The 57,197-nt window shown below is 41.4% G+C and overlaps 2 protein-coding genes across 23 annotated transcripts; both read left to right on the top strand.

Annotated features, from left to right (window-relative positions):
* Nucleotides 1–404: 404 nt before the first annotated feature.
* Nucleotides 405–9,708, top strand: phf8 (PHD finger protein 8). 2 transcript variants are annotated; one of them, XM_071476167.1, is made up of 22 exons: nucleotides 405–712; nucleotides 1,314–1,653; nucleotides 1,794–1,879; nucleotides 1,992–2,118; nucleotides 2,441–2,601; nucleotides 2,763–2,904; nucleotides 3,093–3,279; nucleotides 3,379–3,541; nucleotides 3,640–3,727; nucleotides 4,063–4,169; nucleotides 4,279–4,370; nucleotides 4,556–4,645; nucleotides 4,746–5,027; nucleotides 5,135–5,217; nucleotides 5,315–5,484; nucleotides 5,687–5,772; nucleotides 6,007–6,128; nucleotides 6,397–6,728; nucleotides 6,833–6,928; nucleotides 7,018–7,127; nucleotides 7,597–7,957; nucleotides 8,044–9,708. In XM_071476167.1, exons 2-22 carry the CDS (start codon nucleotides 1,556–1,558, stop codon nucleotides 8,130–8,132), a joined length of 3,072 nt encoding a protein of 1,023 aa, XP_071332268.1. In that variant the 5' UTR covers nucleotides 405–712; nucleotides 1,314–1,555; the 3' UTR covers nucleotides 8,133–9,708. The 2 variants fall into 2 exon arrangements, with proteins under 2 accessions (XP_071332268.1, XP_071332269.1); XM_071476168.1 differs by having other exon boundaries at nucleotides 1,317–1,653.
* A 677-nt stretch (nucleotides 9,709–10,385) lies between these two features.
* Nucleotides 10,386–52,628, top strand: huwe1 (HECT, UBA and WWE domain containing E3 ubiquitin protein ligase 1). 21 transcript variants are annotated; one of them, XM_071476151.1, is made up of 83 exons: nucleotides 10,386–10,442; nucleotides 12,179–12,248; nucleotides 15,729–15,778; nucleotides 15,933–16,002; nucleotides 17,274–17,372; nucleotides 18,984–19,190; nucleotides 19,320–19,472; nucleotides 19,566–19,628; nucleotides 19,786–19,863; nucleotides 19,982–20,032; nucleotides 20,119–20,287; nucleotides 20,373–20,473; nucleotides 20,632–20,782; nucleotides 20,894–21,021; nucleotides 21,107–21,247; nucleotides 21,380–21,485; nucleotides 21,639–21,746; nucleotides 21,830–21,931; nucleotides 22,093–22,173; nucleotides 22,418–22,524; nucleotides 23,450–23,627; nucleotides 23,715–23,806; nucleotides 23,885–24,105; nucleotides 24,241–24,298; nucleotides 24,421–24,597; nucleotides 24,812–25,057; nucleotides 25,474–25,607; nucleotides 25,693–25,805; nucleotides 25,897–26,079; nucleotides 26,211–26,427; nucleotides 26,502–26,624; nucleotides 26,758–26,995; nucleotides 27,480–27,827; nucleotides 28,251–28,307; nucleotides 28,751–28,873; nucleotides 28,971–29,066; nucleotides 29,180–29,449; nucleotides 29,919–30,071; nucleotides 30,212–30,339; nucleotides 30,454–30,535; nucleotides 30,744–30,920; nucleotides 31,068–31,607; nucleotides 31,786–31,981; nucleotides 32,144–32,311; nucleotides 32,410–32,558; nucleotides 32,658–32,724; nucleotides 33,191–33,414; nucleotides 33,521–33,732; nucleotides 33,870–34,052; nucleotides 34,571–34,743; nucleotides 34,833–34,972; nucleotides 35,161–35,236; nucleotides 35,513–35,611; nucleotides 36,385–36,512; nucleotides 36,597–36,756; nucleotides 37,413–37,641; nucleotides 37,758–37,936; nucleotides 38,030–38,119; nucleotides 38,737–38,897; nucleotides 39,015–39,057; nucleotides 39,871–40,251; nucleotides 40,470–40,680; nucleotides 41,179–41,303; nucleotides 41,401–41,621; nucleotides 41,757–42,148; nucleotides 42,322–42,964; nucleotides 43,059–43,773; nucleotides 43,856–43,971; nucleotides 44,863–45,019; nucleotides 45,112–45,244; nucleotides 45,474–45,676; nucleotides 45,780–46,015; nucleotides 46,789–46,891; nucleotides 47,480–47,629; nucleotides 47,751–47,996; nucleotides 48,086–48,203; nucleotides 48,304–48,444; nucleotides 48,536–48,823; nucleotides 49,002–49,107; nucleotides 49,370–49,487; nucleotides 50,782–50,963; nucleotides 51,481–51,671; nucleotides 51,774–52,628. In XM_071476151.1, the coding sequence occupies exons 4-83, from the start codon at nucleotides 15,958–15,960 to the stop codon at nucleotides 51,874–51,876; spliced, it is 13,800 nt and encodes a 4,599-aa protein (XP_071332252.1). In that variant the 5' UTR covers nucleotides 10,386–10,442; nucleotides 12,179–12,248; nucleotides 15,729–15,778; nucleotides 15,933–15,957; the 3' UTR covers nucleotides 51,877–52,628. The 21 variants fall into 21 exon arrangements, with proteins under 21 accessions (XP_071332252.1, XP_071332263.1, XP_071332246.1 ...); XM_071476162.1 differs by having other exon boundaries at nucleotides 45,780–45,862; XM_071476145.1 differs by having other exon boundaries at nucleotides 45,112–45,243; nucleotides 45,461–45,676.
* Nucleotides 52,629–57,197: the final 4,569 nt, after the last annotated feature.

Here is a 57,197-nt window from a genome sequence, read left to right on the forward strand (position 1 = left end):
ATTTGTCTATGCATTATACAGAAAAATATGCAGTAAAAGAAATGTATGATGCAGGAAGTTTCCTTTACATCGATTCAACATAAATCAATTAATATATAGGAAGAAAATATTTAAATAATAAAAAAGGTAGGCATTGCCATTCGATCAGTTTTCCTAGACAAACTTTTTTCATGAAAAAAATATGTGAAAATTGTTTCTTTGCTCACAAAAATCGCAAGAATAATTAATATTCAGTTGAAACCCTTCCAAAACAAGGTTTACATAGTATGTTGTATTTATGATTTTAATGTTAAATTTATTAAACGTATAAAATTTTGTCTCTGCAACTTTGTTTCCGCATTAGCGCCCCGCAATGTTTTGTCCTGAATGTAACTCCATACTTGACTGTCTGCAACTTTATTGTTTTTTCAACAGCGGACAGTGACGAACAACGGTCTGACGCTGCTGCCTTTGAAATGGCGTTGATGCAGTTAAATACGCCGTTATTTGTAGTTATTGAGCTCGTTTAGGTCGCTTCAGGTTTTTGTTTTCTGGTCCAGTGCGAACCTCTGGTTCAACCCTCCATATTGGGCAATATAAAGTTGATAAACAAAAATGTGGTGAAGAAAATTGTTAATAATTTACGTTGCATAATAAGGCCGCAGCTAACCCCGAGCTTGCGTAGGGATTACAACGGTTTTTGAATGCTTGGCCCTGCCGCGGCTAGATATCGGTGAGTTGCTAGCGTTAAACATCGATTTAGCTCACAAACGACGTTTCTTTGTTTAACTGAAATTAATTAGTTATGTCCAGTGAAGGTAGCGTTTGTTTCAGGTTTAAAAGCTAAATTAATTGCACAAACTCTTTCCTTGTATAACTTTAAGTTAACATCTTAGCAAATGCTTAGGATAGCTACATTGTTGGCTAACATTGCTAACTCATAGCGTGTTTACAAACAGCGAGCTAACGTTACAACCTGCCAGTTGTAACAACTCGTTAGCAGAAGCAAAAACATACTTATTTTAAATCTGTGAAGCACACAAAATACCCATTATCTCTCCAAAATTGTATCTGAAGAATATGAGAAAGTTTGATACTTAAGAGTAATGTTATATCAAAAACGAAGCGGTAACTAATTTCGCTATCTAGCGGGTTGACTTAGCTTACACCTCAGGTTTCAGGAGCAGGTTTATACACAAACAGTGTAAAGTGTTTCTCAGTGTTCAGCGTAAGTCTTTTGCTTAGGACATGCACTGTCTTTTGAACTGCATTTGCGTTGTTGTTGTGTCTTATGGCCAGCTATTAACACGTTTTGTTTTGCTTCTTTATTTCAGCAGGTGTCCTGGTGAATTCTAGGGGACATGTGTATTCTCAAAAGGAATCTGCAAGTGAAGTTACAGATTTACAGTTCAGTTAAATATTAACATTACCGTGTCTACATCAGTACTAAGTCTGTAGTTTGTTAAATAGTCCCTATCGCCTCAATTAGATTTTGACATCCTCACATTATTAAAGGTTTATAGCTAGTACACATACACAGACACACAGACACACAGACACACACACACAACTCAATATGGCATCAGTGCCAGTGTACTGCCTGTGTCGTCTGCCATATGATGTGACACGCTTCATGATCGAGTGTGATATTTGTCAAGACTGGTTCCATGGAAGGTAGGACATTTTCAGATTTATAATTGTTGTTTATGTATTTTATATATTTTGTTGTTTGTTTTATTATCTAGTTAGCTATTTTGCACATGCTTCCACTGATATAATAGTGTTTGGTTTTTTTTTTTGGTTTTTTTTTGTAGCTGTGTTGGAGTAGAAGAAGACAAAGCAGCTGAGATTGATCTGTATCACTGCCCCAACTGTCAGGTCACCCATGGGCCATCTGTCAGTAAGTTACCACTTCTATGTATACCTTTTATGAAATTATTCTGGTCTAATTGGTTTACTTAACTACATAGTACATTTATTGATCTTTGTCCTCTGTCTCTCCTTTTTCTTAGTGCGCAAACGCCGTGGAGGCAATAAGCAGACAGATGGTGGTGCTGCAGGAGGAAGAGATCCAAGTCGGCCCGTTAAGACAGGCAGTCCACAGTTTGTGAGAGAGCTACGGAGCCGCAACTTCCCAAGGTAAGTCTCTCCCACTGTCTTACAAAGACAAAAGTTTAATGTCCCCAAGTTTTGAAATAAAACTATGATTAAATGGTGTTCTGGTTGTACTGTATGTGTCATGTTGATTCAACAACTAAAATTGAAGTGTGAACATAAGGTACTTTTTTTTAGTTTTAGTGTTATTGCAATTGATTGCATTATATTGTTGTAGTGTTGATGTAGTACTTACCATCCTCTGGCAGTTTCTGCTTTTTGTTTGGCTGGAGAGCCTATGCCTTACTGCAACATAATTGTAAAGCATTCTGTGTTGTGCATTTGTCTGTCTGTATTTCTTTGACAGTGCGGATGAAGTCTTGCTAAAGCCGTCTGGGGCCCAGCTGACAGTGGAGTTTCTTGAAGAACATTCATTCAGTGTTCCTGTGATGGTGTTGAGGCGGGATGGTCTAGGCATGACCCTTCCTCCATCATCATTCAGCGTCAGTGATGTAGAGCACTACATTGGTAAAGTTTTGATGCATTTAGTTCAACATTTAGATATGTAGATCTGTATTGTTCTTAAAGATTTTTAGGTTGATATCTCTTGGGGAAACTGAAATTTGTTTTCTTCACATGTCTAGTCATCTACACTTTTCTCAAATTCATTCATTTTGTTCTAACTGCAGGTGCAGACAAAGAGATTGACGTGATTGATGTGTCTCGTCAATGTGACCTGAAGATGCGGTTGGGAGACTTTGCTGAATACTACAACAGCCCGAACAGAGAAAGAGTGCTGAATGTCATCAGCCTGGAGTTCTCTGAGACCAGGTACTTAAAGATATTCACTTGACTAACAGTTCAGTTTGTCATTATGATCCAGTGTCTTGTTACCTGAGTTTAATCAAATTCAGTTCATGTAAAAAATAAGTAAATGAGTACTTCATCATGTACATGAAGCTTTGATGTTATAGTTGTGCTATTTTTAAGACTAAAGACAAGTGTTGGTCTTGTTATAGGCTCTCAAACTTGGTGGAGACTCCAAAGATTGTGAGAAAACTGTCATGGGTTGAAAACCTCTGGCCTGAAGAGTCTGTGTTTGAGCGCCCCAATGTGCAGAAGTACTGCCTAATGGGAGTGAAGGATAGCTACACAGATTTCCACATTGACTTTGGAGGCACCTCAGTATGGTACCATGTCCTGAGGGTGAGAGATTTTTTTTACATTTTTATTTAATTTTTTTTTTTTTTTTTTTTTAAATAAATTGATGTTGTTTTAAGAGATTGTCTATCTTTTTCTGTTCAGGGTGAGAAAATCTTCTACCTGATTTCCCCCACCCCAGCCAACCTGGCACTTTTTGAGAGGTGGAGTTCTTCATCTAACCAGAATGAAATGTTCTTTGGAGACCAGGTTGATATGTGTTACAAGTGCTCTGTTAAACAAGGAAACACCTTGTTCATACCGACAGGTAAGCTGAAATGTTTCTGCTGGTTTTGCTAGTTGCAGATAAATGGGTTTAGCGGAGATAAATAATGTATACACTTTTGTCATTTGTTTGTCATCCAGGGTGGATTCATGCTGTCCTGACTCCAGTGGACTGCCTGGCCTTTGGAGGAAACTTCTTGCATAGTCTCAACATCGACATGCAGCTGCGGTGAGTTTTCTCAAGACTGCTCATGTCATCTTATCTTATTTGGCAGATCCTTGCTACTTTTCAGACAGGCCTTTGCCTTTCTGGTGTTATCTCCCACAGTCTCCCACACATTACACTGACTCTGTTGGAATTTGCCTAATCCTGATGCAGTGAAAACTTGAAAGTGCTAAAGTCCTAGTCCCTGAACTGTAGTTCCTCACTTCTATTTCCTAGGGCTCATACTTGTTGGGGATATTTGGTCAGAAATGGCCGCTGCTTTTTGCTCATATCTCTACAGAGATAATCTGCAAGTTTGTGTTAATCATGATTCATGTCTGACTTTTCCTCAATTTTAGAGCATATGAAATAGAGAAGAGATTAAGCACAGCAGACTTGTTCAGATTTCCCAACTTTGAGACTGTGTGCTGGTATGTTGGAAAGCATCTTCTTGATACATTCAGAGGTGAGGGATTTCACAATATTCATGTAATGTCTTTATGTGAATTACTTGGGTGGTCTGTGCTTACTGTTTGTCATTGTGACATTATTAACATTGTGCTATTTTTTCACAGGTTTGAGAGAAAATCGCAGACACCCTGCCACTTATCTGGTTCATGGAGCTAAGGCCCTGAACAATGCCTTCCGTACCTGGACCCGTAAAGAGGTAAGTAAAATCTTATTCTATCTTATTATATAATTGGCAAGCTTTAGAGATGCTGGTTGTTAGATCGTGTTCCCGTTTCACAGAGTCACAGTATCGGTATCCCTGTTTACTGCCTTTGTGCTAAGCTGAATGTAACTTTGCAAAATATTGTCTGAGATGATTGATAGTTACCTCTGTACCCTCAGGCTTTAGCAGAGCATGAAGTGGAGATTCCAGAAACCATCAATACTCAGACACTAGTGAAGGACCTGGCCAAGGAGATTCGTCTGGTTGAGGTAAGAAGTTGATTCGCTGAATGTTAGTGTAAATAGAATTTTTTTTTTCCTCCCCTTTTTTTCTTTTTTACTGACTCATCAGTACTTTCTCTTTTGGTAGGACATCTTCCAGCAAAACATCGGCCGCACTGGACCTCAGTTTCCTGGTTCACCACTCCCTAAAGCTCCCCTGACCACCTCTCAGAATTCAGGACGCCCCCCTGGAAAAAAGAAAGGGCCCAAGCCCAAAGAAGTCATTGGGGGTCTTGGGCCCCCAGGAACCAAGAAGAAGAGTCAAAAGGGGCTACTGAAAGCTGAAGCGGGAGAACTTGACCTCATTGAGATCCACACCAAACATACACTGAAAAAATTTCAACCTGGCAAGTCTAAAAACAAGAACAAGGTACAGGATATGCAGAGATTTACTATTACATTGGGAATGCTTACCTAGCTATTTTTGGTGTCTGAAAGTTTTGTCAACATATTTGCTTGCAATTTTGATTTTTCCAGTTGGAGCTACCATTAGAAGAGTTTGAAGGGAAGCTAAATAAAAGCAAACTGAAACTTGTGCTGACCAATGGAAAAATCCAAGGGTAAGCTTAGCAGCTATTTGGTGTGTTCCTATTATTTCTCTCATCTTAGAGTCCTACCAAAGGTTGGGGTTTATACCTGCTGTTTCTCTTGATTTAGTAAAAAGGATGGCAGCAGTAATGGTGCAGGGAGTGCTGGAAACTACAAACACCTTGCCATGGAGGGATCCAGTCTATCCGACCTAGAGTCTGAGGATGAGCTGCAGATTGACGAGACCCCCCCTCCACGACGCAAACCTGCAGGACCAAGCAAGAAAAAGAAACTAAGCGGTTAGAGTTTGACTTAAAGAAATAGTATTATGAATACTTCAATTAATGTAGTAGTTCTCAAATGGACGTATGTTTCTTTAATTTTCTTGCCCTGTCTGCAAAGTCAGTGAGAGCGCTTGAACTGTTGACCAAATGTAGTACCTAAAGTATGGTGTCAAAGCCACCTTGCTACTGTACCCTAACTGTTAAAACATGCCTTCAGGTCTTCCTAGGAAGTTGCCCAGAGCCAAACCCTGCTCTGACCCCAATCGCATCAGAGAGCCAGGGGAGGTAGACTTTGACATTGAGGTGAGATAATTAAGGCTACACCAATCTGGTTTTATGGAGCCAATGAATGTCATCTTTAAGCTGTAATAGCCAGTATAAGTCAGTAATTCAGTCCCCAAGATGGAAAAAATAATTTACTTCACACATGCCATTCCAGTCTTTAGATCTGTAAAGATTTGATCGTGACTACATTATGGCTTTTAGTTTATCTTTGGTTCAATAATAATAATAGCATATTCATGCATATGGCTTCAGGAGGATTACACCACAGATGAAGAGGCGCTGGCTGCCCATGGAGTGAAGGGCGGTGCAGGTGGCATTCTGGACTTACTGAAGGCCAGCAAGCAAGTGGCAGGCTTGGACTCAGTGACACTTAGGTTAGTTATCCTTTAATTTGATTTTAATAATGTTTGAACCTATGTTATGCATTTAGAACACACTCCCTTATCTTTGGGTATCAGTCACTAGACTAGAGCAAATTTTGAGCACAAGTGGGGAAAACATGTTTCATTGTGTTGCTGCACGAATCCAATAACCTTTGAAACATGAATAGTTCACATATTTGTAGTTGCTCTGGCTCTGTGTTCTGTCTAGGAGGTTATTTGCGAGACGGTGAGTGATTGCTTAACTCTGTCCTATTCTCAGTGAGGAAGCCCCAGCCTCTCCCAGTACTCGTGATGCCATTCAGGGTATGCTCTCAATGGCCAACCCTCCTTCCTCATCCTCGTCTTCCTCTTCTTCATCTCCCTTATCTATCTCTGGAGGCCTGACAGAGGGATTAGGGGTGGTCAAAGAAAAGGGTGGCAGGGCTGTGTGGGTGACTGGAGGGGTCAAAAAGACAGGAAATCCTGAGAAGAAACCTGTCATCCAACGGCCTGGGAAACGGCCAATTAAACGGCCAGCTCGTCACTTTAGTGATGAGGACAGTCCAGATGAGCAAGAGACTCTGGGAACCTGTTTTAAAGATTCAGACTATGGTAAGCAATACACTCAGTGACTTACAACCGCTGCTTTACAAGCACTGATGTTTATAGCTTTTATTGATCAATCCAGTGATTAATTATGGTAATCAATTTTTAAGTTTACCCATCCTTGGAGTCTGATGAGGAAGACCATGCTAACAAGGCTAAGATGAAGCGCAAGAAAAACTGGGATGACACACCTTGGAGCCCGAAAGGTAGCTGGCTTGAACATAGCGGCATGATGGATTAGATTTGCTTTTTAACTCTCTACAGGCTGATCCTTAAACATTCTTCTCATTTATAGCCAGGGTGATGCCCACCCTTCCCAAACAGGATCGACCAGCCAGGGAAGGGGCTAGAGTTGCATCTGTAGAAACTGGTCTTGCAGCTGCTGCTGCCAAGCTGGCACAACAAGTAAGTTGGGGGGGGGGGGGGTATACTGGTCTCAGAAGTATGTGTGTTGTAGCAACCATCAAGGACAGTTAGTTACTGTGAGGCTGAACATGTTGTGTCCAAAAAAGAGCACAGCTCTGTAACTTTGTTCTGAATATTTATTGTAGAGACAAAAAACATTACCTTATAAGATGCTCTACAATGATGCACTGCACAAAAAATAAGGGCTCTCTCCCCATCCTCTCTCACAGACAAAAAAAACCCCAATAACAAGCAGATGAGCAGGTGATATTAATTACCCACTGATGCTATGTCCTGGTGACACACACATACAGAAATGCTTCCACAATTTCCATCAAGGACTGAGTGACAGGAATTCTATTCAAATATGTCCCTTGCTCCTATAATGTGCCAAGTGAATAATGTGGAGTAAAAGGATCTTTCAATAAAAGATAATAACTCTTGTTTCTTTTTTTAAATTATGATTCAGGAGCAGCAAAAGCCTGCTAAAAGGAAGTACACCAAAAAGCAGCGTCCTCCTGCTCCAGTAGTCACTCCTCCCCCTGTTCAGACTGAGCCAGCCCCACCCTCCCCACCACCTGCTCCAGAGTCTGCAGCAGACTTCAGCCCAGAAAGGAGGATGGATTACTACTCTGCTAGTCTGTTGGACCATGAATATACAGCGGGTCCAGGACCTTTTGGCCCTGGAGGCCCTAGAGGTAGCGGTGCCATGGCCCCTGGCGTATTCCTCACTTCACGCCGACCTTCCCTGTCTCCGCAGAACAGCAGCTCTCACTCTGGTGCATCCCCTGCAGGTTTAGCCAGCCAAGGCACAACAGGAGTTGGTCAAGGTAAGCATAAACGTAAAACATTGACAGCATAATTGCATATCTGACAGAATATTTTCTCATGTATTTCCCTTTTAACCTTAATTTAGGGAAACGTCCAAAGAAGGGACTTGCAACTGCAAAACAAAGACTTGGAAAAATTCTGAAAATTCATCGCAACGGCAAACTTCTCTTGTGAGAGTTGTTGGAAATGTGGCTGAAGACTTAAAGGGGAATGAAGAAAACGGATTTTGTGAAAGTAGGTCTGAAGGAAATAGAGATAGTAATCTATATTTTGTACTCTAGGTAAATTTGTTTACTGTTTTCACCTGTTATTGAACCTGAATATATCTTGTCATACACCAAGTGTGCAGCCCAGCTAATCAGCAACCTGTTTTGGCACTCCCCTCATCCATAATCTGCCTAAAGGTACTTTAGGAGGCACATCTGTGACTTTAAACAAATCACTACAATACTTAAGATAAACACCGGCTGTGGTATATAGTTCCCTAATGATCACACATTTGACAACAGAAGATTATGGAAACCGTTTCAAAATGGCAGGTGAACAGTGATTTAACTAGCTAGATTAACTAGCGTAATAAATAAACAAAGCTGAATTGTTTCTTTATAACTTTTGTTATTTTTAGTGGCTGTATTTATGTAAAGACATTGTACTGTCCATCATAATTTTTTAAAAGGGAAAGGCAGGTAAAATGTAATGTCTGTATAGCCCAAATCCCACAAAAAGAATGACACACAGACACAGTCATGCAGTTGTAACATTGTATTTGGTTTCCTTTTACCTCATTAAGTCTTGTTTGGTAAGGTGGTTAAAACATGTCAGTCTTGACACACAATTAAGAGATCTGTAAAAATCCAGTGTGCACATGGTCAGCACCTAGTATGCCACATGTATTTACAAATTTGTCATTGTTTGTGTGACCCATTTTCCTCCATATACTGTGGCTCTACACAATAAAATAGAAAGTGCTAAACTGATGCCAAGAGTAACATACAATTCTATTTATTCTGATCATATTTATTTAACGGGGCAAAGTTTTGCCATCTCTTAACCTGTTTTAATGTAGTATGTTTTTACCACCGTATCTTCTTTGTCCCTTCTTTAATTATTTTCAACCACTTACCTGTACAAAATTGTATCCATGGCTTTGTTAGAATTTTTTACAGTTTAAGTTGTCATTGTAAATATTTGTAATATTTGTAATTTATATAGCTACAATGGAAAAACAAAACATTATTATGAGTTGAAGAGACTAGTTTCCTGCAGGTTGCCATAATCTGTGCCCCAAGGCATTCTGGGGCCAGATGTAGAGACATGCTTTCTTTTCACAGAATGTACTAGTGATAAAATGTTTGCAGAAATGTAGATTTAACTGTGTGAAAACATTGTGAAGGTGCAGGATATGAACTCATATGTAAATATATGTTGTAATTTAAGTTCTTTTATAGTTCAAAAACTTTGAAATCTTTCTTAACATAACTTGTACATGATACATTGCTGTATTTGGAAAATATCCAAAATAGTTCTTTTTTTATATTTGTACGCAGTGATTGTCATGCTTAGTTTGTCATGTTGTCTTGTTACTATAATATTGGAAGTGTGTTGGAAAAAATGCCCCTGTTAAATTTCATCCATTTAGTTTTATATTAATTGTTGTTGATATTCACTTTTGTGTTGGTGTGTACTGTGTGTTTAAAACATGATGTGTTTAAATACGACCTGGAAAAGATAAAATATACCTTGGGCAAAATTTCTTTTTTCATTGACTTTATTTAAGGAACACCAAATCACCAAAAGTGTGATTTGTGGGCCAAATGGATGGTTTTCTGTTTACTGCACTGAAGTCTACTGGAAAGATTTTCATTACCCTCGCTAATTTTTTTTGTATTGGAAAGTCATCATTAAGATACAACGGAATATTGTGTTGTATTAAACACATCTACACTTAATGATTTCTTCCAATGAAAGTACAATTTGATGCTTTGTGGTAGATACAAGATGGTAAAAAGCGACTTTAGATTTTACTTTTTAATGTTAACTGGTGACTACAGTTTTTCTCAGGGTTTATTTTCTTTTTCTTTTTTGTTTTTTGGACAAATTACTGTACTATTATTTTCATATCTCAACCATCTAAACATTATTTCCTTTGCTCTATTTTAAATACTGCTCAAACAGGTTAAATGCATTTGTAATTAAAATGTTAAAATTGTCAGTGAGTTTGAATACACTTTCATATTAAACTGAATTAAACTATATTTTTCATAAAGCCCAGAATTCTGCTGTGTGCTTTCGTGTGCACATCTTATCACAAGGTTGAGGCTGGAAATACCAGTTAATAGGCTGTTTGTCCACTAGCTTTGTTTTTCTACAACAATTACAAGGGAGTGCCCTCGGTAAACGCAGCTGCAGGTATTCTCGCGAGATCCAAACTGCCCTACCAGTCGCTAGTGCAAGATGGAGAAGCAAATGTAGCACGCATTCGAGGTAAGCAGAAAGACTTATTCCAGACTACTGACATGGGTTTAAGCTAACTGGTGGCTATATTTCCCCTCCTTAATAATTATCAACGGGGATTCTCACCCTCACTGGGATCCCAGACCACGAAACTGGTGTCTTTTTAAGGGTAAAGTACGAATCTTCTGCTGTGTAAACCGCCATTTTTAATTTAGCCATGATTCCACTGATGGAGCATTGTGCGGAGCTCTCATTGCTAGCTAGCTAGCCTCCCGCGAAACCCGCAAACATACACACACACTCATGTTCACTGTGTGTGGGTATGTGCGCCTCTGTACATCTACAAGTCAAAATCGTATCCTCTTAAAATGACTACTAGCGCTCCTCGAGAATAACCGGTGAGAGTTATTTGTGTCAGGTTGCAGATGTGACTTTTCGTGATCTACTAACGTTGCCGGTCAGAGCGGAATTGAAGGCGAAGTAACAAACGTTAGCCTAAACTGCTAGTGAACCTAGCTAACGTCACCTAACTAGCTTTTAACTTTGCTAACGTTAGCGCCGCGGTTGAGTTCACCTTAACTGCGTAGACCGCTGCCGTAATAATATTGACAAACTATGTGAGGTGATTTCCACACGGTTGCAACTAACGTAGCTAATTTAGGAGTGGTGAACGATTTAGGGAGTGAGTAATGTTTCTCAAATTACGGCTGTTACTGTATTTTCTGATGCAGATGATGATTTGAGCAGTTCATAACGTCAGCAGCTAATATTAACATTCATAGCGCGTTGTTGTTTTTGGATGTAATTGTCAAGAAAGGTGTCGTAGATTAAATGCGTTGATAGCGGTACCATCAGCCTACCCCATAGGTTTTGAGTCTTTGAACGCAAGTTGCGATGCCCCTCAATGAAGACAGCCAAGATAAATTAAATGTGAGCTAAATAAAGTGAATCTGTGATACCTCTCAGCATCCCATCAGTTCCTTGTCCCCCTCTTAGAAACTGACCATTGCAATGATATGACAACAGGAGGAGTGTACTTGTTGCAAAGAATGCTGCATACTGTTTTGATTCGTAATGTGTTAAACAATGACTGAACAGTGGACACAAAAGGCTAACTTTAAAGTAGCAACACTTAAAAGGCGGACTGTAAATGTTTTGTCCGGGAAAAAAATGAGCATGCACCCTAAATTTGAATCGTCTCAGTTAATTGTATGTAATCACATACATGTGATTGTATATACAATCATTTAAGTAGACTATTAAGTGACTTTGGCCTTGATATTCAGAATGCATGTTCTATCAAACAAAGCACTTCTGACATTTTGGTTGTTCACAATGAGGCTTGCAGACTCTGAGTCAATCTGATTGACCTGTCCAGGTCATGCACATGCATAGTGAAAGCAGGTCTGAGTTGAGCAGCCTAGTTGTGTGGCAGACAAATTAGTTGAACTTGGTTGGGAGTTATGAGTTTGTTTTCCATGCCTCCAATTAAGGATGTGTAACATGCATAGTGAAGATGAACATGAAGATGTCTGCGATTACAAACAAGCTAACTAAGAAGTTAACTTAGTTTTTTTCTGAATAATGTTTTAAAAGAACAGTAATAATAATATCGCTTGGTTTGCACAGTTGCCATAATTGCTCATTCTCTTCACCAAGACTAAGTACTTTAAGTGTAAATTTATCAGTTAAAGTGTTTTACCAATGATGATGCCTGAATTTTTATCTTTTCATATCTGATATGATTGTTTTCTTTATGTTTTCAGATAGTTTAAAGAAACTGCAAAGCTAGTCACGGATGACAATGTTGGAGCTATTCAACCAAAGTGGTTTCTGGTATGTATTGCTAACCTATTTACTACATTGACTGAAAGTGTTCTGATGAAACACATACTTAAGGGATACAGTAACTTGGCCTCAATATTTGCTTTCAAGTCTTTACCATCCTACAAAATAAGTTAATCTTGGCTTAGGGTTACTATCGTTAACCACACATAATAAACAATAACAACAAGGGGAAGTCATTTTCTACCCTTTTTCATACCAAAGTTGTCAGATATCTCTGGTAGTGAAATTGGGTATATCTGAAATATTTTGTTAAGCAACTCAAACAAGCATAGGTTCTTCCCATTTCTCAATAAAAAAAAGGTCAGCCTTAACAACTTATGTCCCCTGTGGTCTTATGTATCTATCCAGATGGTTTAGGCAAAATTTACTGTGATATGCATATATCAGCTGTAATTCACCTCAGTACAATGGAGCTCAGTGGCACAGGGTTTGCGCTGCTCATAACTCCAGAACATTATTTTGAAAAAAGCAATGTTATGTGCTACAGTTTAGAATCTGCCAAGATACAAGACAATATAAATATTTGTGATGAGCAATATCAACTTATATTGCATCATAATTTCTTAAACACATGGAAATCATTATAATTGAATTATGACAATCCAGAGATGTTCTGAAGAGTTTCATTAAGAGAGTCCCACTCATGTTAATGTATGCTTTAAATTTACATACAAGTAATGAACATGTGAATGAAATAAAATATTAAATATTGCCAAAATAAGTGTTTGGCATATCAGTTAATAGCATATCTGCTAAAAGAAGACTAGAAAAGTAAATAATAATTTTAAAATAATTGGAAGAGTTGAAAATTCATGAAATTCTTTTTTTTCTTTTTTTTTCTTTTTACTGCCGCTGAGTTTCATTGAAATAAATTTCAAAATCTAAAAAACAAATCTCAGCCAATCACCAAAAACGAACTGATTAACAGATCCTGTAGCACTGCGTAAATAGGAAAGTGCAGTAGGTTCTATTCTCTGGGTGTTAGCCTGAGCCCTTGACCTGTGTCAGTAGTGAAAGCGGACTGGTGCATCAGTCCTGAATAAAGATGGCATATTTGACATGATTACCACAGCCCGTCAGATATTATAATTGAGAGAACAGCTGTCAACACCCCAAAGTGGTGTTGTAGTTTTTCCAGAGGCTTCACTGAATCACATATGTCATACTGCAAGGCGCTGTTGGTGTAATTTTATTCTCTTTTTTAATTCTAGAGGTAATATAAGTGTTATGGTCTGCCCTATAACCCCCCCCCCACTTTTAAAAAATTTAACATGTAAGCCCCAAAACACCTAAGATAGTCAGTGTCCAGTGTTCATGTAGATCTATCAGGCGAGCTGCAGGAGAATAAATCAAGTGCATGATTACTGTTTCTTGGGGTAGGCAATATTGCCACAGTGGTACATATGGTGAAAGTAAAAGAACTACTAAAATGACGGAAGAATTATCAACGTTTACATTCATCAGTGATACCACTAGTTAGCTTTAATCAGCTGCCTTAAGAACTAGGATGCTACATGCCCCTTTGCTCCATTATTGACTGGTTTAGCCATTATGAAGTGTGCTCCAGTTTTAGTAAGTAGGCTTTACTTTTTATGCATGTATCACTTACTGCAGCTATGTTCATGCATTGTGTTTCAATATTTTAATAGTGAAGTATTTTTGGTCACTGTTGACAATCACTTGTTTATTACCTGTGATGCACGAGTAAAAGGCATGCCCATAAGATGAGGTTGACACTTGTGGCCTGATGGATTTTGATGAAAATAATTTTAAGGATTGTGTATTAATATTAATTATTGTAGTGTTTTTGGTCGTTTACTGCGGATGTTGTTAGTTGGACCTGTGTTTGTCTTAATTGTCTAAATTCGCCACATAAGAAATTACTGTGATTTATTTATTTTTTTGTTTGTTTTTGTTTTGTTTTGTTGTTTTTTTTAAATCTAGAGAAGGTCAGTTGCCCTATATTAATATGCACTACATCGATAAACAGTGGCTCCTTCTCAGCCGTAGCGTTATTCACTTTTTGCACACTACCCAGAGTCATGATGACTCTGCCAACAGCTAGTGCCTGTGTGCTATGGAAACAAGCACGGATACTCTGAAAAATAATACAACGGACGGATGAACAACTTCTTACCGAGTCGGCGACCGGTAGTCAATTTACCCGTGCGAAAATTGAAAACAAAACTCGCAGTGTCACGATAGACCCATCCGACAATGATTCAGCGAGTTATTATGCGTTTCTGCCTGCTACTCAACTAACGTTAGCTAGCTTGCTAGCTAGCGCGTGCTACGACTGCCTAGCAGAGGAACCGGGGTAAGACTCCGAGCCTGAGCAAAGTAACGTTAGCTGGTTCCAGGTATTTGACACACACCAATCTTTGTTCCGCTGGTCACCGAGTAGTGTTTACAGTTTCATTTTTACTGGGAGCGGGGATGGTGCAAGAGTGAGAAGTGCGGGTTTCCTTTTGCGGCCTGCGCAGCCCCGACCTAAATTAGTCAAGAGTCAGGTCAGGACAGCGTGGTGAATCTGTGAGATCTGGATTGACAGCTGTGGTACAAATGGCTAAAACTGGTTGATTTTCGGTTAACTACATTTTAGATGTTTGTCATTGATTACACAGAGGACTTGTTTGTGACTTGGCTGACTTTTGTATGGTCTGGCGGTATTCAAATGCTTTGAAGTATGTCAAGAGAATATCGTTTGCTAACGTTACCGGTAGCTCAGTGTTAGCTGGTCAGCTGCTAACATCAACTCCGCAGCAAACATTACTGATCGATTTCTTCAGTTCGTTGAGCTTCCTAACCTATTGTGTTTTGTTAGACGTGTTGCTAGCCAGTCATCAAGCAAACCCATCTCGTTTGTTACAAGTATCTGCAATCCTGCATATGTATAGTGACTTGTTAATATTAGGTAAATAACGTTATGCTGCTAGCAAGGGTGACGTTAGCTTGTTAGCTAGGTAGCTATAACTTTAACCTGTCAGCGTCACTTCAGTTGACGAAGGGCAAGCAGTAAGGTAGGGATCTGTTTAATTTAGATACTTGATTCTCAACTACGTGAAACGTAAGACAAATGTTTTAGGTCATTGAATAGGGCCCAGCCTAATTTGATTAACTTTGTGTCGTATGTTGCTAGCTAGTCACTAGCTATTGCTCTGCCTCAGTCTGCTTTTCGATGGTCAGACCTGGCTAGATAACAGACACAGATTTACTATCGTTATTACCTTGTAAATTATTGTAATCAGTCATGTGGTAGCTACTACAGATTCTTTAAGGAAAATAGCCATATTCACCACCCTACATTGATAGTGGAGTAGGCTCATGAACAAATGCAAGATCGTTTGCTAATTGTCTGTATTTTGTCATATGTAATAACTGCACATCATGTAATCATTTCCATATAATCAGGGTGGACTTTCATTCTTCCTGTTATGACCCCTTTTTTTTTGGGCCATCATTTTACAGGTAACGTGAGTGGAACATGCTGTTAAGTGGGAATTGCCAAATTATCTTCTGTAAGTACATTTCACATTTCAAGTTGTGTACAAATTAGAGTTTGAGAGAATTAGAATTATTACTTGTGTGTAGAACTAAGTAATTGTGTACCATTACACTCTGAAATTCCGTATGAAATGTTGTTTTTTGATATACATGGACATTTTTTAATAGGAGCAGCAAACAGAGATTATCGACAATGAAGGTCGACAGAAGCAAGTTAAAGAAAACTCCTACAGAAGCTGTGAGTATGCACAATACTACAATTTGGTCATTCCTAACCTCAATAGTGCCAAATTTCCATACAGTTAGGATTCCAGAATGAAGTTTACTATGGCTACGTCCATATTACTACATTTTAATTTAAAAACATATCTCTTGTGCGAAGTTTACACCTGGTGTCCACACTACTGCAGGGTTTTCCAGTGCCTACAACTGAGACTTTTTGGAAACTCTGGCCGTGATTTAGTTTGAAAATTCAAGGCTTGCATTGCAGTCTGGACTGGCGAAGCCGAGACTTTTGGAAACAATGATGTAGACACCCATGGTTGCTCCGTGATTGGGTTTTACCAGCCTTGACTACCAGTTGAAAGCAACAGGCATAACAAATTACAAGCATTAATGACCTTGTTTTCTTTGCTACCAGCTTCTGTGCAGTTAAATCTGCAATTTTAATGCTACAACTGTCATTGCTGTTTGTTGTTTGTAGTATTTTGTGTGACGAATCAGCTGCAGAGTAGACATTCTGCTTCCTGTTTACAACGGCTTGGGCGTGCTCAGTGTACATGAATGTGCATGTATGCATTTTCAGTATGTACAGACATTGTTTGTGATACGGAGCTAAAACGGGACTGGACTGAGATTGTCTTCATTTTAAAATGCTGTTCTAAAATGAAAACATATTAATGTGGACGTAGCCTATGTCCAAATGTGATAAGAGCCCATAATGGGGGTATAGCCCAAGTCATTTTCTACATAATAGTAGAGCTCGGTAAAAGGTGTTGCTTACTTTGATGTGTTTGACATTTGCACAAACAGAAATAGAAGCCTCACACCTATACCTTTTTTGTCCAACCATTTTACTGTGGCTGCCTCTTTTACCATTCCTCTCTTACAAAATGATATCAAAACAGTACTGAAAACAAGGTGGTCAGTTGCTCACTTTGGTGATAATAAGGATTTACTTCCTGTAGATGCTTCACTATAAAAGTCATAACAGGCTTACACATTTAAGCCACAGTGGGATGTTTTTAGTCTGCATAGCAGTAACAGAACAATTGCACCTCTGACTTTACATTAATGGGGAGTAGATAACGAAAGTGAAGGCTTCTGTCTATAGGTCAACAATAATTTGGGTTAGTGTGGTTTCCTCCTACTGTGAGTTTATGGAGGACAGCAAAATTTAATGTCTTGGTCATGTTACATTGCTGCTAAAGCTGTGCTAGTAGGGAAGAGGGATAGGTGGTCTGTGCACTCTGCTTGACTAACAATTTTGTGCTCCTTCTGATCCAACAGCCTGCTGACTGCAGGATACTTATAGAGAAGCTCAAGGCATGCAGTGATGAGCAGCTGCTGGTTGAACTGCAGCACATCAAGACCTGGAATATTGGCAAGGTAAGCCCCAAAGATTGACTTTCCTCCCTCTTTTCTTCAGGAACTCAGTCATAACATTGCATAGTTTTTCTGCTGGTCTGGGATTGTGGGGAATATCATGGATATAAAAGGTGAATTATTTTCTGTAAATACAGGCTAATAGAATGAGTTTGAAATTGAAATTTAAATGTGGGTAATCTATACCACATGCTAACCAGTAGTGATTCTTGCAATTTTTTCCATTCATCACAAGTAATTATTGTGTGTCAGTTATTTTGACTTTAGGGGTCACAGAGAAAGCTAGAGACAACAGAAAGTTTTCCTCCTAACTTAATACAGCCAGCTGTGACTGGACAGGCTAGAGTCACACTGATTCCTCTGCTGAGTGTCAGCTCATTAAGCTTTCATTGAGTCCCCTCCTGCTCAGTACAGCCAAATTTACTATTAAGTTGTTCTCGTATACGGATGGGTATCACTAAGATTTTAACAGTACTACTACTTTTATCTATACTTCGATACTGCTTATCGATCAGAGAGAGGGAAATGCAGATTAACTTCTGCATTGAGAAGAGCAAAAATGTATAACAGACAAATGTCTTAATCAGAAATGAAGGTGGTTAATGTGCAAGAGAACTGCTAAGTACCAACAATGAATAGGAAATCTATTTTCTTAATTTCTCAAGTGCTGAGAGCAGAACCGATAACGTTGGAGCTTATTGATACTATGGTCTTTAAAAATTTAGCCCTGGAGCCTGTTTAATGTTGGGTTTCGGTACCCATCTCTATTCTCATATTTTTTTTCTGTTGTCTCACAACCTAATCAGTATGAAATAGTGACTTAATCGTGGCTCATTATTACTACATGTCAGCCAGTAGTCATTCTTAAGATTCTGCACTGCAAATCATAATTAAGATTGCAACATTCTCAGACAAAATCAACATAAATACAGGTCAATGGTAACTGTACTGTGTGATCTGCTTTACTGACATTTGAAATGAGAGATCACAGGTTAATTCTCAGTTTTCAAAAAGGTCAGTTCTGAGGTGTCAAAAATGCAGTTTTAGTATGGATGAAAAGCTGGAACACAGAGAAAAATATTCTCTTTAATTTCACCAGCTTAATGTGGGTTTGGCTTGGACTGTTTGCCCACCAGGATGTCTTGATTGTTTAACAAGTAATTATGGTGACCCCATTTTTATGAGCATTTTGTTTATAATGACCCTGCTCCATCAAAAGGCCTCAAAAATAAGGCTGCAGAGAAGAACAGGTATACACTGTGTGCAGAGATTAGGAAACCAAATGTTGAAACCATTGTAAATAAAAATCAAATGAAAACGGTTAAACTTCTCCTGGTTGGTGGTTTTTCTGTTTTATTTTTAAACATTTTTCCTGGTTTAAAAAATGTAATGTCTATAACTACTGTGTATGAGCTTAACAAAAAACAATCCAACTAAGAAATAAATTTGTGTTATAGCATTATAAAATCGGTCATATGCTTGTTTTGGACTTGCTATCATATGTTCCTCAAACCTCAGAAAGCACTACCCCTTTGTTTTTGGGGAAAGTAAAAAGGTCAGGGATATTTAACATTTATTTTATTTATTGAAATTATATTTGTCTGTCTTCAACAGTGTGAGCTGTACCATTGGGTGGATCTGTTGGACCGCTTTGATGGCATCCTGTGTGATGCAGGCCAGACAGTGGAGAATATGTCATGGCTGCTGGTGTGTGACCGCCCCGACAATGGACAGCTCAAAGCCCTGCTTTTGGCAGTGCTCAACTTCACAGCCCTACTCATTGAGTATAGCTTCTCTAGGCACCTCTACAGCTCCATAGAGGTAGGCTTGCACTTAGTACACTTGCAACCACTACTCTTCATTTGTGGACTACACATATGTCACAGAGGAAAAAGTAAAATAACTCACAAATTTTACCTTCTTTTCTCTACCATTCCTATCCCCTTACAGCACTTAACCACCTTGTTAGCATCATGTGACATGCAGGTGGTCCTGTCTGTGCTGAACCTGCTCTATGTGTTCAGTAAGCGCTCCAACTACATCACAAGACTGGGATCTGACAAAAGAACGCCTCTACTGGCCCGTCTGCAACACCTGGCTGAGGTCGAGTGCATACCATTGTTTTTCTCTTGCCATGATTCCAGCTGTCCCTTGAGAAAGAGCTGTATTGTTTAGTCTCTGTGTTCTCTTTTGTAGAGCTGGGGAGGAAAGGAGAATGGCTTTGGTCTGGCTGAATGCTGCAGGGATCTGCCTATGACGGTGAGAATGATTTTCAATAACTGTTTGTGTCAACTACCTAAAGCTATAGCACATCTAGTTTGATGTTTATAAATAAGGGCTGTCAAATGAGACTAATTAACTACAATTTATAAACTGTCTTTACTTACTATACTGTCCCCCATTGGTTCATGTGCAGAAGTACCCTCCCAGTGCCACCACACTGCACTTTGAGTTTTATGCTGAACCAGGCCCTGAGGTCAAAGTAGAGAGGAAGGTAAAGACAAACATTTATCGATGCAATTATTATGTAATAAAAACTAAAGATATGCATGGATTATTGTGTTGATGGTCCAACTTCTTCCTAATGCTTTCTATACTCTTTATTTCCCCAGCAGACAAGTAGTAACACACTACACTATATTCACATCGAGCAGCTTGACAAGGTACAGTTGGATTTTGATTATGTCACTGACAGTGGCGTTATGATACCATGGGTTCTTTACCTTACACATGGTGTCCTATGTCTTAGATTTCAGAGAGCCCATCTGAGATCATGGAGTCGCTGACAGCGATGTACAACATCCCTAAAGACAAACAGACCCTGCTGTTCACACATATTCGACTGGCCCATGGTTTCTCAAATCATAAGAAGAGGTTGCAGGCTGTTCAGGCTCGACTGCATGCTATCTCTATACTAGGTGAGTAGACACTGCCTTCTTAACTTAAAGTGACAAATGGTTTTGTTTCAAGTTTTAACTGCTGACTTTTTCGGTTTCTTTCCAGTGTATTCAAATGCACTCCAAGAGTCAGCCAACAGTATTCTGTATAATGGCTTGATAGAGGAGCTGGTGGATGTATTACAGATTACAGACAAACAACTTGTGGTGAGAGAGTTGCTTTTTCTAACATGAGATATCTTTTTCTACTTAGTTAGACCAAAAGTACTTTAATGTGTGTATTCTCCATTGTTAATTCTGCAGCGTGGTCAAGTCCTGTTTCACTTTCTGTTTTCTGAAATAATGTATTTGATTTTGTTCTACAGGATATCAAGGCAGCATCTTTGCGCACTTTAACTTCGATTGTCCATCTGGAGAGGACACCCAAACTTTCCAACATAATCGACTGCACCGGCACTGCCTCATACCATGGCTTCTTACCTGTGTTGGTGCGCAACTGTATACAAGCTATGATAGGTGAGAATGCAGCGAGAACTTCTTGTGTAACAGTTAAATGTTTTATAAGTAAGGAAGTATGACAATTATAAATGGAAGCCTGTTTGTTAACCTTTCATTTATGTTTCCTAGATCCTCTGATGGAACCATACCCACACCAGTTTGCCACTGCACTCTTCTCATTCCTCTACCATTTGGCTAGCTATGATGCTGGAGGGGAAGCCCTTGTCTCCTGTGGCATGATGGAAGCCCTCCTGAAGGTACATCCGGATCCTAACAGTATGTAATTACCAGTTTTATTTTCAAAAAGTTGAAGTTGGCCACTTGTTATCTTTTACTTTGTAGGTGATCAAGTTCCTGGGTGATGAGCAGGACCAAATCACCTTTGTTACACGAGCAGTACGGGTCGTGGACCTCATCACCAACCTTGACATGGCTGCCTTTCAGTCCCACAGCGGCCTTTCCATTTTCATCTGCAGGCTAGAGGTTTGTTTATGCATTTTGCATTTCTCTATTCCGAACAATGCAAACTTGAGCAACGGGGTCACTGAAATGTCGACCTAACCTCTGGTCTCACTAGTCCTCTTGATCACTCTCTCAATCACTTTGTATACATAGCATGAGGTGGACCTGTCGAGGAGAGAGTGCCCCTTTGTCATCAAGCCAAAGATTCAGAGGCCGAGCGCAGCTGTGGAGTCTGAGGACATGGACACAGACATGGAGAGTAAGTCGCTGTTCCTAAGACCTATGAAAGGTTCTCACCTTCAGAAATGAATGTCTATAGGTTGAGGCTAAAATTTAAGGTCTAGGCTATTCATAATATGCTGAGAACCTCTCTGCTATTGTGTTAATTTTCCAAAATGATGTATTCAATTAGTGTCAGAAGTTGCCATGGAAAGCAGCCCTGGACCGTCAACATCTTCTGGCTCCAGACCAGAGGCAGACCACCGAGCACAGAGCGGCACTGCAAACACGCCTCGTGCAGGTACACATAGCACACAGATACAAACAAACAGTTGTTTCTATTGCATTCTGTCATCACAATTACACTCTGTCACGTATTTCTAGGTATGCAGTGTATCCCCCAGAGGGCAGCTCTATTGAAATCAATGCTAAATTTCTTGAAGAAAGCCATCCAGGACCCTGCCTTTTCTGATGGTATCCGCCATGGTAAGTCATGGGCATTCTCTCACTTGTTTTGTAGGTAAACTCAAGATCAAGGGTGTCATACTCATCATGTTAATTCATGTTGTTACCTTAAGATCTACACTTGTCATTGTGCAAATGTTGGCTGTTAACGTGTGTATCTTCACCCTCTTTTTTTCTCCAAGTAATGGATGGGTCCTTGCCTACCTCACTCAAGCACATCATCAGTAATGCAGAATACTATGGCCCCTCACTCTTCCTTCTAGGTGAGTTTAGAGCAGCTCCTCAGATAAGTCCTTCAAGTACTCTTTTCACCGAGGTAGGTGCTGTCACTCAACTTCAGGGATGCAAAATGTATGTCTATTAAACTGTATCAACTAGAAAAGGTAATTGAATGTGATGACATTTCACTGTCTGCTTTAATTTAATGTAAAATTTGTTATTGTTTTGGATCATGATTTCTTTTTTTCTTGTCCCCCTTGCTCTTGTCTTTGTCTTTCGGGTTTGTAGCGACAGAGGTTGTGACGGTGTTTGTGTTCCAGGAGCCATCCCTGCTCTCCTCCCTGCAGGATAATGGTCTCACTGATGTCATGCTGCATGCCCTTCTCATCAAAGACGTGAGTTTCCAGCACTGCAGTTGTATGCTGCGTTTTTTTGTTGTCTCCTTTTTTTTTTTCCTTGTCTCTGACAGTCTATGAGAGATCAATATTATGTTTCATTTTCTCTCATTCATTTAACACATGTACTGAATATGATTTCTTAATTGTTATTTAAGTGTTTCAGCTGTCTCCATGCATAGTACAGTCAATAAATTACCCTTATCCTGAGCGCTTCATTTGCTTTGAATATTGATTGACTGTCAGTGTGAAAGGGTTGTCCTGTGTCTGTTGGTCATGGCTCAGACCTGTGCATATATTTAATTAAATTGAAAAAACTATAAGCTTTAGTGTATAACCATTATCACCCGGTGGTAACATCCAGTCACCTCCAGATGGATCAAATATACCTGAACCCCACCCTCCCACAATTAAAGATTACATTATTTATAGTACTTTGTTACAGTACGTTGTTTTAATTAATAGATTTCAAATTACATTTCTGAAGTGTGAATACCACAAAGTGCATGTAATATAGCAGACTTGCATGAGAAATTTAATTTTACTCATTCATGAGAACCTCCATGCTTTCATGCTGCCCATTGAGTTGCGTTATCCACTTATGTAAAGAAGTTCTGCTCACTTGTTTTACTCGTCCTAGATGTGTGTTTCTCCTCTACTGTAAGAATAAGAACATTCTTTAAAAGAAATTAAAAGTGTGGGTATAACAGGCTGACCCAAGTCAGATTCTGGCATGTTGTGTGAGGAACAATGCATGTCAATGAATTGTGAAAGGGTTTACAATGCAAGCTAGCACTGTTTATAAAAAAAAAAAAAAAGTGCAGGTTGATGGGAGGGAAATGGTATTAGTTCATCTTTTCCACTTTCACTCTCTTCCTTGTTTTACTTTTATTGCATGTTCTTCATTGTGTCTCTTTTTTTCCAGGTTCCAGCTACCCGTGAGGTGTTGGGTTCTCTTCCTAATGTGTTTAGTGCTCTGTGCCTGAATGCGAGAGGCCTGCACTCCTTCGTTCAGTGCCAGCCGTTTGAGCGTCTCTTCAAAGTGCTTTTGTCCCCTGACTACCTGCCTGCCATGCGCCGGCGCCGCAGCTCCGACCCTTTGGGTTAGTTGGATCGTATATGCTGTGTTATTCAGTTTTTCCACTGTGTGACCTGCTTGAGTGGATGATATGTTCTGTGTTTGGCTTCAGGTGACACTGCATCCAACTTGGGTAGTGCTGTAGATGAGCTCATGAGACACCAACCAACTTTGAAGACTGATGCTACTACTGCCATTATTAAGGTAGTGTACCTTGTTTTGTACTCTTTGAAAGTCATCACATGATTTGGCAAGATGATTAAAGCTAAATTGGTGTTACAGTTACTGGAGGAGATCTGCAACCTAGGTCGAGCCCCTGAGTACATCTGCCAGAAACCGTCTATCCAGAAAGCAGATGGCACTGTGACAGTGCCACCAGCACGCTCCAGCCACGCTGCTGAAGAAGCTTCAAGTGAGGATGAAGAGGAAGAAGAGGCCCTCCATACATTCAGCCAGCAGCAGGGGGAACCAGAGAGCAACAGACAGTCAGTGCCACTTGAACTGTATGACGCTGAGTTCATAACACAATAGAATAGAGCAACAACTCTTTTCAGACTGATCATTTTTCAAGTCAGCTGAATACATTTCAAATATTTTAGTCAATAGTTGTCATTTTAATGATATGTGGATTCTTGTAGGGTGGTTGGCACTGAAGAACGGATACCCATCCCTCTAATGGATTATATTCTGAATGTGGTGAGTATTGATTGTTTGACAGTTTTGGTATTGTTTTGGGTATGTTGTGAAATATTCCAAGCTGTAAAGCAGTGCTCTGATTTCACAGTTCAGTCACTGATTTGTGATGCACATTTTTCCAGATGAAGTTTGTGGAGTCCATACTAAGCAACAACACCACAGATGACCACTGTCAGGAGTTTGTCAACCAGAAGGGGCTGCTACCACTGGTTTCTATTCTGGGCTTGCCCAACTTGCCCATAGACTTCCCCACCTCTGCAGCCTGCCAAGCTGTGGCTGGTGTTTGCAAATCCATATTGGTGAGCATAAAGGAAAGATCACTGTTGTGATTTCTTTCTTAATTGTATTTAGTTATCTTGAGTGGCACACATTAACATAAAGGTGATGTTAAAGTGCCATATGTAGCCAATAGACCTACTTTGAGCTGCATTGCCTGGGCAACTCAATAATAACAGTTATAATCTGCTGAATTTAGACTGAAGTTTTTTTCCCCCCAAAACCTCTCCACCTTAGACTCTCTCACATGAGCCTAAGGTACTCCAGGAAGGCCTCTGTCAACTGGACAGCATCCTGACATCTCTGGAACCACTTCACAGGCCAATTGAGGTGCCTGGTGGGTCTGTGCTTCTCAGAGAACTGGCAAATGCGGGTCATGTCACCGACGCCACGTTGTCAGCCCGTGCCACACCACTTCTTCATGCACTAACCGCAGCACATGCCTATATCCTCATGTTTGTCCATACTTGCAGAGTAGGACAGGTAAATATAGTTGTATTTTATTATCAAATAGAATTAACACCCCTCAACCTATTGTAATAACATGAAATTGTTGTCAGATTGTTCATCTAACAGTTGCCTATGCAGCCAATTAATTTGTGTTATTTATTTGTACTTAAGATAAATAATTTTTTAGAGAATGTTTTTAAAGATCTAATTGCAACCACTGTACTCTATATCACTGTTGTGAACAATAAACCATGCAGAAGAGTGAATCATTTTTAGAGGCACTGTATTCCACAGAATTACTTTTTATAACTAGTTTTAACTTCAAGATCTAATCTATTGTATTGTATTGTATTGTATTTATGGCATTCAAGCTGTATAGCGGGTCTTAAAATTTGTAATCTTTTTAGAATGGTTCAGCAGCTCTGAATGTTTGTTCTCTTTCTGAACAGAGTGAGATCAGGGCTATCTCAGTCAACCAGTGGGGCTCCCAGCTCGGCTTGAGTGTTCTCAACAAGCTCAGTCAGCTCTACTGCTCTCTGGTATGGGAGAGCACTGTGCTGCTGTCCCTTTGCACACCAAACAGGTGAATCTCTCATACTTTTACCCTTTTATTTTAAATAAGTGGTCAGCTGTAAACCCTCTTAACACCTCTCGCCCATCCCCAACAGCCTGCCACCAGGATGTGAGTTTGGCCAGGCTGACATGCAGAAACTGGTGCCCAAAGAAGAGAAACCATCTGGCAGCACTGCAGCAACCACAGCTTCTGGTTCCAGGAGAACTGGTATTATAACCATTTAACTTAAAAACAGCAACGTCCTACCATGTCCCTCGAACGCCATCCAACAACTTAACTTACTTCTACCTTTATCTAGCAGATTCTGAGACAGTGTCTGTGGATTCATCTGCTGGTGGACTGTTGGAAGGCATGGGTCTAGATGGGGACACCCTTGCTCCCATGGAGACAGATGAACCCACTGCAACAGACCCTAAGGCCAAGTCCAAACTTACCCCAGCTATGGCCACCCGCATCAAACAGATAAAACCGCTACTCTCTGGTGAGATGATTTCTATGATATATAATCCATTTTTCTCTGTTAGTATTCTAACAGGTTTTTTAAAGATAAAATAACCTTAACTATCTTAAAACTGTGAGTTTATTGTCTCACTGACCTTGTTTCTTCTCCAGCTTCGTCTCGGCTAGGTAGGGCTCTGGCTGAGCTGTTTGGCTTGCTGGTGAAGCTGTGTGTGGGCTCTCCAGTCCGCCAACGCCGCTCCCACCATGCCACAAGCACAGGCACTACCCCCACACCTGCTGCCCGGGCCACTGCCTCTGCTCTTACCAAGCTCCTCACCAAGGGTCTGAGTTGGCAGCCCCCACCCTACACACCCACCCCTCGCTTTAGGTAAGAGCAGACTACCCCTTTGATAATATGTGCATTTTACACAGAGGTGGTATTAAGTGTCTTTTGTCTGGCAGGCTGACTTTCTTCATCTGCTCAGTGGGCTTCACATCTCCCATGCTGTTTGATGAGAGAAAGTACCCCTACCACCTGATGCTGCAAAAGTTCTTTTGCTCTGGGGGGCATGATGCCTTATTTGAGTAAGTCCCACCATGTTGTGACATATCATGATCAAGAACTGTACTGTATCTTCAGATGTTGATTGCTGATATCCAAAGTATTCTAATTTTTATGTTTGACAGGAGTTTTATTGGTTGTGTTGCTCTTGTACAGGACATTTAACTGGGCTCTGTCAATGGGAGGGAAAGTGCCTGTTTCTGAGGGTCTGGAGCACACTGATCTACCAGATGGGACAGGGGAGTTTCTGGATGCCTGGTTAATGCTGGTGGAGAAGATGGTGAACCCAAGCACTGTGCTGGACTCACCCCACTCCCTGCCAGCTAAAATGCCTGGGGTCACACCCACCATGCCCCAGTTCAGCGCCCTTCGGTTCCTCATCGTCACCCAGAAGGTCAGTATTCATATTCAAATGAGTCTATTGCAACCTGCAAGTTTATGTTTTCAACATGGAAAGTCAGTTATACATAATGCATGGCATTCAAATGTTTAAACTCATGAGAATGTGGTAGTCTGGGACAGGGGCTGGAGAGTTGGACACCACAAAATTCCTCCCTGCTTTCTTTTTCAAAAATGTTTTTTCTATCTTATTGCATTTCTTCATTTTAATACCATGAAGTGGTAATTTTAGGCAACACACTTTCATGACTTCTCTTAAGATACCTCAAGTTATAGAAATAAATGGGATAGCATCAATCAGTTCATTTGGTCTCCTCATGAACATGGTAAACACGATCTTATTGAAATGCAGCTTACTGTATCTCTCATACACATTCATGTATAAGCCTCCAGGTTTATGAGCATTTTACTTTCTAGGGCTGAGAGTTGGAGTTGAATGTGTATTGTTATTATTGTAACACAGTCTCTCCTTCATCAAGGCTGCATTCAACTGCATCCGCAGTCTGTGGAATAGGAAGCCGCTAAAGGTGTACGGAGGCAGAATGGCTGAATCCATGCTGGCCATCCTCTGCCACATCCTAAGAGGGGAGCCTGTTATCCAGGAGCGACTGGCCAAAGAGAGGGAGGGGACAGTGCGGCCAGATGACGAGGGGACCTCCACTGCTTCTTTGGGACCCAGCGGAGCCCCTGGAGCACCTACAACAGGTGGAGAAGCACCAGCAGCAACTGGAACAACTTCTGGAGGGCCAGCAGGAGGATCAGCTGATGATTCAACTGCTTCTACCCCCCGCCGTGAACCCCAGGTTAATCAGGCTCAGCTTACACAGGTATGTAGGAAACCTGTCTGGCACTTCTCAGTTGATTTTTGATATTGGCGTTCCTTTTTATCATCAAGTACTGTTTTACACACTTTCTTCTTTTGGGTAATACTGCAGGAACAACTGGGGACAAATTGTGTACATTTGTTTATTTCATTATTTTTCTTTTGTCTCAAGTTGTGTGGTGTTATTTGTAGTTTGACCAACAGCTTTTCCTGCTTACTAGCTGTGGTTTGGCCCTGCAGCCTTGATGATATTTTCAGTTGGCTGTTCCACTACTTCAGACAGTTTAACGGCACAGGTTTACTGCATAATACCATATGTCGGTGGCCATGTAAGCAAGAAACTAAAACAGAGGTTCCCTCTTTACCAATCTTCCTCCCCTATATTCTGCATGCAATGAATCCTGGGACACCATTTGTTTTGTAACAGGAAAGATGCAGAGGGAGAGGGAGGCACGCACAGGTCCGCCAGCAGCAGCTCCAGCAGGTATCAGAGCCATCAGGGAGAGGTGGAGAAATTGAGAGAAGAGGTGGTGAGAGGGAAAAAGTGAAGGATAGAGGTTGGAGAGGGAGAACTGATTGAGCAAGGAAAGGGAGAGTGGACTTTGGACCACATTATTGTATTGTATTTTATTATATTCAGACCTTGTAAGGCAGAATATCAAGAGTTTTGAAGGAAAAAGGTTTGATTGGAGAGGTTGTGTGTAGAGGCCTCTCAGCATTGATTTAAAAAAAGATGGGTAGACCAGGAGTAACTGGAACTATTTATCCTTGTCCTTCATAATGATTTTGGGCATCTTTGACTTCGCCTCATCTTTAATGACATTTGTCAGTTGTCGTCATAATCTCCAACTTTTATTTTCCCCGCGTTCATGACACCATCTGTGTTTGCTCTTGTAAAAGTACGACTTCCTCTTTTGTTTGTTCTAGCTGATAGATATGGGTTTCTCAAGAGAGCATGCCATGGAGGCCCTTCTGAACACCAGCACCATGGAGCAGGCTACAGAATACTTACTTACGCACCCCCCTCCACTTCTTGGTGGAGCAGTAAGAGTAAGGCTTCATAGACAGAAACGCGCATATTTCCATGATTTGTAACATTCATAAGTCAAGCTCAGGCAACTGACATTGTTGCCCTTACTCAATCTAGGACCTGACTATGTCTGAGGAGGACCAGATGATGAGGGCAATTGCCATGTCACTTGGGCAAGAGGTCAGCATGGAACAACGGTCTGACTCTCCTGAGGTATGTCATTCTCACTGCTCAAATTACATGGAAAAACCATCTGTGGCTACCGCATGAATGAAAACTTAACTTTACCTGGGCAGCTGTTGAGTTTATTTGTGTGTCTGCTTCAGGAAGCAGCACGTCGGCGTGAGGAGGAGGACAGGAGAGCCAGGGAGCGGGCAGAAGAGGAGGAGGCCCGCTGCTTAGAACGCTTCATGGAGGCTGAGCCACTGGACCCCCAGGAGCTGCATACATTCACTGACTCCATGCTGCCTGGCTGCTTCCATCTTCTGGATGAGCTGCCTGACACAGTCTACCGACTCTGTGACCTGCTGATGACTGCCATCAAGAGGAGTGGCCCAGAGTACCGAGATCTTATCCTTGGCCAGGTTGTTCACCAGGTAAGTGGATAAATGCATGTTTATGCTCTGTTCTGCTCTCTGGAGCCTACTATGCATGTATGTTCAGAGGCAAGATTCCTTGATGAAGTGGGCCATGAAAGATGTTTCTCTTAATTCCTGTTTTGTTTCCAAAGCACTGACCTTACAATCTTGACAAAACACATTTCCTGTGAATTTTTTTTGAAAGCTTAAATATCAAAGTGAAAGTTGTCAGATTCAGATTTGCATTTAGTTGAATAACCATCTCTTTGTGTCTGTCTTTGTAATTAATTGCTAGATATTTTAGATAAAATGCTTTAACCAAATGAAACTCTATAAGCCATTATGCATTTTTGTGTTTTATCATTCATCACAAGTGGCCATGAAAACATCTTTTAAAATCATCTTTAAACTGTGAGCTTTGAGTAAATCTTGACAATAGAGGCACAACATTTTTGTACCAGCCTGATTGTGTTCATGTTGTGTGTAGGTGTGGGAGGCAGCAGATGTGCTGATCAAGGCAGCTGAGCCACTAACAACCAGTGACACAAAGACGGTGTCTGAGTGGACCAGACAGATGGCTACACTGCCCCAGGCCTCCAAGCTGGCAACACGAATTCTTCTGCTCACGTTGCTCTTTGAGGTAGCAGAAACATACACTTAAAAAGTTCTAGCCTTAAAATGTTCATTCTTAGATCATAGATCATATAAATGTTCACCCATTTTCTGTCATTGGTCATCTACAAATCCCAAACAATCATTTGCTGTTTTCTGTTTTGAAAGGAACTAAAGCTGTTGGGTGCCAGAGTGGTCGAGAACAGTGGGATTCTTGATTTGCTGATTAAGCTGCTTGAGGTTGTGCAGCCCTGTCTGCAGGCTGCTAAAGAGCAGAAAGACATCCAGACACCAAAGTGAGTTTTGCACAGCCCTACATACCTCTCTGAAATGTTACACCAGTTTTTCATCATGAGAGACCTAGTTTGTTTGTTACCCTTATTATATAAAATGACTTCCTTTTTCTGCAGATGGATCACACCAGTACTGTTGATCATTGACTTCTATGAGAAGATGGCAGTCTCTTCAAAGCGCAGAGAACAAATGAACAAGGTGCAAATGAACCTTATAATACAAAGCCAGGGATACAGATTACAAAATATTAAGTTAAAAAAAAAAAGAAAAATTAACTTCTTGTATGTTGGTATTTCACAGCCCATATGGTATTTTATACCAATAAACTCTGTACATTACATTGTAAGGTGTTAGTTTGTGGATCTCTTTTGTACAGTTATTAAATTCTCTCTGGGACTACCTTTAGTATCTGCAGCCCAATGGGAATAACTGGCGATGGTTTGATGACCGCTCTGGCCGCTGGTGCAGTTACAGTGCATCAAACAACAGCACCATTGACTCAGCATGGAGGGCTGGGGAGAGCAGTGTCCGCTTCACAGCTGGACGCCGAAGATACACTGTCCAGTTTAACACCATGGTGCAGGTACATACAAACTTAAAGATCTTTCTCCACTGTCGGAGAATACACATAGAATATATATATTTTTTTAAATCTATGAACTTAATTTCGTGGTTGATTGTTTAGTAGAGTTTCCTTGGTTCCTTTGGTTAAATCCACTCTCTTGGGCAGGTAAACGAGGAGACTGGTAACAGGAGGCCAGTGATGTTGACCGTCCAGAGAGTGCCTCGCATGCCCAAGCCTGCCAAGACTGGTAGCATTACTGACTCTGAAAGGGAAGAGGCAGACAGGAGCAAAGCTGAGGAAACCCAGACTGACCTAGACTCAGGGTCAGCAGTGGAGATGAGTGCTCCTAAGGATGATTCCAACCAGCTGAAGGAGACCACCTCCACCCTGGAGTCTGACTACTCTCAGGGCTCTGATATTGTTGTACAAGGCCTGACTGAGGACATGACCACCGTTCTTATTCGGGCCTGTGTCAGTATGATTAGTGTTCCTGTGGACCCAGACACCCTCCACGCCACACTGCGTTTATGTTTGCGCCTGACACGCAATCATCACTATGCTATGATGTTTGCTGAGTTGAAGAGCACACGGATGATTTTGGGGCTGACGCAGAGCTCTGGCTTCAATGGCTTCACCCCACTTGTTACTCTGCTGTTCAGACACATCATAGAAGATCCAGCAACACTCCGGCACACGATGGAAAAGGTTAGTCTATTCTCCTACTGCTGAAATGGAGCTCACAATATATGAAGATAATGTCAGGTCAACTACTTGACAGTATCTTTCATCACCAATTTGTTTTTGCTAATTATGGCATTTTCTGAATAATTCTTCTATGTTGCATTTATAAACAAAAACAAATCAATCAACAATGTTGCCGTAGGTGGTGAGGTCAGCTGTGACCAGCGGAGCAGGCAGTACCACCTCAGGAGTGGTGTCCGGCAGTCTTGGTTCCAGAGAAATCAATTATATTCTTCGTGTCCTCGGCCCTGCTGCCTGCCGTAACCCTGAATGCTTTGCTGAAACAGCCAGCAATTGTGTCCGCATTGCTCTGCCTGCACCACGTGGAGCTGGCACTGGTGAGTGTGCACGCTTTTGGTAGGCTTTAGTTTTTGTAGGTGTTGTAACTTCATTAGATTTAAAGTTACTAGTACTGTGAATTGATTTATTTAGCTATACGGTTATATCTAAATTTGTAACCCCAATAAGCTCATACTTAATTTTTTTTTTTTTTTTTAAAGCCTCTGATGATGAGTTTGAGAACCTTCGAATTAAGGGTCCTAATGCAGTGCAGCTGGTGAAGACCACTCCGCTGAAACTCTCCCCCTTACCTCCTATCCCTGACACTATCAAGGAGGTCATTTATGACATGCTCAATGCTTTGGCTGCCTACCATGCTCCTGAAGAACGTAAGACATCCTACCAATATCTATTTGAAGAGTGTATATGTAATTTTAATAAATAGTCATTTGAACATTTTAGCTAAGTGTGTGCTTTTGTGTGGCAGCTGAGCGTCCAGAAGAACGTGCAGCAGCTGTGCCTGGTGGACAAGACCTGTGCCAGATTTTGCAGGATGTTGGTGATGACGTTTATCAGCAGTACCGACTCACCCGACAGGGCAGCGACTTTGACTCCCAGTCTGCATTCCATATCAATGTGAGTCTCATTAACAAGTATTCCTGTTTAGTGTGTGTATTGAAACGTGGAATGTGCCATCTCCTCATTAAATAATTGCACTGTGTCTGTTTCTCTCAGACTCAAGTATTTGCTGCTGATGGAGGTGTGGCTGAGTCTTCTCAGTCTGGCACACCACAAGGAGAAGGTGAGAATGAGAGCAAATGCAAAGTAACTGCACATATGAGATACTGTTGTCCCTCCTCACATCATTTGATTAGCTATCAGTCTAATAGCTTTGTTGATGTCATTTATTGCAAAGCAGTGTATGGAATGGTGAAAGTCTGTATGTTAATAGTGTAGCACAGTCAGTCAGTCCATAGTTTTTATTGTACAACTGTTTCAGCTTACCAGTAGATTAATTAAATGATTAGATGAAAATGCTCATTTCAAAGAACCTTGCTCTGATTTGTTCATGGTAATTTGCTGTGATAGGTTTTGGTCCTAAATAAACTATAGCTAAATAGCTAAATGTGCTCCAGACTAGGTGTACAATTGATTTTAAAGACTTCCCTTTGGCTTGATTTGAGTTCTCACTTTATTTATTCAAGACAGTTCCCCATATAAGTGTGTGAGGTGTAAATGATCTATTCTATCATTCTGTTTTGTGTTAGCCTCCACACCCGAAGAGATGCGGGAGGAGAAGAAAGAACAGGAGGGAGAGAAGGGTACCAGCTCAGATGAGGGTAAAGCAGCCAAAGTTAAGGCAAGCAAGCCTCTAATGCCTACCTCCACCATCCTGAGACTGCTGGCTGAACTGGTGCGCTCCTATGTGGGCATAGCCACATTAATCGCCTCCTACTGCTATACTGCTGGACAGTCCGAGCTTATTAAGGAGGTAGGTAGTGAAACGAAATCTTGTCAGCTCTTGACACCTCTGTATTGCCCTACCTTTTAATATAGTTTACCTCCTAACCCATTTGGACCTCCCTGCATCCTAATAGGATTGCAGTGTTCTAGCCTTTGTGCTCGACCACTTGCTGCCCCATACCCAGAACTCAGAGGACAAGGACACCCCAGCCTTGGCACGTCTCTTCCTAGCCAGCCTAGCAGCTGCTGGCACAGGCACTGATGCCCAGGTCGCCCTAGTCAATGAGGTGAAGGCCGCCCTTAGTCGAGCTCTAGCAATGGCAGAAGGCACCGAAAAACATGCCAGGTAAACAAAATAAAAAATGTGTAAATTGATCTGATATTGTTACTATGATCGACAAATGAATGACTTATGAATTATATGGATCTGTACAAACCCCTGCTCCCTTTCTTAGTCTTTGACCTGACACATCTAATTCACAGGCTTCAGGCTGTGATGTGCATCATCAGCACCATCATGGAATCATGTCCGTCCACATCAAGCTTCTATAGCACCGCAGCAGCCAAGACACAACACAATGGCATGAACAATATCATAAGGCTCTTTCTTAAGAAAGGACTGGTTAACGACTTGGCCCGTGTGCCTCACAGCTTGGATTTGTCGAGGTATATACCATATTAATTTAAATTGCTAATTGTTTTGCAGTTCAGATAGTATCAGACTGGAGGCCTGCATCACAAAGTTTGATCTGTGGATTAGTCAGTTTAGTCAGTTTTCTTGTAAGCAAGAAAAGTTCCATTAAGATTGTGTTTCTTCCCAAAATACACTGGCCATGTCCTTAAGGTTTAACAAATGTGACAAGTGACCTTATAAAACACTTCCAATGTAAGTATTTTACATTCATGTTTACCAGTTTGCAGTCTTTTGTCGAAAACAGCTCTGTAGTAATACTCATGGTGATCATGGCAACCTAAACCCAGGGCTGACTGAGCCTGTTTGTAATCTTGGCTCACCCGGATCAACAATTTTTTAGCTGAATAAACCCTATATCTCAAAAAAAGCTAACAAAGTTGAGCTTGATTGTTTGGTAGTTATATTTCAGAGTCAAGTTGGTTTTGCAAAAAGTTTGTGTCATATCAATATAAAGTGATTCTTTATTCTTCCTTTACATCATTTAATTTAGTCCCAACATGGCCAACACAGTGAATGCTGCTCTGAAGCCTCTGGAGACTCTGTCCCGCATTGTTAACCAACCCAGCAGTCTGTTTGGGGGCAAAGGAAGCTCCAGCAAGAACAAGACTGAACATGATACTGTGGGCACTGCCAGGGACAGCAACAGCAATACTCAGGACCAAGGTATCAACATGAGTCCGATGAGAGATTTCAAAACTCTAGCTCTGGTGATTCCAAATATGTCTGTTGCTGAAGTATGACATCTGTTCCAGGAGAGTCTGGTGAGGCAGAGCCAGTGGAGGGCAACCACAGGGTGCAGGGAACAGACAGTGACTTGATGGATGGAGAGACGGAGGGAGACACTGTGGTCATTGCTGGACAGCCAGAGGTTCTCAGCACACAGGCAATGCAGGTGATGGATGCTGTATTACACAAAATACTCAAATAATATTCCACCACATTACCTGTAACCTCTATAATTACTGGTCATAACACAAGTGGGTATGACCAAAGATAGATAACTTAGCATCAAGATAATGTGCCCATTTCTTCACTTTAATTGCAGACATTGCATTTATGTATCAATTTCTGTGCTTGTAGGTAGAGAATGAGTTGGTGGATCTGATTGATGAGCTGTTGGAGAGAGATGCTGGCACTGTCAACAGTGCAATTATAGGTAAGCCATTGAATTAATCTTTGAAGGGTCAGCAAGGGTAGACGGTAAACGGTCAGAATGGTTGTGTGCACACCCTCTAACCCTCAGTGGGATAGGTGCTGGATACCAAAGAAAATCAATAAAATGACAATAAAAAGTGTGTCTGCACCCTGGAATCACAGCTCTCTTTAGTTTTATGAATTTTGTTATATGAGATTCCAGAGTGCAGGTGTAGTCCTTGTATTGCAGACAGGTAAAGAGACAAATGTATGACTTGCTGTCTGTTCTGTGAATCAGTGGGGCGCAGCGGTGAAGATGAATCACAAGAGGACGTGTTGATGGATGAGGCCCCCTCCAATATTAGCCAGGCATCCACTCTTCAGGCCAACCGGGAAGGTAAGGCATTGACACATCAGACTGTTTATCAGACATGTTTATCATTTAAAAAACCTACAGTTGCAACTGCCTCTGTGCGGGGGGCATTAAGTTTTACACTTGTCTTTCTGTCCCATTCTCATGACAACAAAATCTCATTGTGCAAACACTCACTTTGACTCAAGGATGAACTGATTAGATTTTGGTGGTCAAAGGTCAAGGTCAAGGTGACCTTGCAAAACAAGGTTTTGGCCTTGTAAAGGCAATATCTCAGGATATCCTCAGGGGATTCCCTTCAGATTTTGGCTCAAATGTCCATTTGGACTCAAGGATGAACTGATTTAGATTTTGGTGGTAAAAGGTCAAGGTCACTGTGACCTCACAAGATATATTTTTGGCCATAACTCACAAATTCATACACTAATTATGCCACAATTTAACAAAAATATCTGATGACATTTTATATCCAAATGGATCACTGTGACATAATGTTCTGCAAAAACACTTCTGGACATTATACAAAGCTGTGACTCAGGAAGGGGAGATTGTGACCATATTTCCTGCAACTTAGCTGGTTGGCAGAGGCAAACAACTGCAAGGCAGGAGTTTTTCCTGGTCTGATTTGAAGGTCTGAGAATGAGAATATTGTAATACTGTATAGATTGCTGAGGCCCTTGAGGCATATTTGTGAATTTTTAGCTTATATGAATAAAACTTGGCTTGATTGGTCTCACTGGTAACTTCAGTTTATAAGAACCACTTCTAAGGGACTGTGTGTTTCTCTCTTCCATCAGACTCCATGAACATACTGGAACCAGAGGATGAGGAACACACACAGGAGGAAGATTCTAGTGGCAGCAATGATGATGAAGACAGCCAGGATGAAGAGGAGGAGGAGGAAGAAGAGGAGGAAGAGGATCAGGTATAGATTAACGGAATAAAGTTAAGGCAAGAAGTCTTAATTGTTGCTTATCCTTAAGACTCAAGGTTTCTACTTTCCCTCAAGGATGATGAGGAAGGAGATGAGGATGATGATGATGAAGGTTCAGAGATGGAATTGGACGAGGATTTCCCTGACATCAATGCTGCACCACACATCCGCTTCGAAAGGTTTGACAGGGATGATGACCTCATCATAGAGTTTGACAACATGTTCTCTAACAACGGTAAGCAGTAGTACAGAAAATTATATATATATGTAAAAGCATGTAGTGCTCATAATCACTAGGTTAAATTCATTATTTGTAGGAATTTTAAAATTTTCCCCTTACAATCTCTATTTGAGTCATTAAAATGGTTTGAAATGTAGTTAATCTTAATGTTATACAACTGAATCTCCAATCTCCTTTTTATACTGTTTTCTAAATACTGTTTTCAGCTACACACAACAGTAGATCTTTTTCTTAGCAGACATTTTGACTTGTTATAGCAGGAATAACACAAGGGAAACACATTTTGTTAATAATGGCTCAGTTCCAGCATGCACAATACCAGGACCCTGGAACTAGCTCACCTAAATGGAATGCATTTGTTTTTAATGTTATCAATTACACTTGTGCTTTTCCGATGGTGACATTTCAAAAACTCTTTTGTGAATAAGGGCTGTCAGCCAGTAGCCCTCCTCCAAAGTGCCTCTGCTTGCATCACTCAATAAAGCTCTGGACATCCCAAATTATTGGAGTTACAAATGCACACACACAGAAAAAAGGAGATGATGCAGAAAATATTTTTTTATTAGTTTTAATTTTCATATGCATTACTTGGGGTTGTGTCAGCTGTCCCCCTAATGTCTACCTACTGTTTTCTGTTATTTTTCCATCAGCTGACATCCCTCCTTCCCCAGGCAACATCCCCAGCTCCCACCCACTGATGGTGCGCCATGCAGACCACGGTTCCCTCACCCTAGGCGTGGCAGGCACTAGCAGCCGCCTAGCACAGGGCATGGGTCGCAGCCAGCGGACTCTGCGCCAGCTCACTGCCAACAGTGGACACACCATTCATGTCCACTACCCTGGCAATCGCCAGCCCAACCCCCCACTCATCTTGCAAAGGTGAAAGCATGTTTTTTGGAGGCTGTGTTAAACAACAGATCTGTTGAGCAACGTCTGCTTCGTTTGAGCGATATTGCCAATTAAAATATCTCTTCCTCCTCTACTCCCTTCTTTAGATTGTTGGGCCCCAGTGCTGCAGCTGACATTTTACAGCTGTCTAGCTCCCTACCTCTGCAGTCTCGTGGTCGTGCCCGCCTTTTGGTTGGAAATGAGGATGTGCACATCATTGCTCGTTCTGATGATGAGTTGTTGGATGACTTTTTCCATGAGCAGAGCAGTACTGGGGGACAAGCAGGTAAGAATTAATATAGATTATTATTAATATAATGGTCTTCTGGTTTAGTAATAGGCTGAACTCCTAACATGTTTGTTCTCTCTGTCTCTCTAGGAACTCTCTCTAGTATTCCCACTGCCTTAACTAGATGGACAGATGAGTGTAAAGTGCTGGATGCTGAGAGTATGCATGACTGTGTAGCAGGTGGGTTAGTTGAAGACTGAAAAATCAATTGGATAAATCTGATGATATTACCACAAAAAAAATGTTTGACCATTTTTATCAACCATAATTACATCTTGTCTCACATGTTGATAATGATATCCTGTAATGCCCTGATAAAAGTTGTGTGACCAAAAGCATTGCTGTCCAATAGAATGGGAGACATCAATGACTACAGCATGCAGGCATTTTTTTTCTATATATATTTGATAGTAAAACATAAAAGTAATTTAGACAGTCTGACTTCTTAGTCAAGTAATTGAATTGATGTAGGATCTAGCAGGTTTTCTTATTTGCCATGGCAGACAACCGAGTGTGGCACGAGAACCTTCATTTGGGTGACTATTTTGACAGAATCAGGGGTGGGGATTTGGAGAGAAAGAATCAGTTGGAGTGGAGTGATATATATATATAACCCCGCATTAATCTGTAACTTATTCTCAATTCATGACCAATGAAATGTTTTTACTAATTTAAATGATGGCACCAGATTCATTGTCTTAACCATAAGGTGCATTAACTGTGACTTGGTGACTTGTTGCATCTTTAAGTTACAGCCACAACCATGGATGAATTCTGACATCTGTGTGTGCTTGCAGTGGTGAAGGTTCCTATCCTGCAGCATCTGGAGAGTCTACGAGATGAGGAACTGGAAGAGCGGCGAGAGAAGAGAAGGAGGCAGCTGGCTGAGGAAGAGGAGTCTAAGCAGAATGAGAGGAGGGCCTCTGGGGCAGAACAGGCCAGGGAGCAGAGCCTACAGGTTGCTAAATAATACATTTGGTGGCTGTGTAGGCGGGAGAGTTTTCAAACAAAGTGCGCATGCACCTTTTTGACAATTATATTAATTTTTGCTAATGTAATTTCTTTTTGTCCCTAGGGTTCTGGACTGGGGACAGTTAATGGTGCAGAAAACACTGCAGGTACTGACATTTGTAAATATTGTTCTTTCAGCCTTTTTTTTCCCTCTTAATGTTCAAATGCCTGGACCTGTCTGAAATGGACACCTCAGTGATGGGCACCCAGGGGCAAGCTGCCAGCAAAGCGTGCTTTGGGATGAGGTAGTAGTTTGTATAGTTTTAGGATCACACCAGATCTGGGAGATAACTATACAGTCTACTGTCTTTCTTACGGCAACGCAATACCACCTTGGCATCTTCATCTGCTGCAAAGGGGATCCACTCTTTACTTGCAAATAGCTCAGATAATTATCAGAATTAAATTATCTGATCTACTCTGCTGTCTGAAGCACCTAATTCCAGATATTTACATTATGTCTCAGGTGTACAATTTTGCTTCTTATCTTATATTTCAATATTTTTCTCCTCCTGGCTATGCTGTGGTGAGGTAGTAAGTTGTGTTGTTGTTGGGGATCAGGATTATGCACCCCGTTCAGGAGATAACTATACAACTTACTGCCTTCCTCAGCAGAGGCTATTGGCATCTGTGAAGAAAAGGATCTTTTGTTCTCTAAAGGTTTTGCTTTAGGTTTTTAATTTAGTCAAAATGTTTTCAGCTATTGTTAAATATTATAATGGCCTATTTAATAAGAATAAAAATAGTAGCTGTTGATAAGTATAGACAAAAAAGGTCCAGAATGAGTACTTTTTTTAAAAACCTTGTAATCTATGCCTAGTGACTGAAAAAATAAAGGTCAGTAAGGTTTAATGTACCTGTAAAGAATATCTAAACCTTTATGCATGTCTTTACATATTTTTTTTCTCTGGTTCTTGCAGAGGGTGAGCAGGCTCAGGGTGGTACAGTGTCATGTCTGGACCCACCCAGGGTCTCAGAGGGTTTCCTTACTGCTCCCCCATCTGGAGAGGTCACTCCCACCACACCTGCTCCTCATGAACAGGCCCTAGTCTCCCTGGAGACTGCAATTAGTCAGCAGGTCCACCAGCCAATTGCTGACCTGCTCCTGGCTGATTCGCGTACCAGCTCACTGGCTGCTCTGGCAGGCGCAGGCCTTCCACCCTTGTCATCAGCTGACAGACCAAACAGTGAAGCGGAGGCATCTCAGATGGAAATGTCCCCAGCACCCACAATCGGTGAGAGAGTCGGAGGAGGAGGAGGAGGAGGAGGAGGAGGAGGAGCAGTGGATGAAGGCAGGGAAGGTAGACTAACTTTGAAAATTCTCCTTATACAGACTGGCCTACAGTAAGGACACTAATCTGTAATGTAACTGATGTTGTTGATCCTGGTCTATCATAAAATTTTCTGATCGCTATGAAACAAATCAATCACCTAAGGATTTTTTTTTTTTTTTTTTACAGTGCATTGAGTGACAGTTTCATAATGCTTTCATAACAGTCACTTTTTTTCTTTTTCTCAGCCTCCCTAAGTCCAGACATTGTGGAGACATCAGAGCCTGCAATAGTGGGCGTGTCACAACTGGAAGGATCACCCATGGATACCAGCAGCCCTGCTTCTGCCACTCAGGATGAAGCTGCTCCCAACCCTGCCCAGACCACCCAGCTGTCTCAGGAGCTTTCTGGTAGTGGGGAGAGTGGGCTGACTGACAGGCAGACAGATGCAGAGACTGGGTGAGTAACTTGAAGTATCATTTCTAACCAAATCGACATCAAAAACAGTATCGTGTATCCTTTTTATCTCTTGGTCAGATAACCATAAATGTTTTTATAAAAAGTTACAGGTTATGTGAAATGCTTAATCCCCTTTCATTGCCAGCACATGTAGCACATGTTTCAGTCCAATACATACCAAATAAAATAAAAATAAAGTTAAAGTTTCCCACCAGCTTCTTTTGCCCCAATTTAGTTAACATTTGGTGTCCAAAGTTTGTGCATCAACTCAGTTTGAGGTATTTTGTTGAATACAAAATTTTTGGATACTTTGTGATTGTTTTAAAAGTAGTTGGTACAACTGGTCTTTCTAACCAACTTTATGCCAAAACATGGTTCATTTAAATCTTCACTCCTAAGCTCATTCTACTAATTTGACACAGTGTAAATCATATCAAACATTTTTGCTAACTGATATCCTTTTTGGTTTTTTGTTTTTTATGTTCTTTATATTCATAGCTCTACTTCTGTGTCATCTCCTGGGGAAACAATGCCAAGGAGTGATAGTGCTGATAGCCAATCTCAGGCCATACAGGAAGAGCCCCTCCCATCCACCAGCAATGAGGAGGAGGACCCACTTGCGGGTAAAATGAATGCCTACTATATTTTTCCTATAGTTTTTAAAAAATATTTTTAATACAATATTAAATTTCATAATGTTTGATGTTTTTGTTTTGGAAGGCATCAGTCTGCCAGAGGGTGTTGATCCCTCTTTCCTGGCAGCTCTTCCAGAGGACATCCGTCGAGAGGTGCTGCAAAATCAGCTTGGCATCAGACCACCCTCCCGTCCTCCTGCTGCCACCACCCTGCCTTCCTCTACTCCACCTGTACTGGGAGGACCAGGGGTTACAGAGGTCAGCCCTGAGTTCCTGGCGGCCTTGCCACCTGCCATCCAGGAGGAGGTGAGAGACTCTTCTCAGATTACAGTATCACAAATTACAGTACACAAAATGCTTAGCTTTAGATTTGCAAAAAAAGATAAAATATAATTTCCGAACAAGTCACAGAAAATCTAAGAATGCCATTGGTCGTCCTAGGTTCTTGCCCAGCAACGGGCAGAGCAGCAACGCAGGGAGCTAGCCCAGCAGCCTCCACAGGGAGACACCCCTCTGGATCCAGTCACCTTCATTCAGACGCTGCCCTCAGAGCTCCGGCGTAGTGTCCTGGAGGACATGGAGGACAGTGTGTTGGCTGTCATGCCCCCAGACATTGCTGCTGAAGCAGCTGCCTTGCGTAGAGAGCAAGAGGCACGCCAGAGGCAATTGATGCATGAGAGGCTGTTTGGTCATAGCTCATCTTCAGCCCTATCAGCTATCTTGCGTTCCCCAGCCTTCACCAGTCGGTTAGGGAGCAATCGTGGTGTCCAGTACACCCGGCTGGCTGTGCAAAGAGGAGGCACGTTTCAGATGGGTGGAGGAACAAACCACAGGTGAGAGAGGACAGTGATCTTTTTTTTTTGTGAAATGAGAAGAAAAGTGAAAATATTTATGAGGGACTTTAGAAATGTTTGACGTTTATGTTATTGAAAATATTCTAGGTGATCTTGATCAACCACTTCTGACAGGTGACAAACTGAATATATGTTTCTTCTTGTTTCCTCAGACCATCCAGTTCAAGTGTGGACTCCTTGTTGCGTCTGCGTGGTCGATTGCTGCTGGACCATGAGGCCTTGTCCTGCCTGCTGGTTTTGCTTTTTGTGGATGAACCAAAGCTTAACACCAGCCGTCTGCACCGTGTGCTCAGGAACCTCTGCTACCACTCTCAGACACGTGGCTGGGTCATTCGCAGCCTGTTATCCATCCTCCAGCGCAGCAGCGAAAGTGAGGTGTGTGTGGAGACCTCACGTCTAGAAGACTCCCGTGGCAAGAGGAGCACCCAGGGAGGCTGTGCAGGAAAAGGCTCAGCTACCCCCTCCATCCCCACTTCATCATCCTCATCCTCCTTAGAGCTACTGAACAGGGTAGAGTCTCGCAGCTCCAGCCAGCTTTCCTGGCTTTCTGTTTCTATGGATGCAGCCTTGGGCTGCCGAACAAACATTTTCCAGATTCAGCGAGTGTCAGGTAGGAAGCATGCTGACAGACACTCAGCTGGTGGTTCTGCAGGATCTGGAACACTGGGAGGAGTGTCAGGTGCTACTGCAGGTGTCACGTGTGCTGGAGGTGGAGGCTCCACTGTCCACATCCACCCACAAGCTGCTCCAGTGGTCTGTCGCCATGTGTTGGACACACTTATCCAGCTAGCTAAGGTGAGGTTCCACCTCCATCACTATATATGTTCCATGTCAAAAAGTCAATTAAGTTATAATTGAAATCCTTTTTGTATCTTATCTATATCTGCAGGTGTTCCCCAGCCACTTCACCCAGCAGCGCTGTAAGGATCTGTCAGCATCGTCTTCTGACCTGGACTCTCGTCTTTGTTCAGGCTCCTCTGGTGGAGGGGGTGGGGTCTCCAGGTCAGGGTCACAGTCTCAAAGCAACCCCAGCTCTAATGTCTCCAACACACAGAACTCCTTGGGTTCCTCTGCTGTTACTCCCCAGTCACTGGGAATTTCCACCGATTTTTGGGACCTGCTGGTCAAACTGGACAACATGAATGTCAGCCGCAAGGGCAAAGCCTCAATGAAGACAGTGCCTCTGGGTGGCAGTGCAGAGGCTGAAGGGGCCCAGTTCAGCCTGGAGACCTCCCCTCTAGGTCAGCTGATGAACATGCTGTCCCACCCAGTAATCAGACGGAGCTCCTTGCTCACTGAAAAGCTGCTGCGCTTACTCTCTCTCATATCCATTGCCCTGCCTGACAACAAGGCCACCGAGGTGCCTGCTGGTCACCCCACCCCACAGGCTGCCAACCCCAATACAGCAACCAGCTCAGGAGCCACAGCCCCAGTCACAACACCGGGCACAACATCAGCAGGCTCCACCCAGCCCACTGTAGCAGGCCCAGGGGCCTCTGTGGTAGCTGCAGCCCAGGGTACATCCTCAGGGACAAGTCTAGCAGCCTCCCAGACATCCTCAACAACAATCTCTATACCCACGTCCACTGGAACAACCTCTACAGGTAGTGTTCATTTATTCCAAAATAAAATGTCCTTTGTTCAGGCATTACCGTAAAGGAAATATTGTGTGAAAATGATGTAAAGTTTTTTGGGGTTTTGACAAAACAGGGAAACAGAGGGGCTCTACTGCCACTACAGAGAGTGACAACAAGATGGCCTCCACTGGACTCACAGAGAAACAGCTTCAACTCTCTGTGGAGGTATGGAAAAATAAGTTGAAAATTTGTCATGGGATGTCAGTCATACTATCATGAAATGTGTATGAAATCCCATTACTGTTCATGGAAAGTTTCTAATTTTTTCAAGATATTAGTCTGGATAACTTCTGCTGAGAATCAATGGAGGCATGCCAGTTAGCACACTAAAGAGGAGGTTAAGATGATGATGATAATTCAATCAAGAGACACTGGGTTTGTGGCTCTGAGCTTGTACTCTGTATTTTCTAAATATTAAAAAAAGAGTTACCAGAGATTTAAGTCATAAATCTGCAGCTCAAACACTAATTAGTCATTAGAATATTGACCTGATTAAAGAGTTCCAGCTGATCAGAATTACATGCCCCAAAGCCTAAAACCCTAAATTTCTCTTAACTTTCTGTTACTTGTTTTTTCACATCTAGTGTCTGAACTGTCCTCACCATGCAAGTAAACACAGCTTACTTTTAGCTACATTTAAAAGTGTCCTCTTTCAGAAGAGAAACTAAAAATTACAATGTGTGGGGAGATACAGCATAATCCAGGTAAAATTCAATTGAAACGCATCTGCTACTTTTCATGTGTGAATTTTTCCATGAAAATTTGCATTCGATTCAACAAGCTTCATGGGTGTATCAAAAGTGTGTATCTGCCTTACTGGTTGATCTGCTTCAAGACACTGCCCAATCCACCCAGCTATGTTTTGTGCATGATTTTGCATTAAGGTTTACATCACTGTTAGGACTTGTGTGGGTGGATTGGATATTAATACATACCTTGACTGTTCAGTGTTTTCAACAGAGGCAAACTGATCTATTTTTTGTGTGTCTTAAACCTTGAAAGATTAATAATCCCTGAGATGTTTTCTCTAACTACACTTTGGCTTCTCCTTACAAGGTGTTGACGTCTCACTCATGTTCAGAAGAGGGTCTGGAGGATGCAGCTAATATTCTGCTGCAGCTATCAAGAGGAGACGGTACCACCAGAGACACTGTACTCAGACTGCTGCTCAGTGGAGCTAGACACCTTGGATACACTCTTTGCAAACAGATAGGTTAGTGCTGGGCAACTATAAGGATGCCAGTTGTCATACTCAACAAATACAGTTTTCTATATACACACATTTGAATCTTTTCTCTCCGTCAGGCACATTGCTGGCCGAGCTTAGAGAGTACAACTTGGAGCAGCAGAGACGGGCACAAGCTGATTCGCATTCCCCGGATGCCCCTCCTGAGGATTCCTCCATCTCAGCCAGACTCAAGGGCAAGATGACCAGCAGGTTAGGAGGTTATGACTCTAGAGCTCCCAGTGACAGTTGGTTGTCAATGCACAACCTAATCTCCCTGGGCCTGTGACAGGGACTGGCAAATTAGTTCTCTTTAATCTAAAGTAGCTAAATCGCAAGTGATATTACAGTATGTAGTGATGGTGTCTATTTTTACATATAAGTTAATTTCTTAAAGCTACAATTTCCTTTACCTCGTATGCCTCTGTTGGTCGGGACACAGGTTTGACGGGTCAGAGAGTGTGGTGATTGTGGCTGCACAGAAGCGCACACTTGGGGGACGTGAACTACAGCTTCCCTGCATGAGCTCACTAACCTCCAAGACATCGACGCAGAAGTTTTTCTTGCGAGTGTTGCAGGTCATTATCCAGCTCCGTGAAGACACACGGCGCGCCAACAAGAAGGCCAAACAGACAGGCCGACTAGGTAAGATGATGCTACATATACACAGTATTCTTAATGTATGCATACAATATCCTGATGATCTGTTGAGTGATAAAACCCAATTCCTCCTTCCCTGAATGGCCAGGCTCCACCAGTTTGGGCTCAGCCAGCAGCATCCAGGCTGCGGTGCGTCAGCTGGAGGCTGAAGCTGACGCCATCATCCAGATGGTGAGAGAGGGTCAGCGGTCACGCCGGCTCCAACAGGCACCCCCACCCTCTGCCTCCTCTGCCTCTGCCGCCGTCGCCGCCGGATCTTCAGTGGTGGCCCCCCATGCTCCCACTGGTGCTGCTCCCCCTGCTGGCACGGCTGCTGCTGCCACGGTTAGCATGGGCTGCACTGACAGCAGGCATACTCCTACTCACACACTGCACACACTTAATAAAGGGGATTATTTGAAAGATGGAAAAAATAACATTGACCTCACAGTATGATCATCACAATATAGTTACTCCAAAATTACTGTGGTGGTCATCAAAATGAATGCTATGAAATGGCTAATAGCTACTGACACGCCTTATGTCTAATTTGGCTTTGCCTCAACTGGCTTTGTGCATTTTGGAAAGTCATAAGCTAACACATTAGTTGTTACCCATATCTATTTAATTTTATATTGTATCTCATTGAATTATCTGTAAACAACATAATGCAGTGTGCAGTCAGCCTACAGCCTGCTACCTCAAGTGGTTTATGCATAGTGACAACATCTACAGTGTTGCCATGATTAACATTGACAGCCCCAACAGAAGGACAGTGATCCACTGCATTTTACATCAATGTCTTTGCATTGACATGTTCTACTGTTGAAATGATCTGTATGTGAATGTGCTGCCTGCTCCAAACTGTTTGATCTGTTCCACTGATGTTGTCTGTTGGCTGGCTGACATGGCTTCATGCTTTTGGCCCTCCCTCCCTTCTCAGTTCCACTTCCACTCCTCTCTCAGTGGATCATGGGAATGTCATTTTGCATGGCAGTATCAGTCATGATGGATTACTATGAAAAAAAGGAAAACTGTTAACATTAATCATTAATTCTTAAATTTTTTTTTCTCCCTGTTCATTCTGTCTCTGGTCCTTCCCGATTTGTTTTCTGTAGTCTGAAGTGCAGTCAATGTCAGAAGCCCAGGCAGCCCAGAGAGATGACTCTCCAATGGATGTGGACCAGCCCTCTCCTCTAGAGCAGGACCCTGCACCTCTGGGTATGACTTACTTGTAAACTGTTTTAACTGCTAATGAAAATTTAAACACCTGCTGATTTGCTGTGTTTTCTTAAGTAAATGACATCCCTTGACGTCCAGTCTCTGATTTAATGCATCAGATTTTTTCCTGGAATTGTTTTTAGTTCATTTGTTTAGTTCCATAGTTGCACTGTGAATTTCAACTGATGTAAAATATCAATTAAATAATTTCTTGGTTACGGAGTTTGCAAAGTACCAATATAATGCTTTATCAATTGTTGAATTGCTGAATAGACAGGGGGGTTAAACATTGTGGTTTAAGTTTTTTGATGTTGATATGTTGATATATGTATATTCAACATATACATATTAGACAATATGTATGGTTTTGATAATGTAAATGCTAAGCTTTGTCATGATTGGGATGAATTGCATCTAAAACAGGGGGAGCAGTAGCAATAACTCAGGAAATCTTGATTGTCAACACTGGAGCAATCATTTAAAAAAACAAAACAAAAAAAAAACATTATTTTGTCTTCTAGTAGGCATTGTTGGCCAAAGCATAAATGTTGCAATGGTTCAATGTACATTGGAAATTTCTGTTTTTAGATGAAGAAGGAAATGGCCAGTCAGAAAGTGAAGAGAGACTTCCAGACCTCCCTCTGCTCAGTGAGCAGCTGTTGTTGGATGAACTATGGGACATGCTTGGGGAGTGCCTAAAAGAGCTGGAGGAATCCCACGACCAGCATGCTGTACTGGGTAGGTGGAATCCTTCTGAGGAAATGCATTTCTCTATGCTAAAGGTGATTTATACTGTGTTTGTCTGTTGAAGGAGCATGATTAAGTGATCTGATCCCCTAATGATATTTTGCTTCTTCAGTTCTCCAGCCTGCTGTGGAGGCCTTCTTCCTAGTCCACGCCACTGAGCGAGAGAGCAAACCTCCTGTTAGGGACACCCGGGAGAGCCAGCTTTCACACATCAAAGATGAGCCTCCACCGCTATCCCCAGCACCCCTTACACCTGCCACACCTTCATCCCTAGACCCATTCTTTTCCAGGGAACCTTCCTCCATGCACATCTCCTCAAACCTGCCACCAGACACCCAGAAGTTCCTCCGTTTTGCCGGTGAGCCTGAAAATTTTCAGTAAGAATGACAAAGCTGGTTCTATTTTGTTTTACAGTGTATAACAAGACTCATTCTTTCTCCTTTTTAGAAACTCACCGCACTGTGCTTAACCAGATCCTCCGCCAGTCCACCACTCACTTGGCTGATGGGCCATTTGCAGTACTGGTTGACTACATACGCATCCTGGACTTTGACGTGAAGAGAAAGTAAGGGGGATTGTCTTAAACTCCTGTTTTGTACTGTCTAAAAGACAATTATTGGCATTTTAAATTACTGACCCTCTGGTCTTTCTGGCCATCTCCACAGGTACTTCCGCCAGGAATTAGAGCGACTGGATGAAGGCTTAAGGAAGGAGGACATGGCTGTGCATGTGAGGAGAGATCATGTGTTTGAGGACTCCTACAGGGAGCTGCATCGCAAAAGCCCAGAGGACATGAAAAACAGGCTGTAAGGCTCCACTGCCTTTCAATCCACTTGTATGTCCTCTCAATTCTGAACCGCTCAACCTGAGCCATACTCTCCTCGCTTTGTATTACAGGTACATTGTGTTTGAAGGGGAGGAGGGCCAGGATGCTGGTGGCCTGCTGAGGGAATGGTACATGATCATCTCCCGGGAGATGTTCAACCCCATGTATGCCCTGTTCCGCACGTCACCAGGTGACCGTGTCACCTATACCATCAACCCCTCATCTCACTGCAACCCCAACCACCTCAGCTACTTCAAGTTTGTGGGTCGCGTGGTGGCCAAGGCAGTCTATGATAACCGGTTATTGGAGTGCTACTTCACCCGCAGCTTCTACAAGCACATCCTGGGCAAGAGTGTCAGGTATTTGGGCAACTGGAAGTCACAATCAAGTAACCTAAGACGTGTTCAAACCGGACAACACAGATAATTCCAAGAAACTAAGCCATTTTGCTTGCTGTACTAAATGTTGTGACAGCCATAGAGCCAGTTAGTTAAGTTTTGCATTCTATTTATGTATGTATTTCTGTGGTATCCCCAGGTACACAGACATGGAGAGTGAGGACTACCCGTTCTTCCAGGGCTTGGTATACTTGTTGGAGAATGATGTGTCCACACTGGGCTATGAGCTGACATTCAGCACAGAGGTTGGCGTCTGTTCTGTAAATGTTCCAATTAGCTTCAAATGGAAAATTGATTGACATACTGTTATCGTTGCCTTAACTGTTCAAATTGGGATTGGGCCTCAAGGGCTTGAATCCCACATGCTTTATGTTCTCATTTAAATAAGTGCTGCAAAAGTGTCATTGAAAATCTGATGTTTATGGATACCATCTGTGACTTGCAGTAAGATATTAACCTGAAACTCTTTGCAAAAACTAAAAGTGTTAATGTGCTCTGTGCATGTAGGTCCAGGAGTTTGGTGTGTGTGAAGTGAGAGACCTCAAGCCAAACGGGGCCAATATCCTGGTCACAGAGGAAAACAAAAAAGAGTATGTGCATCTGGTATGCCAGATGAAGATGACAGGTGAGACTGTGGTGATATCACCAAATCTTTCATTTCCCAGAAGCAGAAAGGCTTTATTAATACTCGGTATTTATAACAAGAACAATCAGTGCAAATAGATTAATCTGTATCTTTTAATCAATGTCATTTTAAATGTTCAATGCAGATCTCATGTTCTTTAACGTTACAAGGCAGCTGGATTTCTCGCAAGCAAGAATCCATTTTTTTCAGGCTTGAGGTTATTTGCTTGGGGCCAAACTTCAGGTTCAGACCAATCAGCCTCTTATGAGTGAGGAACACCTGGCAACTATGGAGAAGCAACTGTTGTGGTATTCTTAAGAATACCTTTTATGTGCAAATTCTTATTAGGAAAATTCCACTCTGCCTATTCCTTAATAGGCAGAGTGTGTTCCGGATCCAGACCCAGATACCCTCCTATCTGGACCCGGAAGTATAACCTTTAAATTAATGAGAATTATTAAATTTGACAGACTGTTTGTTTTTACCACTGCAGCTTTTGTAAGCTTTACGGCACTGGTCATGTGATGTGACTCAATCATTATGACTCAAGTCAGTGAGGTACACAAACTATGAGGGATGATGTGAGAGAGTGGGATATAAGAGGGAAAGAAAGCGAAAAGGACATGTTTAAGCTGTTTAGTTGTTAAGATGTGAGATAAGACTTGGTTAATTGTTACTGTTAACCATGAAGATGAAAAATAGATATCAAGCTACACTTTTTATTTTATTTTGTAAAATTAAGCACTTTATCATAATTTTTCCGAATTTCTGTTATGTAGTTATTACTTAATATAGCTGTTATTTTCCTTAAAATGATAAAAGAATATATAGATCTTATTATATTATTATGTAGAGATGGAATTGTTATTATTTTATAATAATTAATAATTATTAAATGCACAGTGTTTGGAAAAGCACCTGTCCTTCTCCAAACAGTTGCCAACAATGCCCTCCCAGATGGTTTTGTGTCACAGACCATCTGGTGAGTCAGGTTAGATGTTCTTAGTGATGCACGAAGGAAGCAGTAGGTGGCAGCACTCTTAAATGTTGGACTGATCAATATGCAGCAGAGAGCCAGTGGTGTTTCTCTCTGTAAGATGGCTGATTTATCATGAGCAGCATCCTCCAGCTGCTACTCAAATTTATTATTCAGTAAAGAATTGAATTTTCAGCTGCCTAATTGAAAATGAATGCTACCAAATTAATTGATCGCACAACATTAATTGCATGCCAGATAAAGAATATTCTCTATTACAGAAAGATCTCAGAATTCATACTTTTGCTTGTTTTCTAGGTGCAATACGCAAGCAGCTGGCAGCCTTCCTTGAGGGATTCTATGAGATCATCCCCAAGAGGCTGATCTCCATCTTCACTGAGCAGGAGCTGGAGCTGCTCATCTCTGGCCTGCCCACAATTGACATCGATGACCTAAAGGCCAACACTGAATATCACAAATACCAGTCCAGCTCCATCCAGGTATGCATGAGTTAAGACATATAACATTATTATTCTTTATTATGACCTGTGTGTGTGTGTGTGTGTGTGTGTGTGTGTGTGTGTGTGTGTGTGTGTGTGTGTGTGTGTGAGAAAGAGAGTGAGTGAGTGCGTGAGACCTGAATATGTTAAGAACAAACATTAAACATTACACATAGGACTTCTCCAGGTTTTTTCACCTCAGACATTGCATTACCAGATTTTAGGTTCAATTTTAGCCCAGTAAAACTGATGTAGCCACATTTTACTTGTGAAACAATTTCTGGTTTACTACCACATGTTTTCTAGAGCACCAACAATTCAGTACTGCATGTCTTGCGAACAGTGAAATGCTGTGTAAATGAGCATTTTGGTGTTATTTCCCATGCCTTGCAGCTCCAAGCTTTACCTGTTGTTACTCCAGACACAATAACAGAGACAAAATTGTATTGGAACAAATTTGTGTCTTAACTACTTGCCTTTTTTTTTTTTTTTTTTTTTTTTTTTTTTTAAACTTTAGATTCAGTGGTTCTGGAGGGCCTTGCGGTCCTTTGACCAGGCAGACCGGGCCAAATTCCTACAGTTTGTCACCGGCACGTCCAAGGTTCCCCTCCAGGGTTTTGCTGCTCTGGAGGGCATGAACGGCATCCAGAAGTTCCAGATCCACCGTGACGATCGCTCCACTGACCGCCTGCCATCTGCTCATACCTGGTACACACATGACAATTTTGTGAATAAAATAATAATAATAATTAATTATGACAATTGTGAAAGTGTGAAAATTTAACTCTAATAATCTTTCTCTTTCTCCAGCTTTAACCAGCTGGACCTCCCAGCCTATGAGAGCTATGAGAAGCTGAGACATATGCTGCTGTTGGCCATTCAGGAATGCTCAGAGGGATTCGGACTGGCTTAAACTATGAGACTCTTAACAAATTCAGACATGCATACAAACATTTGATTTAGATTCGCCTACACATGACACATTCACACCGATAACCTTTGAACGCACGCACACACTATCATAGACATTTCTGGATTACTTGTTGAATGGCCTAGACTTACTGGTTTCTATTCCATATAAAACAGATAAAACCAGCAAGTGAAATGGACTGATTGACATTGCATACAACACAGAGAGCCTCATGTTGACACAATTGTGTCTCCCTTCCCAATTTAATGGCAAATGCAAGAGCGAATTCAGAGGATAAAACATGGACTAATATAAGAGACGTTTTCTTCATTTAGTTTGATTTCTCTGTACAAAAGGTTTGGGAGTTTATTATGTTTAATCTTTTTTGTTCTCTGGCTGTGTAAAAAGAAAAAAGAGAATGTTGTTTGAACAGGATGGTTATAAAACCTTTGGGGAAAAAATGTTGGTGGTTTCTTGTTGCAAATTTGTGACCTCACAAGCCTTGACGACGGGGAACATTTTTATGGGGGGTATATGGACAACTTGAGAAGTTTTGGAGATATTCACAAAAATGCACTTTTCAAAGTTTTGTGGCATTTTTAAGGAAGGATGGTACAAAAAAATGAAGAGAAAACCTGAAGGAGATAAAAACATTAACCATAAACTCTAGAGTATTTTTGGCTATTAAATTGCTGACCCAGCCTTGAGCCTTTGAATCAGAGTGGAATAACTACATGAATAAATGCATAAAATTGCGTCTATTGTCTCTTTTAACAGTGTTTTACCATTACCTGCAGTGAAGTCATTTCATCAAAATCAAATGTGTCAATTCTGTGTGTAATCACACCAAAATACTAGTTCATTATTGGACGTCGCTCAATAGGAAATATTTTCTATTTGGCAGTATGACTCAGTTTATCAATTGAGTCCCCAATATTCTGTGACTATTCTAGTGAAATCAGGCCCACAGTTTACGCTCACACTGATCCCAGCCATGAATCTGACAAACTGTCCTCCATGACAAAATCACTTAAGCACAGTAACTGACAAGACTGACACCATCCTACAGCACATTTCTGATGCACTGCCTGAAGTCGCTGGGTTAAAGCGATCAGTTAGGAGCCTAATGGGAGTTCAATGCAGCAGTACTGTCATTTCACGTACTGACACTGATCCACTGTGCCCTCCAGTCTCTAACAATTGTCTGTAGCCTTCATTATGTCCGACAAGCCCACAGTGTCCCTTCGTTGCTGCTTTTTCAGTACTGAACTGAAGATGACAAGAGAGCACATGCTTGCATTTCTTGTCATGGTACAGGGCTCAAAGAGCATTCTGACTGAGGGTTTTGTCACAGGTATCTGCACGTTCATGCAACACATCACAGATAAAAAAAAAAAAAACAGACCTTCACAGCAGACAGTCCGGTGTGTCATAGCGGGAAAAGCACTGGTTAAATTGATAATATTAAACAACAATTTGTTCCACTTCTGTGAACCAGGATTCTGGTTTTGTACACGCCACTGGTTCACTAGCATTGCTTACTGGGAAACTCAATGGAAAGGACCCATGATTAACAAAATGTGTTTCACCCGCTATGACAAACAGCAATAGCTGTCGAGGAAAAGATCTGTCCATTGCCTTGGTTTTGACAAGAAGAAGACTGAAAAGGAAGGTGTGATCTGCCTCTGGACCAAGGGGGATTAGGTTGCATTAGCGTTTCCTAAATGTGACTTTGTTCTTCCTGTAAATTGTTGGTAACTTCAAACTAGTTTAAAAATGGTGATTGACTACATTGGGGTTCAACGTCAAAAGATGTAAAAATATCTAGTACCAGCAAGTAAATGGAAAAATTGTGAAAATTGGTTGTTCAAAAGGAGTCAGCTGAAGAGTAACATGAGCTGTGACCATAAACTAATCGATTTATTGAACTTCAAGCTTCAACTGCAAATCTTTTGTAAATGTTAGTATGCGGTTGTTTTATTTTTATATGCATACATGGATAAACATGTCATGCAGTTTAGAATAACAGGGTAGTATTGAATTATGCAAGCTAACCGACGCTAGGTTAGCCAGTGATTTAGTCTGACATTTTGTAATATCAGGTATATTTTTATATCAGTGCAATGTAATTTAAAGTCTTATCACTGTTAAACATACTTACACCCGGGGGTTAGTTGGTGTAAATATTCAATAACTGGTCTTTGTATTTTATCTCAACTTGGTAAATACTAAGATTATAATTAGCCTGAAGTCTAAATGTGGGAAGTGTTGGTGCAGCTGCCTCCTGGAACCATTACAGCCCTCTAAGGAGACTGGGATAGTAAAAATCACTCTTGGGTATTTTTTAAAGACAAGACAAAAAAAAAAACAACAACTTAATTATTGACAACTTTTCAACTCTATGTGACTATGTCAATTATGTCCTCATTCCAAAGATTACTGCGTCTTGGAAAGAGTCTTGAGTCCAACGTTTACTGAAAACCACTCTTGACATTGGAATAGAAAACCGCCCACACTTCTCTTGTTTTCATCAAGAAAATCTTTAATGTCACCATTGATTTGAACCTAATTTCTTTTCTACATAGCCAAAATAGCCAGTTTCAGAATACCGCAGTTCTTCCATTCTGAGTTTCCTTCCTCGCTCGGCTCCCCACGCCTCCACTGAAGCCTTTGCATGTCGGCAGTTTGCACCTGTAGTTCCCACTTTCTCTCTCAGCCCACCCCTGTGTACCAATCTATTTTTTTTTTTTTTTTTTTTAACCTGCTCTTGCGTGCTGCATTTGTTCCACTTGAGCACCTACTACAACACTGGAAATCAAAATCCCACCACTACTGCCAATGTTCCTTCTCTGACCTTCCCCCACCCCCAAACCCCAACCCCCACTGAAAAACCTGAACACCAGTTGCAGAATAGGGAACGTCCATGTCTGATTTGGTGTGTGCTGAGGCGTGGTAAATGAAATTACAGTGCTGTCATGCAGGGATTTCCGACCCCACAGTTAGCCCTGGTTTAACAATACATTGGCCAGCCAGGATTTTGGGCCCCCACCCTCTCTTCATGTATGAAGCACAGATGCAATTTTCTACCGGCCACGCTTGATTTACATATTCCATAAGCATCTGTTGCTGTGTGAAGCTTTGATTTACAATTAAAGGAGAAAAATGATTCATCCATGCAGGGAATTTTCCTAGCAAAAGATTTCACAATACATTTCCTCACAAATGGATTAAATTTTGTCCCAATCCCTTTCTTGGGGATTTTAGATTTCCTCTTTTATGAAAATTATGTGGCCACTTTGGCTGAATATCTTTCCTGAACTGCCAAGAAGAAAAGGAGATATTAGCTGAGCTGCCAGATGAGCTGTTGCAATGCACCGTGCCGGCCCGTCCACTTGGTGGGGATCATTCGTGCTTATAGAGTAAACAGGATGTTCCCTGTCATACGTTCTCCACGTCAGTGCATTTTGGTTTCCAGCAAATGTTTTCGATTTCATGCTCTGGGAACAATTTAGGGGTGACTATTGCAAAAATGTAAATTGTTTTTGTGTTTGAAGCCAGTGATGCCTTTCGTCTGCATGTGCGTAACAGTCATGTGGGTAACTGTGACGAATTCAGAATTTGTCAGACGACACTACCTCAGCTTTTTTTCATACCACAGTATGAGAAATAAAGGCCTGGCAAATTGCTTAAAAGGCAGCATAAATTAACTAGAAAGTGCATCTGCTACATTAAAAATAAAAACTGGTTGCTGGTAAACAAAGTGCACTGATAATAGCGATCCGTCCTCATCAGTGATAGTGGAGCTAAGGAAGAAATGAAGGCAGTTCATTTATAATGACTACTTTGTGTATGAGCCAGAAAGCTCTCAGAGTAATACATTATACTTGCTGCCCTCAGTGTCTCGGGAATAAATCACAATATTACAGCCCTCACACAGCAAAATGGTAAGGCCTCCTTTAGCACAGGGCCGAAACGTGCAAAGGGACAAAATGAGTTCATTAGAGTAATTGGTTTAACGTTTCTAATTAGCTGGAGAGATATTTATACTGAAGAAATTTGATGGCAGTGCTTACCCCTTTCTTTGCAGAATTCATCTGCCACTTCTTTCCCAGTCAAGAGTTTCATGATCCTCCAAATCACCAGAGGAGATAAGGTGTGGCTTGATGAATATTCATAATTAGTAAACACTGGCTTCATTTGCAGCAAAAACCAGTTTAGCAGTATTGCTATTTAAAGAGTGTGAGAACCACGCTGACAGCTTGTCATTGTTTCTCCACATTAATTCAGTGTGGTTTATTCATGATAGATGTTCCAAATATAAAGTATCCCAGTGGAAACTTGCCTGTGAGTCTCATTCTGTTGTCATGATTTTTTTTTTTTCCTCATTTTTCCTGTTATGAGAGTTTCTTGAGGCAAACGTTGTGAGCCCGGTGCTCCAAATGTATAGATAAAGGAGAGGCTTGACATATCAAGGTGGACAGGAGCAGCCCTCCGTTTTGACAGCAGTGTGACGGGTTAGGGAGGGTGTTATGTGCTGTTGTGAATGTGTCGAGTTTGTCATCACCTCCTGATTAGGCTGCCGTCTCTGCTCTGCCTGTGAGGATGAGGACCAAGGAGGGGAGCAACAGAAATTACTGTCTGCTTGTTCTCAAAAGAATGATGATGCCCATGCAGTGGCAAATCTTCTGGCTTAGTACTGATACATTCGTGCATCTGTGATCATTTTTGTCCTTTTGGGAGAAGTCAGACGTGGAAAAAGTTGGGCTCAGGTGGGTGCACATAGGCTGGCCTTTGGTCACAGACACAAACACAGGGCCCCAGACCCAAACCAGATGTGACAATCCGTCTACTGTAAAGGTCAAAGTCTTTATTACCTCTGAGCTTCCAAGTATCTGTGGTCGCTATCTATTTGCCACATTGCATCTGCAACCCCCTCCCCTTCAAGCTTCTTCCTCACCTCCCCTCAGTGGCACAGCAGTGGGCATCTTGTGGCATTTTAGAGAAGAGAAGCCACTGCATGAAATTCAGCCCTGGCGTATTACAGATCATGTAATGCAGTCAGCTGCTGAAGGTTGTCATTTGGAGACTTAATACTGTTGAGCCACTGAGATAAAAATGTAATATAGCAGCAGGCAACAACTGCAGAGGGATTCGACGGCACCACTTGAAATATACAGCTTATTCATCTGTAAATATAGTATGGAGATGTTCACCGTGCAGATGGAGCCATCTGCACTTGGTGACATTTTCATGGCTTCCACATTACACTGCATTTAAAAAAAATGCAACTCATGATGGATGAAGGAGCTGTAATTCCTACGTTG

This window comes from Trachinotus anak, unplaced genomic scaffold (assembly GCF_046630095.1).
Source record: "Trachinotus anak isolate AG129_WGS33_773 ecotype Australia unplaced genomic scaffold, CSIRO_AGI_Tana_v1 ptg000004l, whole genome shotgun sequence".
Taxonomy (NCBI): domain Eukaryota; kingdom Metazoa; phylum Chordata; class Actinopteri; order Carangiformes; family Carangidae; genus Trachinotus; species Trachinotus anak.

Coding starts and splice junctions, on each gene's coding strand:
- phf8 (XM_071476167.1), top strand. CDS start 1,556: ATGGCATCAGTGCCAGTGTACTGCCTGTGTCGTCTGCCATATGATGTG. Junction 1,880..1,991: donor CACCCATGGGCCATCTGTCA/GTAAGTTACCAC, acceptor CCTTTTTCTTAG/TGCGCAAACGCCGTGGAGGC. Junction 4,371..4,555: donor GTACCTGGACCCGTAAAGAG/GTAAGTAAAATC, acceptor CTGTACCCTCAG/GCTTTAGCAGAGCATGAAGT.
- huwe1 (XM_071476145.1), top strand. CDS start 15,958: ATGAAGGTCGACAGAAGCAAGTTAAAGAAAACTCCTACAGAAGCT. Junction 25,058..25,473: donor ATACTTGCAGAGTAGGACAG/GTAAATATAGTT, acceptor CTTTCTGAACAG/AGTGAGATCAGGGCTATCTC. Junction 32,312..32,409: donor CTACCATGCTCCTGAAGAAC/GTAAGACATCCT, acceptor TTTGTGTGGCAG/CTGAGCGTCCAGAAGAACGT.